General features: G+C 34.4%; 4 protein-coding genes and 1 pseudogene across 4 annotated transcripts; all 5 read right to left on the reverse strand.

Annotated features, from left to right (window-relative positions):
• Positions 1-2,535: 2,535 nt before the first annotated feature.
• Positions 2,536-2,635, reverse strand: LOC127133752 (uncharacterized; annotated as a pseudogene).
• Positions 2,636-14,633: 11,998 nt separating this feature from the next.
• LOC127129750 (RING-H2 finger protein ATL64-like) lies at positions 14,634-15,200 on the reverse strand. Its single transcript, XM_051058875.1, has one exon. The coding sequence runs from the start codon at positions 15,198-15,200 to the stop codon at positions 14,643-14,645; it is 558 nt and encodes a 185-aa protein (XP_050914832.1). The 3' UTR covers positions 14,634-14,642.
• A 16,551-nt stretch (positions 15,201-31,751) lies between these two features.
• Positions 31,752-32,309, reverse strand: LOC127129751 (RING-H2 finger protein ATL64-like). The gene has a single exon (XM_051058876.1). The coding sequence runs from the start codon at positions 32,307-32,309 to the stop codon at positions 31,752-31,754; it is 558 nt and encodes a 185-aa protein (XP_050914833.1).
• A 15,246-nt stretch (positions 32,310-47,555) lies between these two features.
• LOC127129752 (RING-H2 finger protein ATL64-like) lies at positions 47,556-48,113 on the reverse strand. Its single transcript, XM_051058877.1, has one exon. It carries the CDS (start codon positions 48,111-48,113, stop codon positions 47,556-47,558), a length of 558 nt encoding a protein of 185 aa, XP_050914834.1.
• Positions 48,114-63,221: 15,108 nt separating this feature from the next.
• LOC127129753 (RING-H2 finger protein ATL64-like) lies at positions 63,222-63,779 on the reverse strand. The gene has a single exon (XM_051058878.1). It carries the CDS (start codon positions 63,777-63,779, stop codon positions 63,222-63,224), a length of 558 nt encoding a protein of 185 aa, XP_050914835.1.
• Between the last annotated feature and the right edge of the window lie 8,310 nt (positions 63,780-72,089).

Below are 72,089 nucleotides of genomic sequence, written 5' to 3' on the forward strand. Positions count from 1 at the left end.
TTTTAAAGCGAGAGAAAATTAAATATAAGATATGTTATTTGAACACATATTAATAAGCATTTTAGTCTAGATGCAAGAGAAGGCGGTAGATATACCAAAGTGTGGGCAAGTGTCTGATAACATGAAATTATATCACATTTTAAGACTTAATTTAATTAGATTATATTATCATTTACTTTAATTTATCCCATTTTATCAGATATTATGCAGTATTTCTTTTCTATTTACATCAGGTACCCATTTTGAAGCAAAAGTGAAAAAAGGAAGAAAAGGAGGTGTAAAAAGCAATAAAAAGGAAACAAATAACCAAGACCAAGCCCAGCCCAAAAGAAAGCGCACGTTGCCCCTGTGACGGGCGTCACAAGGGTTGTGACGAGCGTCACGCGAAGTAGCCTTGTGACGGACGTCACACATGGTGTGACGAGCGTCACACCAGTCCACTAGCTTTTTGGCGCAAGTTACGCTCTCAGAAGAATGGAAGTAACGTTGAGGACTTCGTGTCCTATTCCCAAGCCGTGTATTTAGCCATGCTGAAGACTCGTAGGAAACGCAAGGCAGTTACCAAGGCTATTATAAATAGCCATCTCCTCTCTTTGCCGAACGGGGGAGTTTTTGCACGCTCAGTTTTGCGAAAGCTCTGCCAAATTTTCCTTTCACGCCTTTGCTTATTTTTCTTCCTTTCCAGCATTGTTCATTTTATTTATTTCTTTTGCAAGCTTTACTTTCTCTTTTCCCTTGCAATTTATCTTTCCCGTTTTTAGCTTTTAGATATTTTTCGCATAATAGTTTCTACACCGGAAACTACTGTGCAACTTTATACCGGATTTAACCTTACGTTATATTCGAGTTTTATTTCCTTGATTTATTTTACTGCTTAATTGAAGAATCGAAGAACAAATCCTACCGGCTTGTGGTGGAGTGTTCAAGACCATTGTATTACGCATTCAGGTTCTTTAATTGTTATTTAATTTTTTATGTTTTATTCTATTGTTTATTCATATTGCCTGCCTGGAATGAGTCTGTTTATGCATGATATAAATTCTTGTTTATTTAGCATGTCTGGCTAATTTGCCTAGGTATCGGTATGTAAAGTAAGCAGAATAAGGGATCGAGACTGAGTCGGTCTATCTAAACTTAAAATCAAAATCAATCTTTTTATGGTCTCAACTTACAGGTTTAATAACAAGATTTTTTACAAAAGTAAAAGACATAAAGAAGTTAAAATCAATAGAGCGAGAGTTTGAGATTTTAACTGGACAGTGTAAGTTAGGCATTAATTCTAGATCAGGGCGAGAGCAAGTTTTAGAGTTAATTAAATTCTGACCTTTTCCAAAAAGTATTTTTAAAGATTGAATGTGAGGACGAGAGTTAAGCATTTGGATTTAATTATATAACCTAAGTCAACAGAGCGAGAGTTTGAGATAAGGGTGTTTAAAACGGTCAGTATTTTCTTAAAAAGAGTTTCTGCAACTTTATTGTTTTCAAAATATGGTTTTTGACTTAATTATAAGTGACAGCAACATTAATATAAAATCATGGTTTATTCAACAGAGCGAGAGTTTGAGATAGAACCTTTAACCAATAAAGTTAACCGAAACGATTCATTTTAAAACCAAGAAACCGACAAAGACTTGATTCCCTAGTTTTGACGAATTACATACCGATATCCGTTTTATTAATATTTAATCTAGACATTAGTTTAGCTCTTAGTTTTTCCCCAAACAATCAAACATCTTCACCTTAGATTTACGTAGTAACTTTAGATAACGGTATATCGATTCATAAGTCCCTGTGGGATCGATATCTTTTAAAACTACGCGATAGAACTGTGCACTTGCAGTTTGTATCCCATTCTCGACTCACCCAGTCGAGCGATCAAGTTTTTGGCGCCGTTGCCGGGGACTTTTATTCAATCGATATCGTAACTCTTCCGTTACGCTGTAGAGACTAAGGTTTCTTTTTCTTCTATTTTCTTTCTTTCGTTGATTTGTATGCCACGCACTCGCTCTCAAGGCGAACCGCTCTATTTACGAATCAACGATATAGAACTATATCTCCGAGTCTTACGACGAATTCGGGAATATCGTGCTGAAAACAATCTCCCTCCTATAGACCTTCCTGATCTCAAAGATTTTCTTTCTTTAACCGAGATGGCAGAACCAGCTCGTGCTCTTAGAGATTACGCCGCTCCATCGCAAGATGAACCGCATTCAAGTATTGCTCCGCCCGCAATCGAAGCAAACAACTTTGAACTTAAACCTTCGTTGTTGCAGGCTGTGCAACAGAACCAATTCTCTGGAAATCTTACCGAAGATCCAAACCTTCATTTATCCGTATTTGTCCAATACGCTGATACTGTTAAAGCTAATGGTGTCACTTCAGAGGCAATTCGACTTCGTCTTTTTCCTTTCTCATTAAGAGATAGCGCTAGAAGATGGCTTCAATCTCTTCCTTCCAACTCAGTCACCACATGGAACGAGTTGAAGAAAGTTTTTCTTGCCCGATATTTTCCACCAAGCAAAACAGCTATGTTAAGAGCCCAGATAAACGGATTTAAACAGAAAGACAACGAGTCTCTTTTCGAAGCATGGGAAAGATACAAAGACATGATGAGACTTTGCCCACACCATGGTTTGGAAGACTGGTTAGTAATTCACACATTTTATAATGGTCTCTTATACAATACAAGGTTAACAATAGACGCCGCTGCAGGTGGTGCACTAATGAACAAACCTTATGCTGATGCTTACCAGCTTATCGAGAGCATGGCCCAAAACCACTATCAGTGGGGAACCGAACGAACAACAGTGGAAAAACCTCAACCGAAAACTGGCATGTACGAGATAAGTAACCTTGATCACGTCAATGCAAAAGTGGATGCTTTGGTCCAGAAGATTGAAAGTTTAAACGTATCGCCTCCAGCAGTCGTGGTTGCCATAACTCAGAATTGCGAGGTCTGTGGAATCCAAGGCCACACTCCTGCGGAATGTCAACTCTTGACTGAAATCCAAACAGAGCAAGTAAACTATGCTCAAGGAAGCCCCTATTCGAATACCTATAATCCAAATTGGAAGAACCATCCAAACTTCTCATATAAGAGTAATAATGCTTTATACGCGCCTGGACAGTCTCCAAATCAAGCCCCATCTATACCTCCAGGATATCAGAAACCGAATCCTAACAATAATACCCCTAGAAAATCCAACTTGGAAATCATGATGGAAAACTTTATAGCTTCCCAACAACAAACCAATAAAGATTTCTTAAACCAGAACATACACACTGGCGAACAACTTAAACAACTCGCAAGCAAAGTAGATGCCTTGGCTACCCATAACAAAATGCTGGAAACGCAAATATCTCAAGTAGCTCAACAACAAGCACCTACCGCTGCACCAACTGGTACATTCCCTGGACAGCCCCAACCCAATCCGAGAAGCCAAGCTCATGCAATTATATTGAGAAGTGGAACGGAAGTGGAAGGACCGTCTGACCCAAGGATAGAAAACCAAAACCCTAAGAAATCAACTGAGGAAAGTGAACCTAAGGAAAAGGAAGAGAGTAATAAGGAAACCCTAGAAAAGAAGGAACCTTATGTACCTCCACCACCTTACAAACCACCTATACCTTACCCTCAAAGGCTTGTTAAAACCAAAGATGTAGGCCAATTTAGAAAATTTGTTGATCTCCTTAAACAATTAAACGTTACAATTCCGTTTACCGAAGCTATTACGCAGATGCCCTCATATGCTAAATTCTTAAAAGAAATTCTTTCTAATAAGAGGAAACTTGAGGATAGCGAAACCGTTACACTCCCTGCCGAATGTAGCGCTATAATCCAAAACATGCCCCCTAAACTCAAGGATCCGGGTAGCTTCTCTATACCCTGTCACATAGGAAAATTTGTCATCGACAAAGCCTTATGCGATTTAGGAGCCGGAATTAGCGTTATGCCCTTATCCATATGTAAGAAACTGGAGATGGGAGAATTAAGACCGACCAAAATGTCTGTGCAATTAGCAGATCGTTCCATCAAATATCCTGTAGGAATCCTTGAAAACGTTCCCGTACGCATAGGTCAGTTTTACATTCCCACTGACTTCACAATTATGGACATTAGAGAAGATGATACGACACCTATTATACTAGGAAGACCATTCTTAGCAACTGCCGGTGCAATCATAGACGTAAAACGAGGACGACTCACCTTCGAAGTAGGTGAAGAAAAAATTGAATTCATTCTTTCCCAATTCTTGAAAGCACCTGCAATAGAAGATACATGTTACTTCATGGATATCATCGATGAATGCATAAAAGAAGCAGAGTCAGGAGAAGACAAACCATCAGACTATCTTTTAGAGGACAAATCTAAACAATGCCTAGCAATAACACCAGATCCTACGCAGTGTCTTAACAAACCAACCCCTGATTTGAAAACACTTCCCAAAAATCTGAGATATGAATTCCTAGACTTAGAACTTGAACGACCTGTGATAGTTAATGCAGATCTAGGAAGACTCGAAACAGAAAAACTCCTACATATCTTAAGAAAATATCCAACTGCACTAGGATACCACATCACCGATCTTAAAGGAATAAGCCCTTCTATTTGTATGCACCGCATCATGTTAGAAGAAGACTGTAAAACCTCTAGGGAACACCAGAGAAGACTAAATCCGATCCTAAGTGAGGTAGTAAAGAAAGAAATAACCAAGTTATTAGAAGCAGGTATTATATATCCTATATCTGACAGCAAATGGGTTAGTCCTGTACACGTTGTACCCAAGAAAGGAGGCATAACCGTTATTGAAAACGAAAAAGGAGAAACTATAACTAAACGAATCGAATCGGGATGGAGAATGTGCATTGACTATAGGAAACTAAACAAAGCAACCCGAAAAGATCATTTCCCTTTACCATTCATTGACCAAATGTTAGAACGATTAGCTAAACATTCACATTTCTGTTATTTAGACGGTTATTCAGGCTTCTTTCAAATACCAATTCACCCTGATGACCAAGAAAAGACAACATTCACATGCCCTTTTGGTACCTTCGCGTATAGACGAATGCCGTTTGGTCTGTGTAATGCCCCTGCAACTTTTCAAAGATGCATGATGGCAATATTCGCCGACTTTCTCGAAAACATCATGGAAGTATTCATGGATGACTTTTCTGTATACGGACAAAGTTTCGAAGAATGCCTTGAAAACCTGGAAAGAGTTCTTGAACGATGTGTAAAAGTAAACTTAGTACTTAATTGGGAAAAGTGCCACTTTATGGTACAAGAAGGAATTGTTTTAGGACACATCATCTCGAACAGAGGAATTGAAGTAGACAAAGCCAAAATAGAGGTAATCGAAAATCTTCAACCCCCAAGAACCGTGAGAGAAGTACGAAGCTTTCTAGGACACGCCGGTTTTTACCGACGATTCATCAAAGACTTCTCTAAGATAACTAAACCCTTAACCGGACTGTTGATGAAAGATGTTGAATTCATATTCGACGATAACTGTTTAAAAGCATTTCAAACTCTTAAACAAGCATTGATCTCCGCACCCATTATGCAGACACCAGACTGGAATGAACCATTCGAAATAATGTGCGATGCCAGTGATTATGCTGTAGGTGCTGTTTTAGGACAAAGAAAGGATAAAAAGCTTCACGTTATATATTACGCTAGCAGAACCCTGGATGAAGCGCAGATGAATTATGCCACAACCGAGAAAGAACTCCTAGCAGTGGTATTTGCGCTAGATAAATTTCGTTCTTACCTGGTAGGAGCCAAAATAATAGTTTACACTGATCACGCTGCTATCAGGTACCTTTTAACAAAAAAGGATGCTAAACCTAGACTCCTAAGATGGATCTTGTTACTACAAGAATTCGACTTAGAAATCAAGGACAAGAAAGGAACTGAAAACGTAGTAGCAGACCACCTCTCTAGACTTGAGAACCTTGAACCAGAAAGAACATCCATTAATGATGATTTCTCGTATGATAAACTCATAGCTACTTTGGAAGAGAACAACTCCGACATGCAAGTAGAAACCACCTTAGCTATATCTGTCATACCATGGTACGCTGATCTAGTCAATTATTTAGCTGCCGGAATAGTTCCACCTACTTTATCTTACCAGCAGAAGAAACGATTCTTCCACGACATAAAACACTATTACTGGGATGATCCCTTACTTTTCAAAAGAGGCCCCGATGGTATTTTCCGTCGATGTATACCCGAAGAAGAGGTAGAAAATATAATCCAACACTGTCACTCTGCGCCTTATGGTGGTCACACAAGTACATCCAAGACCTGCTCTAAAATCCTACAAGTTGGCTTTTATTGGCCAACTATATGGAAGGACGTACATGCGGCTATTAAGGAGTGTGACAGATGTCAACGCACGGGAAACATATCTAGACGTGACGAGATGCCACAAAAAGGTATTTTGGAAGTAGAGATTTTTGACGTGTGGGGGATAGACTTCATGGGACCCTTTCCATCCTCTTTCGGTAACAAATACATACTCGTGGCAGTTGACTACGTATCAAAATGGATCGAAGCTATAGCTTCTCCAACAAATGACACCCGAGTAGTAACTAGACTCTTTAAAAATATAATATTTCCGAGATTTGGCATCCCAAGAATAGTAGTCAGTGATGGTGGATCACACTTTATATCCAAGGTACTCGAAAAACTACTACTTAAATATGGAGTGAGACATAGGATAGCAACACCTTACCACCCTCAAACCAGTGGACAAGTGGAAGTATCTAACAGAGAAATCAAGCAAATACTAGAAAAAACGGTCGCCACTTCAAGGAAAGATTGGTCATTGAAATTACCAGAAGCTTTATGGGCATACCGAACTGCTTATAAAACTCCCATAGGGACGACCCCATTTAAGCTCATTTATGGAAAATCCTGTCACCTCCCGGTAGAATTAGAACATAAAGCCTATTGGGCTATTAGAAATTTAAATTTGAATTATAAAGCCGCCGGTGAAAAGAGAATCCTTGACATAAACGAATTAGAGGAACTCAGAAGAGACGCCTATGAAAATGCCAAAATCTATAAAGAAAGAACAAAACAATGGCATGACAAGCGTATATCAAGGAAAGTCTTCAAGCAAGGCGACGCAGTACTTTTATTTAACTCTAGACTAAAGTTATTCCCGGGAAAACTACGATCCAGATGGTCAGGACCTTTTCATATCACTAAAATCTTTCCCAGTGGAGCGGTAGAAATAAAAGGACAATCTACAGAACCGTTCACCGTAAACGGGCAACGTCTGAAACATTATCACTATGCGGAAACCAACGAGGATTCGCAAATTCTACACTTAGACGAAACGCCCCCAGGACTCATAGACTATATTTAACAGTTTCTTTGTCGAGCTTGCGACATTTAAACAAAGCGCTTAGTGGGAGACAACCCACAAATTAATCTGTTATTTTATTATTCTATTATTATTATCATTTCTCTATTTTTCTCTTAATTATTCTTTTAATTTCTATTTAGTATTCATTATTGATTTATTCAAAAAGAAAAAAAATATATCTATATATAATAATAATAATTCTTTTCTTCTTTCGGCATTTGGCCAAATCCTGACTTAAACTCATGTTTCTTTTCTCTAGTTAACACTAACCAGATGGGACATTTTGATCGTATGGGTATCAAGTTCAGAGGAATGGCTCAGAAACGAAAGTTTGAAGAACTAGCCGCTAGAGAGATGCTACCTAGTTTATATGCTGATGATTGGGCTATGACTGCCCTTGGACTGAGACAGAGTGTCCTGTTTTTGCTGAATCAGATAGGATGGGAGACCTCCCCTATCCTGAGACATTTCACCACCTACCGGAGACTCACACTAGAATTCCTTAGTTCATTAATCTATCTACCTAGCCATGGAAAAGGAATTAGCAGAGGTTTTATCCAGTTCAGAATGTTCAATATGGAGTACCAATTTAATATTAGAGACTTCACCAACCTTTTGGGTTTTCCTACCTCCTTTGATACATTCACTGTAAGCCAGGAAGAACTTTTTGAATATAGAGAGCTTGAACACTTTTGGGGTAAGCTGACTGGAAATGATGAGCCCGAAGAACATGAGTTTCTCTCTGGAAACATACATAACCCGGCTTTTCGCTATTTCCATAAGATCCTGACCCACACTTTATTTGGGAAGAAGCCAAATAGTACTTCAGTTTCACGTGATGAACTCTTCATCATATTTTGTGCTTCCCAGAACCGTCCAGTAAACGGTGCTACTTTTATGTTAGCTAATTTGGACCACCTTATCCAGGATGAGCGAGCACCCATTAGAATAGGCGGTTTGATCACTATGATAGGTAATGCTATTGGACTACGTCAGCCTATGCTTGACCTTAACCCTTTTTGTGGCATTACTACTATGAGTATACCCTTCCTCTTCAACACTATGTTTATAGCAAACATAGGGTCTGATGAGTTCGAGCTTATTATTGATAACCAGGTTCTCTGCCTATTCACCATGCCCGATCCTAGAACTAGTGTTCATAATCAAAGGAACTGGCTCTATAACCTGAATGAAACCCCAACTCCGGCTGGATCCACTGAATCCATCCAGGATTATGAGATTTGTGACGACTATGAGCACTATGTTGACCATATCTCTCTTGCTGAATCTGACCCTCAGACACCTTCCGGCTACTATGATATTGATCCTCCCCCTCAGCCTGTCCTGACCGAAGAATCAGTCATGCCTGATCTCCGACATCATATGCCAGGAACAGATATTAAAACAGTCATTGAAGCCTTGATGTCAGAGCAAGACGCCCTCAGGGAAGATTTCCATAACTTGAGACTTGAAATCCTAGAATGCATGAGCAGAACGGCAAGTCAGTTACGTATGTTACGGCATCATGTTAACTCTTTTGCTCCTCCGGCCAGAGATCCGAAGATAGATGGAATTTAGTTATATTTCTTTCTAAGTTATTTAGTTTTAGGCTAGATTTTTTTCATTAATGTTGTTTGAATTCATGTTTATTTCTATTTCATTTCATTATTTTCCTTCCCTGTAATACATTATGATCATTTTTATTGAAGCTGTTTAATTAATTTTATTATGCAATGGCTATTATGTTCTACTGTTGTTACCTACTATTATTATTATACAAAGCAAGTAAGCGTGCACAATGCATTAAAATTGCATACTAAAAATGATCATAAGCAACATGAAACATTAAAATACGCTACCAAAGTAATTCTGTGAAGCGCCACTGAAGCCTTGCCAAAAAGGAGGTGTGACGAGCGTCACACACTCCATGACGAACGGCACGCAAAACGCCTGTTACGAACGTCACACCCCTGTGACGAGCGTAACACCCTTCAGACAAGTGAACGTTAAGGAGCCGTTGGAGACGAACGTTACACTTTAATTTTTTTACATTCCCCATTCATTTTTCATTTACCACACTTAATTACTTTTCAACCACTTTTTCTTTCTACCTTCCAATCCTTCTCCTATAAATACCTACCAAAACTTCCTTCATTCACCACAAAACAATTCTCTCATATCAAACACACTTCTTTTCCTTTCCAAATCATCCCTTCAAAAATTCATCACAATGGCGGGAAATCAAAATTTCGGAAATATCATCTTCCGATCCGGAGATGACAACTATCAGCAAGAGCAATTCGAGCGCTTCCAACAGCGAGGCGTCGCCCCCACCAGGTACCCCGATTTAACTTGTTTACAACAATTGGGCTTACTCCAAGGTATCGAGTGGATGCTCCGTAAAGCCGATTTAACCTTCCTTTGCACCCATAACCAACCCACCTACCCTTCCCTAACCTTAGAATTCCTAAGTTCTTACGACTACACCACTCCCGCCGGTGAAGGTGAATTTCTAACCGGTACGGCAACCTTCCGTATGTTTAACACCGAGTACTCTCTAACCCAACGCCAATTGAGTGCCATGCTACAATTTCCCACAGAAGGTCTGCTGCATGCCAGAATCCCTCCAACCTCAAACTGGAACACAGTTCTAGTTTTCGATCTTTTTAAGAAAATTTCCGGTATAAATACCTACAACTGGGAAGAACTCCTTCTCTCCCACATCCATAACCCCACCATCCGTTATTTTCTCCGTATCCTGCAAAACACACTTTTTGGAAGACCAAACAACAGTAAGGTTAACTCGAAGGAGTTATTTTTCCTCCAGTGCGTTTTCGAACCGGATACTAAGGTAAACGCCGCCTCTTTTCTCTTTCATCATATCCGCACCTTATGTGCTAGAGGCCGGCAACCCTTTATAATTGGTGGATTAATAACCTCCATAGCACTTGGCCTGAACCTAGGGGATAAACTCCAAACTTTAGAATCCCTACCTCCCCTGTCTATGGATATCAGCTATTGCCGCTCCAGCCGCCTGATTAAAAACAGAGTAGGCGGAGGCTATTATCTTATGGTGAACAATCAAGCAGTCCCGAGTGTTGTGCTACCCAATACCACCCTAACTGATGTCACAAACCCCGACCGCCACCTCTACGATCTTAGCGCTCCTGAAACCACCGAGCCTTCACAAACAAACCAGCAAACAGATGAGTTTGAAGAAATGGAACAAGGTGATCATCCGCCAACACAACAATCAGTCCCGCTAAACCCTTCCAGTAATGCAGCCGGCCCATCCTCCCAACGTCGTCGACGACGAAGGCCTGCGACCAACGATGACATTATGGATGCTATCGATGGTATGCAGGCACAGAATACAGAGATGATGCAGATGATGCGTCAAATGCAACAGCAACAGGACGCTCGGAATGCCATAACCGACCAGCGGTTTACTGAATTGTTCAACAGGTTCGACAACTTAGACATACGTCAAAGATCACCAGGTCCAAGAACCAGAGGCGGAAGGCAGCCTTAGTTGTTATTTTCTTTTTCCTTTCCATCTTGTATTTCATTTCCTTAAAACATTGAGGACAATGTTTAGTTTAAGTATGGGGGGGGAAACAATATTCTTTCCATTCTCATTTTTTTTTCAAGTATGTTATTTTCCCTTTCATTGTTATTTCCCTTTCTTATTATGAAAAAAAAAAAAAAAAAAAATTATTATAATATATATTTATTTTAAGTTAAGTTCCTAAGTGTGAAAATTTTCTATTATCTATTCCCCTCAATTTCCTGAGCCATAACAAAAATTTTAACACACCCAATAAGTATAAAGGTTGCTTACTTTATAAAACTTGAGTGAGATCAAAACAAAACCATTACCGTAACAACGCTCTGAGAACCTCAATATGTTAGATCAGGATAAGTACCTATTATACCAATTCCTTGAACTTTTAGTTCTATGGCAACCCCAAGTAGTTTATACAGAAGTCAGCACCATCTTAATAGCAAACTACGTGGAGAGCCGATGAATATAAGTGAATGATCCCCAAAGTAACCTAAAATATATAAATATATCAAGAAATGCACTAATTAAATTAGGTGATCCTTACCAGATCATTTAATCTAAAGGTTGCAGATCATGCAAAAGCACAATACGAAAGATCCATTATGAGTTGGTTCAGTAGGAATCTGGTACTGAACTTGGTAGGGCGGACTACGGTCCGATCCCCCGCAATTTGCAATGGACTGAATAATGAAGTTATCCGACTTATGTACCAGAACTTCTAGCTAAAAGCGGATCATAATCACTAACCGGTTACTCCACTATGTGCGCGAAAAGATAAAGGGCTTAATGTGATTTCGCTAGAATGAAAACGGGTAAAATAAGACTAAAGGAACCAGGATAGCTATCATAGGGTACTTGAAACTGATTGGCATAAAAATAGGGTTATCTAAGTTGTAACGGTAGTTGTTGATGTCAAGATTAAACTCAAATCCTCTTAAACAAAAATCCATTCGCAACCTAGTACGAATTGAGGTGTGCTTTGAAATTTCACCTAGCTAAAACTTTTAACAAGTTCTATACTAAATTTTGCTTGAGGACAAGCAAAGATTTAAGTATGGGGGAGTTTGATAACATGAAATTATATCACATTTTAAGACTTAATTTAATTAGATTATATTATCATTTACTTTAATTTATCCCATTTTATCAGATATTATGCAGTATTTCTTTTCTATTTACATCAGGTACCCATTTTGAAGCAAAAGTGAAAAAAGGAAGAAAAGGAGGTGTAAAAAGCAATAAAAAGGAAACAAATAACCAAGACCAAGCCCAGCCCAAAAGAAAGCGCACGTTGCCCCTGTGACGGGCGTCACAAGGGTTGTGACGAGCGTCACGCGAAGTAGCCTTGTGACGGACGTCACACATGGTGTGACGAGCGTCACACCAGTCCACTAGCTTTTTGGCGCAAGTTACGCTCTCAGAAGAATGGAAGTAACGTTGAGGACTTCGTGTCCTATTCCCAAGCCGTGTATTTAGCCATGCTGAAGACTCGTAGGAAACGCAAGGCAGTTACCAAGGCTATTATAAATAGCCATCTCCTCTCTTTGCCGAACGGGGGAGTTTTTGCACGCTCAGTTTTGCGAAAGCTCTGCCAAATTTTCCTTTCACGCCTTTGCTTATTTTTCTTCCTTTCCAGCATTGTTCATTTTATTTATTTCTTTTGCAAGCTTTACTTTCTCTTTTCCCTTGCAATTTATCTTTCCCGTTTTTAGCTTTTAGATATTTTTCGCATAATAGTTTCTACACCGGAAACTACTGTGCAACTTTATACCGGATTTAACCTTACGTTATATTCGAGTTTTATTTCCTTGATTTATTTTACTGCTTAATTGAAGAATCGAAGAACAAATCCTACCGGCTTGTGGTGGAGTGTTCAAGACCATTGTATTACGCATTCAGGTTCTTTAATTGTTATTTAATTTTTTATGTTTTATTCTATTGTTTATTCATATTGCCTGCCTGGAATGAGTCTGTTTATGCATGATATAAATTCTTGTTTATTTAGCATGTCTGGCTAATTTGCCTAGGTATCGGTATGTAAAGTAAGCAGAATAAGGGATCGAGACTGAGTCGGTCTATCTAAACTTAAAATCAAAATCAATCTTTTTATGGTCTCAACTTACAGGTTTAATAACAAGATTTTTTACAAAAGTAAAAGACATAAAGAAGTTAAAATCAATAGAGCGAGAGTTTGAGATTTTAACTGGACAGTGTAAGTTAGGCATTAATTCTAGATCAGGGCGAGAGCAAGTTTTAGAGTTAATTAAATTCTGACCTTTTCCAAAAAGTATTTTTAAAGATTGAATGTGAGGACGAGAGTTAAGCATTTGGATTTAATTATATAACCTAAGTCAACAGAGCGAGAGTTTGAGATAAGGGTGTTTAAAACGGTCAGTATTTTCTTAAAAAGAGTTTCTGCAACTTTATTGTTTTCAAAATATGGTTTTTGACTTAATTATAAGTGACAGCAACATTAATATAAAATCATGGTTTATTCAACAGAGCGAGAGTTTGAGATAGAACCTTTAACCAATAAAGTTAACCGAAACGATTCATTTTAAAACCAAGAAACCGACAAAGACTTGATTCCCTAGTTTTGACGAATTACATACCGATATCCGTTTTATTAATATTTAATCTAGACATTAGTTTAGCTCTTAGTTTTTCCCCAAACAATCAAACATCTTCACCTTAGATTTACGTAGTAACTTTAGATAACGGTATATCGATTCATAAGTCCCTGTGGGATCGATATCTTTTAAAACTACACGATAGAACTGTGCACTTGCAGTTTGTATCCCATTCTCGACTCACCCAGTCGAGCGATCAGTGTCCCCACTAATAATTTAATTGTCCCCATATCTATAATATACTACTAAACATATTTTTTAAATAATATAGTATCTTTTCTTAAATTATATTAAGATATGTCGAATAATTTTCACTTCAACATAATATGGCAGTGTATAGATAGTATATTATTTTTAAATATAATGATTTATTAATGAATAATAATTTTATAAAACATTTTATAATTTCTTTTTTATATAATAATTATCATATTTTTAAATTATATAAATTTTTTTAAAACCTTATATTAAAAGCAAAGAAAATATAGTATATAATTAAAATATAATAGATTATTTATATCGTAAGAATATAATTGATTATATAGTGTAAATATATTATAAAAAATATATAAAATAGTATAATATTTAAACATAATTTTAATTATATATAAAATTATAAAATAACAATGTATATCAATTAAATTGTTTTTTAATATTATTTAAATTATCTCCACGGTAAAATAGTTATGCTTGATAGACACTGTATAAATAAAATAGTCTGTGTTGGTAAATTGAAAAACTAAAACTTGAAAAAATATCACAATCGCAGTGATATCTGTAATGGGTGTTCAATTTTGTGTTTATCGAACTTTACCGTAAATACATCCAATATAAATAGTGACTCTACCAAAAAAGTTAAACTAATAACTTATGGTGTTACTTGTTGAGATTTGAAATAAAATTCGATACACATCAAATAAACACTCAAATAAACACGTATATAATTCTCACAAGTGACGGATATTTTTGGGTCAATAACCATCTCATTATCTTATGAGATTACACAAAATCCAAAACTGAAACTCAAACAATAACCAAAGCCACTTCAACCAGCCTCTAAACACATTATCCTCGGGTATAAACCTCGGGTGACAACTCAACAATTACTCTAAACGGCCTTCTCGGACACCCAATCGGTTCAGGTAAATACGAACTACCCTCACCCGGTTCTTCTGAACCCGAAACAGAACCCAATTCAATTTTAGACTCAACCGTTACCGGTTGGACCAAACCTCGGCAGAGAGGGCAATTAGAGTGAGAAGCAAACCACGCGTCGATACAGTAGGAATGAAAAACATGGTTACAGTTTGGGAGCGTTCGACATTCATCGCCGTCGGTATACTCCGACAAACATATAGCACGGTCGTGAAGAGTAAAGCGGGTGGCAGAGGAAGAGTAAGTGAAGATGGGAAGGGATTTGAGAACGGAAGTGTCAAGACGTTGTTCTCTGAACGTGGGAGCCGTAAGAGAATTTGTAGAACGTAGACTGCGGTGACGAAAATGGCGGAGGTAGAAGCAAGTGTGAAGGAGGACAAGGAGGATTATAAACAAAAGGATGGAAGAACCTATCATATCATTGCGGATAAGGGCATAGTCTTCTTTAAAGGCGGGTTCCGAAACCATGACAGAAAATAAAGTGACTTTATAAAATAAATAATAGTAATAAGGTTTTCATGAAAATGCTTAAATCTAATGTTATATATATATATATATATATATATATATATATATATATATATATATATATATATATATATATATATATATATATATATATATATATATATATATATATATATATATATATAATATGGTTGACGTATGTGTGAAATCTATCACATCCATCTAGATAGATATAAAATAAGAATTAACTTTAAATTGAATTCATTTCTATTTTATAAAAAATGATTGAAGATGGAAGTTTATTATATATGTCACCGAATTTGACTCTATACTATATAAAGATTTTGGATAATTATTTATGATATTATAATTATTAATATAGTGGTTGTGATACACTAACAATTAAAAAAATTATATTAATAATGTATATTAGTATTATAATTTTTCTTGAAAAATAAAAGTTAAATTAAATATATTAATAAATGAATAATAATTTAATAATAAATAATCATAAAACATACGTACATAATAACATTTGTTAATTTTTCTAAAATGTGTCATAAAATCTTATAAATAGAAATGGAGTGAGTATTACATTTGTTTCTAAGTATAAGCTCATTTTATATATAATATACTTAAACTATAATTTGAATTTATATATAATTAATTATAGTTTTTTATATTCAATATGTTTATAGTTATTAATTAAAAATTATTTAAATAAAACAGGAAATATATTTAATGATTTAAAAATTGATTTATGATTAAGACAAAAAAAATTCAAATGAGTAATTATATTTGACGATTTTTGAATAATTATATTTGTAACAACTTTTTTGTTCTTTTGTAAGCTTTTGTGGATTCTTCACAATTTTTTTCACATTTTAATAAATCTGAAATTAATTCAATTATCATAATTAGCCATGTTTATCAGCCACATTTTCTTATGATTTTTATTAGTATTATTTTTCATTACTGATGTTGACTTATTGTCCATCTTTCATCCTTTTAAATTGGAGTAATTAGTCCATACATTATATTTATGACAAAAAGTTTATTATTTAGATTCATTCAATATAATCTATCTAAATTATATAACGTCTAAACATATTAATTATTCAATGCATATTAAAGTAAATTTGTTTCTTATCAATACAAATGGTTATTGGTTGGTTATTCGTTAATGGTTAGAGATTATGAAGAGCCACCAGTTATTTCCTATTTTTGAAAACCCATTTAGATACATGTATTTATTGATTTTTGGATGTGTATCAATATTATTTTCTTACTATTTTTATTATTTTTCACTTTTAATAAATATTTGGTACTAAGTTATTCATTCTATCATATTAATAGATCGTTAATTTTATTTTTATTATATATTTAAATATTTATTATTCACTTTAAATATAAAAAAATTCATGCAATAACAAAATAACGAATAAAAAATAGAGGAAATATTTTTCTTCTTCGTTTTTTATATATACAAAAACAATTAGTAGAGTTTTTATTTTAAGTATAATTAATTATTTTTTCTCTAGATAAATATCAGAATATTATTGATAAATTAATAATTAATATTGTATTGAGTTTTAAAAATAACAACAAAATAAAATATTTTTTATAAATACAACTACTAAAAACGAATGGAAATTATTTTGATCAGGATTTTGAATTTCATGTAGTTGATGAGTCGAATATCTTTAATTGATGGTGTTGATCTTCGAAACGCGGGTGCAGGGTAGAGCTGCAAGATTAATACTCCCACATCCAAGTCAATTTAAGATTCAAGATGAGTATAGTGAAGATTGGAGATCAGAGAATGTACCATATTTTTCGTGTGACTTTTATATCTTTGGGCAAATGGAGTGGATTTGAGATGAATTTGATCTTAGCTATTTGGGTCTTTGGCACACCCAGAACAGTTGCCCCGTAAGGCTTTGTCGGACACTAAGAGAGTCGGTGAAGTCTTAAGTGATTTTGGTTGGACTCCAAGGATGTGGTCTGATGCGACTTAGAACTGAAATGCTTGGAGTCAAATGAAAAAGTAGTGGGGGACAAAGTATTAAATGTTTTCTTATCACTAAAGTGTTTCATTATCTGCATTCAATGAGTTAAGAACTTTGAGAAATAAAGTGTGGGGAAGTCCCACATTGATTAGAAAAGTGAAGACTTGAACATTTATAAGTGAGAGAACTCACACACCTATCACCTTAAGGTTTTTGGTGAATATGTGATGTGTTATTACAGGGTGTGTTTCCCATTAAGAGAAAATTCCTAAATAAATAAAAATGTTCCCTCGTGTTGACCCCCGAATTGATGACCCTAACAGTGGTATCAGAAGCCTTTGGTTCGAGTGAATGACTGAATTCCTTGTATCTAAAGTACTCCTCACAAGTGGTGAATAGGAGGTGTCTCGTTGAAGAGTGTCAATGATGGTACAAGTGTATGTGGATACGAGAGTTTTTGCTTAAGGGGGAGCATTGTGGATAAAATCACACTTGAGGGAGAATGTTGATAAAAAGAAAGTGTGAATTAAGAACTTTGAGAATCAAAGTGCGGGAAAGTCTCACATTGATTAGAAAAGTGGAGAGTTGAGCATTTATAAGTGAGAGAATCCAGACACCTATCACCTTCAGGTTTTTGGTGAATATGTGGCGTGTCTCCCACAATGTGTGTTGCTTATAAAGATTAAGAAAATCCAATGAATAAAAATGCTCCATTGTGTTGACCCCCGAATTGATGACCCTAACACATGTGACCATGAAATGATTCATATATTTAGGGTACTCGAGTATCTTTGGTTCATCATTTTGCTTAATGGGATGATGTATTCACAGTCTTTGGATATGTGACTCGCCTTTGATCTGATATGTTGATTTCTAGCTCACTTCTTTATAAAAGGAAAGTTTTTCCCTCCCCCAAGTTTCTTTTCGTCCTCTTGCTACTCTTTGTTTAGCCCCTCTTTCTAGTTTTGATCATCGTCTCCCTTACTCCAACCTCAGAACCTTCACTTTACAGGTACTGAGGGATTCCCTAGCGTTGGTCGTTGAAATTATGAGTGCAAACTCTCCTAAAACGTAAGATAAGAATTTCTCAAGGCTCCTCAAAAATTAAACAAATAGATCTTCTGCCTAAGTAAATATTGTACATATAAATAATATTATAACCCTCTGTAATGTGACGTAGATTGTCTTTTTGAAACAGGGCCATACTAGGTGGAACCCGCTTAAATGTTGTTGGTGCACCCCCTCTTGGAAACTAGTCACTTCAAGAGAATATATGGTGGAGCCTAAAAACCCGAGGACATGGACGGGAACCCCACCCTTGGACGGGAACGGTTCCTAGTGATGTTGAAGACTTAGGTCAGCTCCTTTCAACTGGGACGGGTAACAATAAGCTTGGAAGTTACACTGACTCCCTTCGATTGGGATTGGTAACGACAAAGTTGATTAGTTACATAAACTTCCCACAATTAGGACGAGTAATAGAAAAGCTTGATGGTTATGCCAATTCCCACCAAAGAGGTCACGCAAGGTCCATCCTGGGAAGACCCACACAAAGGGAAAGTTCCCATTCTAGGAACAACTAAACTAAACCCAATCATAATAAGGAAAGAAGTCATAAGCTTGCCCGAAGCTGAGAAACAAATCCTAGAATGACCCAAATAGTATAACAGAGAGACCACAAAGAATAAATAGACTACAATAATCACAAAGAAAGTATTAGAGTGGGCACAAAGAAAGAATCAAATGAAGAAAAGGTAGATATATAAATATTTTTGTTCATACAGGTTATACATAAACATGGGGGCATAGAGCCCAAAACAAACGATAAAGAGAAAATCATGCATCGTCACTTTGCGGTTGGGCACCGTCGTCATCCGCCAAGGCTCCATCTCAGACAACCTTATGCAGGTCAAGTTAAGAGCGAAGAATCTGAACACCCTAACACAACTTCTCTAGTTAGTTTCCTACCTGACCGAAGGCACCTTACTCCCTTTTAGGGCTTGATCAAGTGTTTTATTAACCTCCTTCCTTAAGTCAACCAACATCCACTCGTAAATATATTATTCATTCTCTAAAGATTCCTTCTCTTGTTGAATAACTTTCACAACCTTATCCACGCGAGAGTTCATCACCACAGTAGTCGTGGTAGCCACCTCGTAAATATTCCTCTCGGCCTCCAAATAATGTTGAAGTTCCACAACCTTGGCAGCAACAAAAGTAGGGGACTTATGCACCTTTGGTTCCTCCTAAAGAGAATTCAGCTCATCTATCTCTTCCTAAATAGCCAAAAATTTCTTATGAAGTTGAGATCTCTTGGACTCGGTCGCCTTGCACTTGCCTTCCCAGGTAGCCCTTTCCTAGAGGGGTTGCCCATCACTTGAACATCATTCCCGTCAAAAGCATCCAGGGAAATAGATAAGTTAACTGATAGGTTTAGAAGGTTGTCTCAGATATGAGCCTCGTCTTTTCCTCCTTAGGAAGATTCTAGAGATATACGGGGTCTTCCTTAGAGATTAAGGCGAGAACGTCTTGAGAAGTGAGGGGAATCTGGGAAGGAAGAGTGGATGATAATTTAAGTAAGGGAGTAAATGGTCTGGTAGAAGTACCCTTGAATAATTAAGCTCATTTGACCAAACCCCCTTCTTAAGGATTTTGATCTTGATCTCGACCCCTCTTGTTATGGGAAAAAGGAGAAAAATCATGTTCTTTCACAACTACATAGAAACACTAGCATAAGGTTGATCTCGACCATAGGGTACCAGAAGGATTTTATTAATAGTAGAGATGCTAGAATCAACTGGAGGAAGAGTATAGGCCCGAGCCTAAGACATGGTGATGACAGCCTTTGCCTTCAACTCTTTAGTAATGTCAAAAACCTTCTTCAAGAAGTTCATTTTTTGGTAAATATAAAACATATCACATTAAAAAAGGCCTACAAGGGTATGATTCTATCCTCACCAAAAATCTCTTTCCTTTCTAGACTACTGGTCGTGCCCATAATAGCACAGGTGTCAAATGAACACTTCCTCTCAATAGAAGGCTTACCTTGGAAGCACTAAACCCTTCTCATACCCAAGACCCTCATAAAAACTCTCAAGGTCTTTCTTAATCTTAATCTCATTAGGAGTAAGATAATTTAGACGGACAACATACTCATGAGCGTCATGTTTGAAATGGACCCAAGCCCAATACTTTTGAAACATATATATGCATAGACTAGGGGAAAAGCCTTGAAAGTCGGTGGGGAGATGAAGCTTGGTAGGAATATCATAGAACATGGAGTGATCCCCCATAGTATAAGGCTTTACCAATAATAAGAAGCTCCTGAAATCATCCCAACTATCAACATAAGGGCTAAACTAGAGAACTTTCGGGTGCATTGAGATGAGCCCTTGATCTTATATATTATTCTGAGAAGTATGTACCACAACAAAAATATGGATGAATAGCTAGAAGTAGGACTTCGAAGATCAATAGTTGGCCTAGAGTTGGAACACCCTTATAAAATCCTAGGTGTTGAGATGATGTTATGAGGGGGAAACCTTTAAAAACCTCAACACTTCCACTTCAAAATCGGAAAAAGGAAGCCTTAAATTTATTCGTGGGAACAAAAATTCATATAGATGAATAGAACAGTCCCTGAAGCTATTACATATGTTTTTTCTTGATCCCAAGGGGAGAACCAACCAATCAGAGGCAGGACATATTTCTATATTAGCCTCCCTCATGGATGTAATATTATATTAAGTAGAGGGGTTCCCAGTATTTCAGAGTCCACCCAACTATACTTTCTCGCGTCAACCGGATCCACAAGCTTAATACTTCTTTGAGGTACCTCGTCAGTCTGAAAGATGTTTAATGGCCTGAGACAATTGACACCATCAGGTTGGGTCCCACGCGCAAGATGATCCTTAATGTAAAAATCACTTGGATCCCAACCATAAATGGTATGGTAAGTCCCAACGAAAGTTCTAGCATCTTCCTTATTCAAGGAAACAACTTACATATCCAGGGGAGTCAAAGCATGGAAAACTAAATCCCCTATAGCTATGGAGAGAGCACGCACAAAATTAATTGTGCGACCACCTCCACTATTGTCATAAAAAAGGAGAGCGTCATAGGCAGTCTCATAAAGGAAAACTTATTTACCAAGAGAACTATTACTAGATAAATTTAAAGGGTGGTCATTTATGTGAGCCATGGAAAAAATAAAGACTAAGTACGAGGAAATAAACTTAGGGTAAGAATGACACCTAGAGAAATGGAATCTGGTGAATAGGCTAGAAATTAAAAGCAGAAGGGGAACTCGATTCCAAAGAAGATGAACGCTTAAGAAAAGGCTCTTGGAAGGAATAAAATCACTCAGAAAGGAGAAGTTGACTCTCAGGAGTGGTGAAAACATTCTCCCTAAAAGTTAAGAAACCCTTATATAGAGGAGAGCGAGCAGCGAGTCAGATCAAAATGAAAACAGACAGTTAAAAATCATCGGTCAGATTTCACCATGGGAATACAAGCGAACACAATTGTACTCGAATTCCCTAGAGAAAAGTTCCACACCATAACCTACTATCCTAAATCCACATGCTTGAAAAATCAGTGAAACATCTCAATGATTAGAAAGGTCATTTATTGTGCTTATTCCCATTATTTATGTAATTGCTCCATGACCTTCCCACTTCTCCTTATGGTCAGATTTGGTAACAAGATGTCGGCCGTAACTTTGAAAGACTTCTTGGCTAATAAAACATTAGGCAAGACTTATGTACAAATTTTTGGGCCGACCAAATACCAAATGAAATCCAACCTTACCAGGCGAAGCCCAATCAAAATTATCCAATGTATATAATCAACGCATACGAGACTTAAGATACAAACATCTTATCACATAATTTCATTTCACCCATCTTAAAATTTATAACTTACTTGGACGTTAGAGTATTAATCTTACAGGTTGAACGTGTGTGAACCGCAAGTACGTGGTTATTTAAGTAGTAAAAAGATTGATCTCAGAGAGAGATGTTTTATTACTAAATTTTATCCTAACTTTGTTTATCTAAAGCGGTTGCAAAAGAGTTTTGTTTGATGAAAAGTGAAATATAAAATTAACAAATAATTAAAAGCAAGACTAAGGGTTATGATCATCCAGCTAGACTCACCAGTATGATCATCTATTTTTGAATTATGATAATCTCTGAGTTATTTATTATATAAATTTAAATATATTTTTCGAGACACCTACTTTCATGGAGTGCAAAATCTAAATGTGTTTCGAGCGTGACTAAGTGTTCAATCAAGAGCATTAAGCCTTGTCACGCAACGACGCATCTTGATTATTTCTGAATTAAGATCGATTCGCCTTATTGGTAGCCCATATAACTCAACCTTTTAGCAATATGCTTTCAGAAGTCGAATCATTATCTTTCAATACATAATCGACTTCTATATTGTCTTTGTTTTCGCAACTGACATAAACCTGGTCAAGAGTTTGAATTCTAAAATAAATCAAACTTTTAATTCTCGTAATTTCAAATGGATGATTCAATGGGGTTTTTCATGAGATGGACTCTCATGACCCCAATTCCCTAAAGATCTTCTCACTCATGGTGAGATGAACAACAATCAAATAATAACAATACATTACAAGCAATTAAAATAAAATAAGTAATGCAACAAAACAAAATGAAAATCAATTTAAAATAAAGAAAAGCAAGAATTACAATACCAAAGTGTTGAATGACTATAAGATTAAACAAGAATAAAAGCTCAAATTCAAGCTAACATAAAGAGAAAAGTAGCCAATGATGGATCCCCTAATTGTCACCATTAGGTCTCCCTTTTTTGCTTAATGCCTAAGCCTCTATTTATACTAATTCCAATTCATAAGTCACTCATAATTAGAACTAATTTCGAGCTTAACTACCACTAACCACTAATCATCAATGCTTGGGGGGTTATGGATGCCAAAAGGTCACAAAAACTCTCTAAAAAAACAAGAATTAGTAACTTTATGCCATGCTGACACGGGTCGTGTCAGGGAACACAGACTAGTCATATCAGCCTTTGGTTGCTTTTATGGAGGTGGATCAAAGGGGCTAACATGGCGCATGTCATGGGACATAACCTGACAGTGTTGGTCTTAGGAAATTTGTATGGGAAATGCTCCTTTTTGTGCGATCTTTGGCCTTTTTCGTTCTGATTCGTTCCATTGACCTCTTATTACATGAAAACAAACAAAGGAGACCAAACCGTGTAAAAATGAAATATGATGGTGAAAACACACATTAAATTGAAGAAAAAACAAAGAAGAAACATAATGCATTTACCGTTTATCAAATACCCCTAAACTTGAAGTGTTTCATAGAAAAAAATTAGGATCACACAATTTTCACTCTTCAAAAGCTCACAAGATGAAATCATTGATAATCATACTTGGTTTATCATTCTGACCAACTAAAACCTAAGTACCCATATACTTACCAATACAAAAAGTATTGCAAGAACATAAAAATGTAAATATTGTCAAAATTTTCAATTTTCCCTTCTTTTTCAGTAGACAATTAAATTGAGGCAATTGGAATAATAAAAATAATCACATGTATGAGATCGATCAAGAGGAGGTTTTTGTTTTTGTAGATGAAGATTTTTTTTTGCACACTTTTGTGTGTTTATTATTGATCATTATGGTTCAACTTAGAGGGTGCAGTTGCCTTTTACCGCCATTTTTCATCTTTTTTTATATTTTTTTCTTTCTCAGTCGATCATCAATAACAAGTGAGTCAAATGTATGACAGACTGTCTATCAACATATTATATGGTTTCTTCTCAGAATCTAAGCACTATGATACAAAACATGTGCTAAAGTCGTGACCTACTCAGGAAACTAATGGTGTTCAGGTAGTACCAATTTTATCGACTTTCCATGGGCCCTTAAACTTAGCAATCCTCACTTTAATCATATATACTTTCTCAAATATTTTTCAAAATCACAAGCTTTTTCATAATAAAAAAGTTCAACGGTTCAATTTTTGGGAAATTCAACAATGGTACATGCAATTTATTCAATTAAAACTATCCTAACAACACAAAACATACAACAAACAAATGAAATTAAAAAAAATCTGAAAATAAAACTTAAAAGAAGGGAAATACCCCCAAACATAAACCGAACATTAGCCTCAATTTTCCAATTTAAGTAGGGAGAGGTAGAGAGAAACTCACAAACACCTCACTAAGAAGGTGGGAAGCGCAAGATAAGAGAATTGTAGAAATTCTGCTCTTTTTGCCTAGTTCTCTTGAGTTTTCCTTTCTTTATTAGAACTAGTCATACCTGCAAAGTGAAACAATATAAAAGGCATAAGCAGTTAAAAACACGGATTTCCTCCCATGAAGCGTTGGGTAACACTGTTTTAGCTTGGTTGTCTATGAGTGCAAACACTCATGGTGGTTCCTTAAAAAATGACCACCTATCTAGCCATCTCTCATAACCACTAACCTTATTTTTATTCTTCCTATGGGGTGGTTCATACTTCTGAGCTTGTGGGGGTGGTTATGGTTCTATCCTAAGTACCATCTTTTTAGGTTTGGCTTTAATCATTTCATTCCCCTCTTAACATTTATAACTTCCCTAGTTTCATTGTCCTTTAAGTTTCTCTTTTTAAACAAGACCTCAGTCTTTTCCGATATTTCCAGAAACCTTTTGGATTGGGCACCTACCTTAGCCTCCACAAATATTTGCAGGAAATGAATCGTGACTTGTAGGGAGGAGGAGTAACATAAGGTGGTTCCTTTTCTACCTCTTCGACAACCTCCTTTTGGGGCGATATCGGTGGATTTTCCTCAATCTCTACCTTTTTCTCACCAGAATTCTCCTCAACCTCTTAATCATTCTCCCTAGAAATTTCAACTTGTTTTTCACTTTTGGTTGTTACAACAGTCACATGTCCCTCAGGGAAGGGTCCTAGAGGGACGAGTGCAAGCTGGGATATTTGGGTCTCTAATGCCTTACTATGAGTCGCGAGGGACTCGACCATAGCGTTTAGTTACCTAAGGGATTCACCAGTATGGATATTTTGTTTCTAAATTTTTCATTGTGGAAAGTTTGTACCGCCACCAAACTCTCTATCATAGATTCCAGGTTAGAGAGAGCTTATGTTACAGTAAAATGCTTGATTAATATTTCAAGGTTGGATTGTTAGAAATTTTGTGATTCCTCGGTATACTATGTTAGATAATAGGCCTAGATCTAGAGGGGGATGAATACATCCCGAGTTAAAAACTTGAAGAAAAAATTGTTTTAAAAACATTATAACACATAAGCAACTTACAAATATCCTGGATCAAAAAATCGTCTAACCGAACCCGCTATCAAAAAGTTCGGGTATGTGCATTAAAGGAAACGATATGATAATGATTCACAAATCGATCAACAATAACAAATCATAACTAGTTGAATATAAAGTAATACAAATAAGTCTATCTCCAATGATAATTCACAAAAAAATACAAGTGAGACAATTTGTCAAACACTTAGTGTGTCATCAATAATGTTTGGAATTCTATATGGTATTGTTGCTCTAGAAATCCAATCACAACCAAATGGTTTGTGATCTACACAACAACATGAATTTCAAAATGTATTCAAAATTATGATCCAAACAAAATTGATCAAACAATCAATGCAAAATCGACAATTTACAAATTGAAAATAAAAGAGAGAGAGAGAGAGAGAGAGAGAGAGAGAGAGAGAGAGGGTTTCAGCCCTGTGATAGCAGCCATATCAAAGAGAGTGGGTGTGATCATTCCGCAAGGAAGATGGAAGGTATAATGTGTGTTATCCCAGAAGTACAGCGAAGAAATTAACATAGGGTTACTGTAATCTAAATCCAATTTCGACAACATAATGAGGTCATATATCCCTATATCTTTCCAAGCCTGAGCTTTTTGTTTCTCTATCTTGTTTAACCAATTGGAGTAATCAGTGGGATCTTTAAAAGTTGGGGTGGCACAGAAGGCTCTAAAACCATTGTTCATAAACCTTAAATTTATAGTGTCCTCAGCCTGAGTGTTTTCGGTAGAGTAAGTCCTAGGGTTTCTAGATTGCCCTATGGGTTTGCATTTATGGTAAGACGGAAAAAACTCTCTAAGTTTGTGGGTATCAGCGTCTAACTCCGCTTAAGGTCCAGATAAGGCATGAGTTTTATCAGAGACAGAAACAGGAATGAGTACCTGAGAAGCATAAATTCTGCGTTGCTCCTCTGTCTGAGGTTCTGGTAGGTACTGACGATTGCCAACTGCAAATGGAGCGGATAGCGTAGCAAATCAAGGACGGAGGGGCATTCAGTAAAATGGGGGTTGTTGCCCCACTTGATTTTAAATATCTTCTATTACATTTGTTTTACTATTTATTTAATAATATTGAATAAGGTAATATTTGTTTTAACTTTTAAGTATCATTTAAAATATTCTTCCTCATAATTTAATCATTTAAAAAACAATTAGTAAAAATATTTTATATTAAATGATTTATTTATTTTTTAAAATTAATTTTTATTTTGTTTAAAAAATTATGATAAATAAAATATGTTTTTAATAATAATTTTGTGAAGAATCAAATATCTAACAATATAATATATAAAACATTAAATAAATATTTGACCACATACATAAAAATGAATATTTTTAATAATATCTGAAATAAATTTTATCATACAAAAATGTTATTAAAATGTATATGCCCCCACATATTAATATTCCTGGATCCGTCCTTGTAGCAAATGGCGGAAGTTCAGAGATCTTCTTCGAAGCTTTAGACCTGTTGGCGGTGGTTTTGAAAGAGACTCCTGTTGCCTTGAGAGCTTTGTTTGAAGCGTCCATTGTTAAGGTTTGGAGACAAAATTTGGGTTTCAGTTAGAAGATATTGGGAGAAATGAGGGTTTGAATGCTTGAAGATTCAGAGAATGTGAGAATGTTTTGAAATGGATAAGTAATTGGGTTTTATAGGCATGCAGGGAGATGTTTCAAATCAACATTAATGGTGGACAAGTTAATGGGACACATGTATCCCTTGGGCAGTGTAGCGAAAATGACAATTAATGCTATAGCCCATGATTTCCTAGAAGCTAGGAAACGTGATAAGCAAAAAAGATTTTGTTATGGGTTGAAAAGACGAAGGTAGGAAAAGCAATGATGACGCTGACGTCACCAGACAAGTGGAGGAAATAAAAAGTTTTTGCCAACATTGAGACACCTGGCACAATATCAGTCATTGAGGCGTCAAAGTAAGGTCTCAAAAAATGTCTTTCTCTCTCGTGTGTCGAAAATGACATTTTTGGAGGGCAATCTGTTAGCTCAAATTTTCGACGCCCACCCCAAATTACTAATTGAAAAATATGCATAGCTGGTTTCGACCAGCTGGAGGTAGACCGACTTAGCTGATTGGATAAAGATCAAGCTCATAGCTGAAATTTCGGAGCAGTTCCTTGAGAAGTGGTTATAAAACGGTTTTCGATCAGAAATTTGAAATTTAAATAAAGGAGGGAAGTTCACCTTCGTCAAAAACCGCAAGAACACACGTGGAGCGGGGTGAAAGAATGCACGCTATGGCGGTAAATTCATGATCATCAAGCTATGAATAATCTAGACATCAATTAAACGAGAGTCGGTAGCGCGCTTTTATTATTTCCAAGGGAAAAGGGAAAAGAATGAACAAAACCCAAGAATAAGAAGTTTTCAAATCAAAATTAATAAAATGCTAGAGATTACATGTAAAGGGATTGGTTACACAGAGGGAAGGTGTTAGCACCCAAAGTGTCCTAGGTACTCCTAGGGAACCCTTTCTTGTGTGTATATGTGTTTTTGTACAAATGATGTTTGCAAATAAAAAGAGTGTGGGGATGAGAAAAGAATTCATTAATTATATTTTTGTGTTTGACAAGACCTTCGGACTTGTGCCTACGTACCAACATAAAAATAAGGGATCAAAACCTCGTAGTTCGTGATATCAATTTCAAAGTGAGTGCATTGCTTTTAACAAAAATTTAAGTTTGAAAGGCACAAAGGCCTAAAAATGGTTTGAATGAGTGTTAGTTCTTTTTGCCTTTTGAAATTTTAAGTCAAACATAGTTAAGTTCATTTACAACTTTGATTAAGAAAATGAGTTTGAAAATTCAATGGCATAAGGCCAAAGTTTCTAGTTTGCAAAAATGGTCAAAGTTTAGAAATCAACAAGCACAAGCAAACAAGACTTTTAAAAGGAGGGAGAGATTTTGAAATTAAATAAGTGGGGAGGAGATGAAGAGACTAATCCAACAGGTTGCAATCCAATAGACAAGAATGTCATATAGAAAGTTGAGAGTTGAAAAGTTGAGAGACAAAAATAGACAAGAATGTCATAAAATTTAAAAGTTGAGAGACAAAAATAGACAAGAATGTCATAAAATTTAAAAGTTGAGAGACAAAAATAGACAAGAATGTCATAAAATTTAAAAGTTGAGAGTTGAAAAGATCTAACCAATGTGCTGCAATCCAATAGATAAGAATGTCATATAGAAACCCAAATTTTCCTTGGACTTTTGAATCAAGCAACAAATAATATACAAATAGCAAGTTGAAGAGCAAGGCATCAAATAAAGATAGCCACATACAAGCTTAGCAACTCCATGATCTTCTTCAAGTTTGCCCATGTAGCAGATGAATTTCAAGATGTCACAAATCACAGGTTCAATATAAAAGCTTCTCCATGATCATGTTGCAGATGAACTCAGATGGATCTTCAATGATGTATCAGATGGAGTTTCAAATTTCAAGCACTTGGTTACATGAAAATTGGCATTGGTCAAGTCCTTTGCATAGGGAGTGTTGCCTAAATTCTAAGTCCAATTGTCTCAGATCAAACCAACAATCCACACAAGATATTTTTTTGGGTTTTTATTCTTATTATGTACATTAATGGTCAAGGACCACACAAACAAACACAATATACACAAACAAAATATATCACCAAATATGGTCCAAGTGGACAAAGTGAAAATAACATTAACATAAACAATTTGAATGGTATGAATAATAACAAATGAATAAAGCTCAAAAATTAAATTGCATTAAAAATAAATGACTTGAAATTAAATGTTAGTTGTTAATGAGTTAGAAGTTAGTATTGCTTTTGCTTTGCTTTTGTTTTAAGTCATTCTTTGGAGAACACTCAACCCACTTATCACAAGCGTGGATCCTTAAACCAAGACATCTTTCAAAGGAAGGAAAAAAGGCCAAGTTTCCACATAATACCATGAAAGAGGGGAGACTTACAATCTCACTAACTAGAATGATATGCCTTTTGTGTCAAAATTTAGCGTTGTGTTAAGCAATCGTAATTGGACTTATATAGAAGTCACAACTATTTGAGGTCGGGCAATAGAATTTTGGTGTTAATGCATGTTAGAGATATAGTATGATGAACTATGCTCATGAAACATACCACACACAAAAAGAATATGCAAAGTGGGGGACCTAATCTCATCCATACTTATGTTGATTTTGTAATCAACTAGCCTTAGGATATTAAGATATCATAGGTCCAAGACATGAATGCATAGAGAAGGGGAATGAGATGAAGAGGGAAAGGGAATGAATCAAACACAAATTGGACAAAGGAGGACTTTTACCAAGTTAAGATCATTCATTCATTTTGGGAGATGGAATGTACATTCCATTAATCCCCTACAATTCAGTTACCTTCTCTCCACAAGATTTCATTTGATCGGTCAACAACACCCATCTTAAAAATAATTATGCAATTTCTTCATCATCATTCATCTATGTATTCTCATATTGTTTCTTCAAAGATTACAACCTCACTTTCTTCAATTTCTCATCACCTTCATACATCTTCTTGATTCGTAGGTGTATCCCATGCACCCTTAGTTGTTTCTTAATCTATGATCTTCTTAAAGATGCTTGGATCCACATATTGATGGATCAATAACATGCATTTTCCATATTTTTTGCTCAATTTGCAATGACCAGTCTTTTACGCTTCTGTTACATTGGCTTCCCACATTGAGAACCCACCATTCACGATTTCAAGCATCTTAAAATCTAAATATGACATTCATTTGTGTGCACCATCTATCATAATGTCCCCTTTTAAACACAGGTAAATTTGCAGGAAATTGATTATTACTTGTGCTTTCATTTTCTATTGATGGAAGTTTGGATTGAACCGGTGCTCTAGTACCAACTTCTATTGATGGAAGTTTGGATTGAACTTGTGCTTCCATTTTCTATTGAAGGTAATTGACATAAAGATGATATATGAAATACACAAGTAATTGACATAAAGATGATATATGAAATTAGAGTGAAGAGAGAGAGTTTCTTTTCAATTGATCTATATGAGCTGTGATTACAAACATGTATTATATACTACTTTTTAATAACCTCAAATAAAACTAGTAATAACCACATATAAAATTAGTTATAATTATTTAATCATCTTATAACTAACTTCTAATTTTTAAGTGAATTACACATCTAATAAAGAGCTCATTTTACAATTTCACCAATCATTTCGGACTTTTTTAAATTTTAAAGCGAGAGAAAATTAAATATAAGATATGTTATTTGAACACATATTAATAGGCATTTTAGTGTAGATGCAAGAGAAGGAGGTAGATATACCAAAGTGTGGGCAAGTGTCCCCAGTAACAATTTAATTGTCCCCATATCTATAATATACTACTAAACATATTTTTTAAATAATATAGTATCTTTTCTTAATTTATATTAAGATATGTTGAATAATTTTCACTTGAACATAATATGGCAGTGTATAGATAGTATATTATTTTATAATATAATAATTTATTAATGAATAATAATTTTATAAAACATTTTCTAATTTCTTTTTTATATAATAATTATCATATTTTTAAAATATATAATTTTTTAAAAAAACTTATATTAAAAGCAAAGAAAATATAGTATATAATTAAAATATAATAGATTATTTATATCATAAGAACATAATTGATTATATAGTGAAAATATATTATAAAATATATATAAAATAGTATAATATTTAAATATAATTTTAATTATATATAAAATTATAAAATAACAATGTATATCAATTAAATTGTTTTTTAATATTATTTAAATTATCTCCACGGTAAAATAGTTCTGCTTGATAGACACTGTATAAATAAAATAGTTTGGGTTGGTAAATTGAAAAACTAAAACTTGAAAAAATATCACAATCGCAGAGATATATGTAATGGGTGTTCAATTTTGTGTTTATTAAACTTTACCGTAAATACATCCAAAATAAATAATGACTCTACCAGAAAAGTTAAAATAATAACTTGTGGTTTTACTTCTTGAGATTTGACATAAAATTCGATACACATCAAATAAACACGTATATAATTCTCCAAAGTGACGAATATTTTTGCGTCAATAACCATCTCATTATCTTATGAGATTACACAAAATCCAAAACTGAAACTCAAACAATAACCAAAGCCACTTCAACCAGCCTCTAAACACATTATCCTCGGGTATAAACCTCGGGTGACAACTCAACAATTACTCTAAACGGCCTTCTCGGACACCCAATCGATTCAGATAAATACGAACTACCCTCACCCGATTCTTCTGAACCCGAAACAGAACCCAGTTCAATTTTAGACTCAACCGTTACCGGTTGGACCAAACCTCGGCAGAGAGGGCAATTAGAGTGAGAAGCAAACCACGCGTCGATACAGTAGGAATGAAAAACATGGTTACAGTTTGGGAGCGTTCGACATTCATCGCCGTCGGTATACTCCGACAAACAGATAGCACAGTCGTGGAGAGTACAGCGGGTGGCGGAGGAAGAGTAAGTGAAGATGGGAAGGGATTTGAGAACGGAAGTGTCAAGACGTTGTTTTCTGAACGTGGGAGCCGTAAGAGAATTTGTAGAACGTAGACTGCGGTGACGAAAATGGCGGAGGTAGAAGCAAGTGTGAAGGAGGACGAGGAGGATTATAAACAAAAGGATGGAAGAACCTATCATATCATTGCGGATAAGGGCATAGTTTTCTTTAAAGGCGGGTTCCGAAACCATGACAGAAAATAAAGTGACTTTATAAAATAAATAATAGTAATAAGGTTTTCATGAAAATGCTTAAATCTAATGTTATATATATATATATATATATATATATATATATATATATATATATATATATATATAATGGTTGACGTATGTGTGAAATCTATCCCATATATATATATATATATATATATATATATATATATATATATATATATATATATATATATATATATATATATATATATATATATGGTTGACGTATGTGTGAAATCTATCCCATCCATCTAGATAGATATAAAATAAGAATTAAATTTAATTGAATTCATTTCTATTTTATAAAAATGATTGAAGATGGAAGTTTATTATATGTGTCACCGAATTTGACTCTATACTATATAAAGGTTTTGGATAATTATTTATGATATTATAATTATTAATATAGTGGTTGTGATACACTAACAATTAAAAAAATTATATTAATAATGTATATTAGTATTATAATTTTTTCTTGAAAAATAAAAGTTAAATTAAATATATTAATAAATGAATAATAATTTAATAATAAATAATCATAAAACATACGTACATAATAACATTTGTTAATTTTTCTAAAATGTGTCATAAAATCTTATAAATAGAAATGGAGTGAGTATTACATTTGTTTCTAAGTATAAGCTGATTTTATATATAATATACTTAAACTATAATTTGAATTTATATATAAATAATTATAGTTTTTTATATTCAATATGTTTATAGTTATTAATTAAAAATTATTTAAATAAAACAGGAAATATATTTAATGATTTAAAAATTGATTTATGATTAAGACAAAAAAAATTCAAATGAGTAATTATATTTGACGATTTTTGAATAATTATATTTGTAACAACTTTTTTGTTCTTTATTAAGCTTTTGTGGATTCTTCACATTTTAATAAATCTGAAATTAATTCAATTATCATAATTAGCCATGTTTATCAGCCACATTTTCTTATGATTTTTATTAGTATTATTTTTCATTACTGATGTTGACTTATTGTCCATCTTTCATCCTTTTAAATTGGAGTAATTAGTCCATACATTATATTTATGACAAAAAGTTTATTATTTAGATTCATTCAATATAATCTATGTAAATTATATAACGTCTAAATATATTAATTATTCAATGCATATTAAAGTAAATTTGTTTCTTATCAATACATATGGTTATTGGTTGGTTATTCGTTATTGGTTAGAGATTATGAAGAGCCACCAGTTATTTCCTATTTTTGAAAACCCATTTAGATACATGTAGTTATTGATTTTTGGATGAGTATCAATATTATTTTCTTACTATTTTTATTATTTTTCACTTTTAATAAATATTTGGTACTAAATTATTCATTTTATCATATTAATAGATCGTTAATTTTATTTGTATTATATATTTAAATATTTATTATTCACTTTAAATAAAAAAGATCTTCATGCAATAACAAAATAACGAATAAAAAATAGAGGAAATATTTTTCTTCTTGGTTTTTTATATATACAAAAACAATTAGTAGAGTTCTTATTTTAAGTATAATTAATTATTTTTTCTCTAGAATAAATATCAGAATATTATTGATAAATTAATAATTAATATTGTATTAAATTTTAAAAATAACAACAAAATAAAATATTTTTTATAAATACAACTACTAAAAACGAATGGAAATTATTTTGATCAGGAACTTGAATTTGATGCAGTTGATAAGTCGAATATCTTTAATTGATGGTGTTGATCTTCGAAACGCTGGTGCAGGGTGGAGCTGCAAGATTAATACTCCCACATCCAAGTCAATTTAAGATTCAAGATGAGTATAGTGAAGATTGGAGATTAGAGAATGTACCATATTTTTCGTGTGACTTTTATATCTTTGGGCAAATGGAGTGATTTGAGATGAATTTGGTGGAGCCTAAAAACCCGGGGACATGGACGGGAACCCCACCCTTGGACGGGAACGGTTCCTAGTGATGTTGAAGACTTAGGGAAGCTCCTTTCAACTGGGACGGGTAACAATAAGCTTGGAAGTTACACTGACTCCCTTCGATTGGGATTGGTAACGACAAAGTTGATTAGTTACATAAACTTCCCACAATTAGGACGAGTAATAGAAAAGCTTGATGGTTATGCCAATTCCCACCAAAGAGGTCACGCAAGGTCCATCCTGGGAAGACCCACACAAAGGGAAAGTTCCCATTCTAGGAACAACTAAACTAAACCCAATCATAATAAGGAAAGAAGTCATAAGCTTGCCCGAAGCTGAGAAACAAATCCTAGAATGACCCAAATAGTATAACAGAGAGACCACAAAGAATAAATAGACTACAATAATCACAAAGAAAGTATTAGAGTGGGCACAAAGAAAGAATCAGATGAAGAAAAGGTAGATATATAAATATTTTTGTTCATACATGTTATACATAAACATGGGGGCATAGAGCCCAAAACAAACGATAAAGAGAAAATCATGCATCGTCACTTTGCGGTTGGGCACTGTCGTCATCCGCCAAGGCTCCATCTCAGACAACCTTATGCAGGTCAAGTTAAGAGCGAAGAATCTGAACACCCTAACACAACTTCTCTAGTTAGTTTCCTACCTGACCGAAGGCACCTTATTCCCTTTTAGGGCTTGATCAAGTGTTTTATTAACCTCCTTCCTTAAGTCAACCAACATCCACTCGTAAATATATTATTCATTCTCTAAAGATTCCTTCTCTTGTTGAATAACTTTCACAATCTTATCCACGCGAGAGTTCATCACCACAGTAGTCGTGGTAGCCACCTCGTAAATATTCCTCTCGGCCTCCAAATAATGTTGAAGTTCCACAACCTTGGCAGCAACAAAAGTAGGGGACTTATGCACCTTTGGTTCCTCCTAAAGAGACTTTAGCTCATCTATCTCTTCCTAAATAGCCAAAAATTTCTTATGAAGTTGAGATCTCTTAAACTCGGTCGCCTTGCACTTGCCTTCCCAGGTAGCCCTTTCCTAGAGGGGTTGCCCATCACTTGAACATCATTCCCGTCAAAAGCATCCAGGGAAATAGATAAGTCAACTGATAGGTTTAGAAGGTTGTCTCAGATATGAGCCTCGTCTTTTCCTCCTTAGGAAGATTCTAGAGATATACGGGGTCTTCCTTAGAGATTAAGGCGAGAACGTCTTGAGAAGTGAGGGGAATCTGGGAAGGAAGAGTGGATGATAATTTAAGTAAGGGAGTAAATGGTCTGGTAGAAGTACCCTTGAATAATTAAGCTCATTTGACCAAACCCCCTTCTTAAGGATTTTGATCTTGATCCCGACCCCTCTTGTTATGGGAAAAAGGAGAAAAATCATGTTCTTTCACAACTACATAGAAACCCTAGCATAAGGTTGATCTCGACCATAGGGTACCAGAAGGATTTTATTAATAGTAGAGATGCTAGAATCAACTGGAGGAAGAGTATAGGCCCGAGCCTAAGACATGGTGATGGCAGCCTTTGCCTTCAACTCTTTAGTAATGTTAAAAACCTTCTTCAAGAAGTTCATTTTATGGTAAATATAAAACATATCACATTAAAAAAGGCCTACAAGGGTATGATTCTATCCTCACCAAAAATCTCCTTCCTTTCTAGACTACTGGTCGTGCCCATAATAGCACAGGTGTCAAATGAACACTTCCTCTCAATAGAAGGCTTACCTTGGAAGCACTAAACCCTTCTCATACCCAAGACCCTCATAAAAACTCTCAAGGTCTTTCTTAATCTTAATCTCATTAGGAGTAAGATAATTTAGACGGACAACATACTCATGAGGGTCATGTTTGAAATGGACCCAAGCCCAATACTTTTGAAACATATATATGCATAGACTAGGGGAAAAGCCTTGAAAGTCGGTGGGGAGATGAAGCTTGGTAGGAATATCATAGAACATGGAGTGATCCCCCATAGTATAAGGCTTTACCAATAATAAGAAGCTCCTGAAATCATCCCAACTATCAACATAAGGGCTAAACTAGAGAACTTTAGGGTGCATTGAGATGAGCCCTTGATCTTATATATTATTCTGAGAAGTATGTACCACAACAAAAATATGGATGAATAGCTAGAAGTAGGGCTTCGAAGATCAATAGTTGGCCTAGAGTTGGAACACCCTTATAAAATCCTAGGTGTTGAGATGATGTTATGAGGGGGAAACCTTTAAAAACCTCAACACTTCCACTTCAAAATCGGACAAAGGAAGCCTTAAATTTATTCGAGGGAACAAAAATTCATATAGATGAATAGAACAGTCCCTGAAGCTATTACATATGTTTTTTCTTGATCCCAAGGGGAGAACCAACCAATCAGAGGCAGGACATATTTCTATATTAGCCTCCCTCATGGATGTAATATTATATTAAGTAGAGGGGTTCCCAATATTTCAGAGTCCACCCAACTATACTTTCTCGCGTCAACCGGATCCACAAGCTTAATACTTCTTTGAGGTATCTCGTCAGTCTGAAAGATGTTTAATGGCCTGAGACAATTGACACCATCAGGTTGGGTCCCACGCGCAAGATGATCCTTAATGTAAAAATCACTTGGATCCCAACCATAAATGGTATGGTAAGTCCCAACGAAAGTTCTAGCATCTTCCTTATTCAAGGAAACAACTTACATATCCAGGGGAGTCAAAGCATGGAAAACTAAATCCCCTATAGCTATGGAGAGAGCACGCACAAATTAATTGTGCGACCACCTCCACTATTGTCATAAAAAAGGAGAGCGTCATAGGAAGTCTCATAAAGGAAAGCTTATTTACCAAGAGAACTATTATAGAACTTCTCCAACTCAGAACTATATGACACATTTATAATAATATGTATGGAGTGACTTTTAACTGAGTGGTGGGAATTTGAGCTAACAGATGTTTATGTTATAACTAAAGGGAAATAAATACTATTTGTAGAATTACTAGATAAATTTAAAGGGTGGTCATTTATGTGAGCCATGGAAAAAATAAAGACTAAGTACGAGGAAATAAACTTAGGGTAAGAATGACACCTAGAGAAATGGAATCTGGTGAATAGGCTAGAAATTAAAAGAAGAAGGGGAACTCGATTCCAAAGAAGATGAACGCTCAAGAAAAGGCTCTTGGAAGGAATAAAATCACTCAGAAAGGAGAAGTTGACTCTCAGGAGTGGTGAAAACATTCTCCCTAAAAGTTAAAAAACCCTTATATAGAGGAGAGCGAGCAGCGAGTCAGATCAAAATGAAAACAGATAGTTAAAAATCAACGGTCAGATTTCACCATGGGAATACAAGCGAACACAATTGTACTCGAATTCCCTAGAGAAAAGTTCCACACCATAACCTACTATCCTAAATCCACATGCTTGAAAAATCAGCGAAACATCTCAATGATTAGAAAGGTCATTTATTGTGCTTATTCCCATTACTTATGTAATTGCTCCATGACCTTCCCACTTCTCCTTATGGTCAGATTTGGTAACAAGATGTCGGCCGCAACTTTGAAAGACTTCTTGGCTAATAAAACATCAGGCAAGACATATGTACACATTTTTGGGCCGACCAAAGACCAAATGAAATCCAACCTTACCAAGCGAGGCCCAATCAAAATTATCCAATGTATATAATCAACGCATACGAGACTTAAGATACAAACTTCTAATCACATATTTTCATTTCAGCCATCTTAAAATTTATAACTTACTTGGACGTTAGAGTATTAATCTTACAAGTTGAACGTGTGTGAACCGCAAGTGCGTGGTTGTTTAAGTAGTAAAAAGATTGATCCCAGAGAGAGATGTTTTATTACTAAATTTTATCCTAACTTTGTTTATCTAAAGCGGTTGCAAAAGAGTTTTGTTTGGTGAAAAGTGAAATATAAAATTAACAAATAATTAAAAGCAAGACTAAGGGTTATGATCATCCAGCTAGGCTCACCAGTATGATCATCTATTTTTGAATTATGATAATCTCTGAGTTAATTATAATACAAATTTAAATATATTTTTTTGAGACACCCACTTTCATGGTGTGCAAAATCTAAATGTGTTTCGAGCGTGACTAAGTGGTTCAATCAAGAGCATTAAGCCTTGTCACGCAACGACGTATCTTGATTGTTTCTGAATTAAGATCGATTCGCCTTATTAGTAGCCCATATAACTCAACCTTTTAGCAATATGCTTTCTGAAGTCGAATCATTATCTTTCAATACATAATCGACTTCTATATTGTCTTTGTTTTCGCAACTGACATAAACCTGGTCAAGAGTTTGAATTCTAAAATAAATCAAACTTTTAATTCTCGTAATTTCAAATGGATGATTCAATGGGGTTTTTCATGATATGGACTCTCATGACCCCAATTCCCTAAAGATCTTCTCACTCATGGTGAGATGAACAACAATCAAATAATAACAATACATTACAAGCAATTAAAATAAAATAAGTAATGCAACAAAACAAAATGAAAATCAATTTAAAATAAAGAAAAGCAAGAATTACAATACCAAAGTGTTGAATGACTATAAGATTAAACAAGAATAAAAGCTCAAATTCAAGCTAACATAAAGAGAAAAGTAGCCAATGATGGATCCCCTAATTGTCACCATTAGGTCTCCCTTTTTTGCTTAATGCCTAAGCCTCTATTTATACTAATTCTAATTCATAAGTCACTCATAATTAGAACTAATTTCGAGCTTAACTACCACTAACCACTAATCATCAATGCTTGGGGGTTGTGGATGCCAAAAGGTCACAAAAACTCTCTAAAAAACAAGAATTAGTAACTTTATGCCATGCTGACACGGGTCGTGTCAGGGAACACAGACTAGTCATATCAGCCTTTGGTTGCTTTTATGAAGGTGGATCAAAGGGGCTAACATGGCGCATGTCATGGGACATAACCTGACAGTGTTGGTCTTAGCAAATTTGTATGGGAAATGCTCCTTTTTGTGCGATCTTTGGCCTTTTTCGTTCTGATTCGTTCCATTGACCTCTTATTACATGAAAACAAACAAAGGAGACCAAACCGTGTAAAAATGAAATATGATGGTGAAAACACACATTAAATTGAAGAAAAAACAAAGAAGAAACATAATGCATTTACCGTTTATCAAATACCCCTAAACTTGAAGTGTTTCATAGAAAAAAATTAGGATCACACAATTTTCACTCTTCAAAAGCTCACAAGATGAAATCATTGATAATCATACTTGGTTTATCATTCTGACCAACTAAAACCTAAGTACCCATATACTTACCAATACAAAAAGTATTGCAAGAACACAAAAATGTAAATATTGTCAAAATTTTCAATTTTCCCTTCTTTTTCAGTAGACAATTAAATTGAGGCAATTGGAATAATAAAAATAATCACATGTATGAGATCGATCAAGAGGAGGTTTTTGTTTTTGTAGATGAAGATTTTTTTTTGCACACTTTTGTGTGTTTATTATTGACCATTATGGTTCAACTTAGAGGGTGCAGTTGCCTTTTACCGCCATTTTTCATCTTTTTTATATTTTTTTCTTTCTCAGTCGATCATCAATAACAAGTGAGTCAAATGTATGACAGACTGTCTATCAACATATTATATGGTTTCTTCTCAGAATCTAAGCACTATGATACAAAACATGTGCTAAAGTCGTGACCTACTCAGGAAACTAATGGTGTTCAGGTAGTACCAATTTTATCGACTTTCCATGGGCCCTTAAACTTAGCAATCCTCACTTTAATCATATATACTTTCTCAAATATTTTTCAAAATCACAAGGTTTTTCATAATAAAAAAGTTCAACGGTTCAATTTTTGGGAAATTCAACAATGGTACATGCAATTTATTCAATTAAAACTATCCTAACAACACAAAACATACAACAAACAAATGAAATTAAAAAAAATCTGAAAATAAAACTTAAAAGAAGGGAAATACCCCCAAACATAAACCAAACATTAGCCTCAATTTTCCAATTTAAGTAGGGAGAGGTAGAGAGAAACTCACAAACACCTCACTAAGAAGGTGGGAAGCGCAAGATAAGAGAATTGTAGAAATTCTGCTCTTTTTGCCTAGTTCTCTTGAGTTTTCCTTTCTTTATTAGAACTAGTCATACCTGCAAAGTGAAACAATATAAAAGGCATAAGCAGTTAAAAACACGGATTTCCTCCCATGAAGCGTTGGGTAACACTGTTTTAGCTTGGTTGTCTATGAGTGCAAACACTCATGGTGGTTCCTTAAAAAATGACCACCTATCTAGCCATCTCTCATAACCACTAACCTTATTTTTATTCTTCCTATGGGGTGGTTCATACTTCTGAGCTTGTGGGGGTGGTTATGGTTCTATCCTAAGTACCATATTTTTAGGTTTGGCTTTAATCATTTCATTCCCCTCTTAACATTTATAACTTCCCTAGTTTCATTGTCCTTTAAGTTTCTCTTTTTAAACAAGACCTCAGTCTTTTCCGATATTTCCAGAAACCTTTTGGATTGGGAACCTACCTTAGCCTCCACAAATATTTGTAGGAAATGAATCGTGACTCATAGGGAGGAGGAGTAACATAAGGTGGTTCCTTTTCTACCTCTTCGACAACCTCCTTTTGGGGCGATATCGGTGGATTTTCCTCAATCTCTACCTTTTTCTCACCAGAATTCTCCTCAACCTCTTAATCATTCTCCCTAGAATTTTCAACTTGTTTTTCACTTTTGGTTATTACAACAGTCACATGTCCCTCAGGGAAGGGTCCTAGAGGGACGAGTGCAAGCTGGGATATTTGGGTCTCTAATGCCTTACTATGAGTCGCGAGGGACTCGACCATAGCGTTTAGTTACCTAAGGGATTCACCAGTATGGATATTTTGTTTCTAAATTTTTCATTGTGGAAAGTTTGTACCGCCACCAAACTCTCTATCATAGATTCCAGGTTAGAGAGAGCTTATGTTACAGTAAAATGCTTGATTAATATTTCAAGGTTGGATTGTTGGAAGTTTTGTGATTCCTCGGTATACTATGTTAGATAATAGGCCTAGATCTAGAGGGGGATGAATAGATCCCGAGTTAAAAACTTGAAGAAAAAATTGTTTTAAAAACATTATAACACATAAGCAACTTACAAATATCCTGGATCAAAAAATCGTCTAACCGAACCCGCTATCAAAAAGTTCGGGTATGTGCATTAAAGGAAACGGTATGATAATGATTCATAAATCGATCAACAATAACAAATCATAACTAGTTGAATATAAAGTAATACAAATAAGTCTATCTCCAATGATAATTCACAAAAAAATACAAGTGAGACAATTTGTCAAACACTTAGTGTGTCATCAATAATGTTTGGAATTCTATATGGTATTGTTGCTCTAGAAATCCAATCACAACCAAATGGTTTGTGATCTACACAACAACATGAATTTCAAAATGTATTCAAAATTATGATCCAAACAAAATTGATCAAACAATCAATGCAAAATCGACAATTTACAAATTGAAAATAAAAGAGAGAGAGAGAGAGTGAGGGGGGGGGGGGGGGTTCAGCCCTGAGATAGCAGCCATATCAAAGAGAGTGGATGTGATCATTCCGCAAGGAAGATGGAAGGTATAATGTGTGTTATCCCAGAAGTACAGCGAAGAAATTAACATAGGGTTACTGTAATCTAAATCCAATTTCGACAACATAATGAGGTCATATATCCCTATATCTTTCCAAGCCTGAGCTTTTTGTTTCTCTATCTTGTTTAACCAATTGGAGTAATCAGTGGGATCTTTAAAAGTTAGGGTGGCATAGAAGGCTCTAAAACCATTGTTCATAAACCTTAAATTTAGTGTCCTCAGCCTGAGTGTTTTCGGTAGAGTAAGTCCTAGGGTTTCTAGATTGCCCTATGGGTTTGCATTTATGGTAAGACGGAAAAAACTCTCTAAGTTTGTGGGTATCAGCGTCTAACTCCGCTTAAGGTCCAGATAAGGCATGAGTTTTATCAGAGACAGAAACATGAATGAGTACCTGAGAAGCATAAATTCTGCGTTGCTCCTCTGTCTGAGGTTCTGGTAGGTACTGACGATTGCCAACTGCAAATGGAGCGGATAGCGTAGAAAATCAAGGACGGAGGGACATTCAGTAAAATGGGGGTTGTTGCCCCCACTTGATTTTAAATATCTTCTATTACATTTGTTTTACTATTTATTTAATAATATTGAATAAGTTAATATTTGTTTTAACTTTTAAGTATCATTTAAAATATTCTTCCTCATAATTTAATCATTTAAAAAACAATTAGTAAAAATATTTTATATTAAATGATTTATTTATTTTTTTAAAATTAATTTTTATTTTGTTTAAAAAATTATGATAAATAAAATATGTTTTTAATAATAATTTTGTGAAGAATCAAATATCTAACAATATAATATATAAAACATTAAATAAATATTTGACCACATACATAAAAATGAATATTTTTAATAATATCTGAAATAAATTTTATCATACAAAAATGTTATTAAAATGTATATGCCCCCACATATTAATATTCCTGGATCCGTCCTTGTAGCAAATGGAGGAAGTTCAGAGATCTTCTTCGAAACTTTAGACCTGTTGGCGGTGGTTTTGAAAGAGACTCCTGTTGCCTTGAGAGCTTTGTTTGAAGCGTCCATTGTTAAGGTTTGGAGACAAAATTTAGGTTTCAGTTAGAAGATATTGGGAGAAATGAGGGTTTGAATGCTTGAAGATTCAGAGAATGTGAGAATGTTTTGAAATGGATAAGTAATTGGGTTTTATAGGCATGCAGGGAGACGTTTCAAATCAACATTAATGGTGGACAAGTTAATGGGACACATGTATCCCTTGGGCAGTGTAGCGATAATGGCAATTAATGCTATAGCCCATGATTTCCTAGAAGCTAGGAAACGTGATAAGCAAAAAAGATTTTGTTATGGGTTGAAAAGACGAAGGTAGGAAAAGCAATGATGACGCTGACGTCACCAGACAAGTGGAGGAAATAAAAAGTTTTTGCCAACATTGAGACACCTGGCACAATATCAGTCATTGAGGCGTCGAAGTAAGGTCTCAAAAAATGTCTTTCTCTCTCGTGTGTCGAAAATGACATTTTTGGAGGGCAATCTGTTAGCTCAAATTTTCGATGCCCACCCCAAATTACTAATTGAAAAATATGCATAGCTGGTTTCGACCAGCTGGAGGTAGACCGACTTAGTTGATTGGATAAAGATCAAGCTCATAGCTGAAATTTCGGAGCAGTTCCTTGAGAAGTGGTTATAAAACGGTTTTCGATCAGAAATTTGAAATTTAAATAAAGGAGGGAAGTTCACCTTCGTCAAAAACCGCAAGAACACACGTGGAGCGGGGTGAGAGAATGCACGCTATGGCGGTAAATTCATGATCATCAAGCTATGAATAATCTATACATCAATTAAACGAGAGTCGGTAGCGCGCTTTTATTATTTCCAAGGGAAAAGGGAAAAGTATGAACAAAACCCAAGAATAAGAAGTTTTCAAATCAAAATTAATAAAACGCCAGAGATTACAGGTAAAGGGATTGGTTACACAGAAGGAAGGTGTTAGCACCCAAAGTGTCCTAGGTACTCCTAGGGAGCCCTTTCTTGTGTGTATATGTGTTTTTGTACAAATGATGTTTGCAAATAAAAAGAGTGTGGGGATGAGAAAATAATTCATTAATTATATTTTTGTGTTTGACAAGACCTTCGGACTTGTGCCTACGTACCAACATAAAAATAAGGGATCAAAACCTCGTAGTTCGTGATATCAATTTCAAAGTGAGTGCATTGCTTTTAACAACAATTTAAGTTTGAAAGGCACAAAGGCCTAAAAATGGTTTGAATGAGTGTTAGTTCTTTTTTCCTTTTGAAATTTTAAGTCAAGTATAGTTAAGTTCATTTACAACTTTGATTAAGAAAATGAGTTTGAAAATTCAATGGCATAAGGCCAAAGTTTCTAGTTTGCAAAAATGGTCAAAGTTTAGAAATCAACAAACACAAGCAAACAAGACTTTTAAAAGGAGGGAGAGATTTTGAAATTAAATAAGTGGGGAGGAGATGAAGAGACTAATCCAACAGGCTGCAATCCAATAGACAAGAATGTCATATAGAAAGTTGAGAGTTGAGAGTTGAAAAGTTGAGAGACAAAAACAGACAAGAATGTCATAAAATTTAAAAGTTGAGAGTTGAAAAGATCTAACCAATGGGCTGCAATCCAATAGATAAGAATGTCATATAGAAACCCAAATTTTCCTTGGACTTTTGAATCAAGCAACAAATAATATACAAATAGCAAGTTGAAGAGCAAGGCATCAAAAAAAGATAGCCACATACAAGCTTAGCAACTCCATGATCTTCTTCAAGTTTGCCCATGTAGCAGATGAATTTCAAGATGTCACAAATCACAGGTTCAATATAAAAGCTTCACCATGATCATGTTGCAGATGAACTCAGATGGATCTTCAATGATGTATCAGATGGAGTTTCAAATTTCAAGCACTTGGTTACATGAAAATTGGCATTGGTCAAGTCCTTTGCATAGGGAGTGTTGCCTAAATTCTAAGTCCAATTGTCTCAGATCAAACCAACGGTCCACACAAGATATTTTTTTTGGGTTTTTATTCTTATTATGTACATTAATGGTCAAGGACCACACAAACAAACACAATATACACAAACAAAATATATCATCAAATATGGTCCAAGTGGACAAAGTGAAAATAACATTAACATAAACAATTTGAATGGTATGAATAATGACAAATGAATAAAGCTCAAAAATTAAATTGCATTAAAAATAAATGACTTGAAATTAAATGTTAGTTGTTAATGAGTTAGAAGTTAGTATTGCTTTTGCTTTGCTTTTGTTTTAAGTCATTCTTTGGAGAACACTCAACCCACTTATCACAAGCGTGGATCCTTAAACCAAGACATCTTTCAAAGGAAGGAAAAAAGGCCAAGTTTCCACATAATACCATGAAAGAGGGGAGACTTACAATCTCACTAACTAGAATGATATGCCTTTTGTGTCAAAATTTAGCGTTGTGTTAAGCAATCGTAATTGGACTTATATAGAAGTCACAACTATTTGAGGTCGGGCAATAGAATTTTGGTGTTAATGCATGTTAGAGATATAGTATGATGAACTATGCTCATGAAACATACCACACACAAAAAGAATATGCAAAGTGGGGGACCTAATCTCATCCATACTTATGTTGATTTTGTAATCAACTAGCCTTAGGATATTAAGATATCATAGGTCCAAGACATGAATGCATAGAGAAGGGGAATGAGATGAAGAGGGAAAGGGAATGAATCAAACACAAATTGGACAAAGGAGGACTTTTACCAAGTTAAGATCATTCATTCATTTTGGGAGATGGAATGTACATTCCATTAATCCCCTACAATTCAGTTACCTTCTCTCCACAAGATTTCATTTGATCGGTCAACAACACCCATCTTAAAAATAATTATGCAATTTCTTCATCATCATTCATCTATGTATTCTCATATTGTTTCTTCAAAGATTACAACCTCACTTTCTTCAATTTCTCATCACCTTCATACATCTTCTTGATTCGTAGGTGTATCCCATGCACCCTTAGTTGTTTCTTAATCTATGATCTTCTTAAAGATGCTTGGATCCACATATTGATGGATCAATAACATGCATTTTCCATATTTTTTGCTCAATTTGCAATGACCAGTCTTTTACGCTTCTGTTACATTGGCTTCCCACATTGAGAACCCACCATTCACGATTTCAAGCATCTTAAAATCTAAATATGACATTCATTTGTGTGCACCATCTATCATAATGTCCCCTTTTAAACACAGGTAAATTTGCAGGAAATTGATTATTACTTGTGCTTTCATTTTCTATTGATGGAAGTTTGGATTGAACCGGTGCTCTAGTACCAACTTCTATTGATGGAAGTTTGGATTGAACTTGTGCTTCCATTTTCTATTGAAGGTAATTGACATAAAGATGATATATGAAATACACAAGTAATTGACATAAAGATGATATATGAAATTAGAGTGAAGAGAGAGAGTTTCTTTTCAATTGATCTATATGAGCTGTGATTACAAACATGTATTATATACTACTAATTAATAACCTCAAATAAAGCTAGTAATAACCACATATAAAATTAGTTATAATTATTTAATCATCTTATAACTAACTTCTAATTTTTAAGTGAATTACACATCTAATAAAGAGCTCATTTTACAATTTCACCAATCATTTCGGACTTTTTTAAATTTTAAAGCGAGAGAAAATTAAATATAAGATATGTTATTTGAACACATATTAATAGGCATTTTAGTGTAGATGCAAGAGAAGGAGGTAGATATACCAAAGTGTGGGCAAGTGTCCCCAGTAACAATTTAATTGTCCCCATATCTATAATATACTACTAAACATATTTTTTAAATAATATAGTATCTTTTCTTAATTTATATTAAGATATGTTGAATAATTTTCACTTGAACATAATATGGCAGTGTATAGATAGTATATTATTTTATAATATAATAATTTATTAATGAATAATAATTTTATAAAACATTTTCTAATTTCTTTTTTATATAATAATTATCATATTTTTAAAATATATAATTTTTTTTAAAAACTTATATTAAAAGCAAAGAAAATATAGTATATAATTAAAATATAATAGATTATTTATATCATAAGAACATAATTGATTATATAGTGAAAATATATTATAAAATATATATAAAATAGTATAATATTTAAATATAATTTTAGTTATATATAAAATTATAAAATAACAATGTATATCAATTAAATTGTTTTTTAATATTATTTAAATTATCTCCACGGTAAAATAGTTCTGCTTGATAGACACCGTATAAATAAAATAGTTTGTGTTGGTAAATTAAAAAACTAAAACTTGAAAAAATATCACAATCGCAGAGATATATGTAATGGGTGTTCAATTTTGTGTTTATCAAACTTTACCGTAAATACATCCAAAATAAATAATGACTCTACCAGAAAAGTTAAAATAATAACTTGTGGTTTTACTTGTTGAGATTTGACATAAAATTCAATACACATCAAATAAACACGTATATAATTCTTCAAAGTGACGAATATTTTTGCGTCAATAACCATCTCATTATCTTATGAGATTACACAAAATCCAAAACTGAAACTCAAACAATAACCAAAGCCACTTCAACCATCCTCTAAACACATTATCCTCGGGTATAAACCTCGGGTGACAACTCAACAATTACTCTAAACGGCCTTCTCGGACACCCAATCGGTTCAGGTAAATACAAACTACCCTCACCCGGTTCTTCTGAACCCGAAACAGAACCCAGTTCAATTTTAGACTCAACCGTTACCGGTTGGACCAAACCTCGGCAGAGAGGGCAATTAGAGTGAGAAGCAAACCACGCGTCGATACAGTAGGAATGAAAAACATGGTTACAGTTTGGGAGCGTTCGACATTCATCGCCGTCGGTATACTCCGACAAACAGATAGCACAGTCGTGGAGAGTACAGCGGGTGGCGGAGGAAGAGTAAGTGAAGATGGGAAGGGATTTGAGAACGGAAGTGTCAAGACGTTGTTCTCTAAACGTGGGAGCCGTAAGAGAATTTGTAGAACGTAGACTGCGGTGACGAAAATGGCGGAGGTAGAAGCAAGTGTGAAGGAGGACGAGGAGGATTATAAACAAAAGGATGGAAGAACCTATCATATCATTGCGGATAAGGGCATAGTCTTCTTTAAAGGCGGGTTCCGAAACCATGACAGAAAATAAAGTGACTTTATAAAATAAATAATAGTAATAAGGTTTTCATGAAAATGCTTAAATCTAATGTTATATATATATATATATATTATGGTTGACGTATGTGTGAAATCTATCCCATCCATCTAGATAGATATAAAATAAGAATTAAATTTAAATTGAATTCATTTCTATTTTAAAAATGATTGAAGATGGAAGTTTATTATATGTGTCACCGAATTTGACTCTATACTATATAAAGGTTTTGGATAATTATTTATGATATTATAATTATTAATATAGTGGTTGTGATACACTAACAATTAAAAAAATTATATTAATAATGTATATTAGTATTATAATTTTTTCTTGAAAAATAAAAGTTAAATTAAATATATTAATAAATGAATAATAATTTAATAATAAATAATCATAAAACATACGTACATAATAACATTTGTTAATTTTTCTAAAATGTGTCATAAAATCTTATAAATAGAAATGGAGTGAGTATTACATTTGTTTCTAAGTATAAGCTCATTTTATATATAATATACTTAAACTATAATTTGAATTTATATATAATTAATTATAGTTTTTTATATTCAATATGTTTATAGTTATTAATTAAAAATTATTTAAATAAAACAGGAAATATATTTAATGATTTAAAAATTGATTTATGATTAAGACAAAAAAAATTCAAATGAGTAATTATATTTGACGATTTTTGAATAATTATATTTGTAACAACTTTTTTGTTCTTTTTAAGCTTTTGTGGATTCTTCACAATTTTTTTCACATTTTAATAAATCTGAAATTAATTCAATTATCATAATTAGCCATGTTTATCAGCCACATTTTCTTATGATTTTTATTAGTATTATTTTTCATTACTGATGTTGACTTATTGTCCATCTTTCATCCTTTTAAATTGGAGTAATTAGTCCATACATTATATTTATGACAAAAAGTTTATTATTTAGATTCATTCAATATAATCTATCTAAATTATATAACGTCTAAATATATTAATTATTCAATGCATATTAAAGTAAATTTGTTTCTTATCAATACAAATGGTTATTGGTTGGTTATTCGTTAATGGTTAGAGATTATGAAGAGCCACCAGTTATTTCCTATTTTTGAAAACCCATTTAGATACATGTATTTATTGATTTTTGGATGTGTATCAATATTATTTTCTTACTATTTTTATTATTTTTTTCACTTTTAATAAATATTTGGTACTAAGTTATTCATTTTATCATATTAATAGATCGTTAATTTTATTTTTATTATATATTTAAATATTTATTATTCACTTTAAATAAAAATGATCTTCATGCAATAACAAAATAACGAATAAAAAATAGAGGAAATATTTTTCTTCTTCGTTTTTTATATATACAAAAACAATTAGTAGAGTTCTTATTTTAAGTATAATTAATTATTTTTTCTCTAGAATAAATATCAGAATATTATTGATAAATTAATAATTAATATTGTATTGAATTTTAAAAATAACAACAAAATAAAATATTTTTTATAAATACAACTACTAAAAACGAATGGAAATTATTTTGATCAGGAACTTGAATTTGATGTAGTTGATAAGTCGAATATCTTTAATTGATGGTGTTGATCTTCGAAACGCTGGTGCAGGGTGGAGCTGCAAGATTAATATTCCCACATCCAAGTCAATTTAAGATTCAAGATGAGTATAGTGAAGATTGGAGATTAGAGAATGTACCATATTTTTCGTGTGACTTTTATATCTTTGGGCAAATGGAGTGATTTGAGATGAATTTGGTGGAGCCTAAAAACCCGGGGACATGGACGGGAACCCCACCCTTGGACGGGAACGGTTCCTAGTGATGTTGAAGACTTAGGGAAGCTCCTTTCAACTGGGACGGGTAACAATAAGCTTGGAAGTTACACTGACTCCCTTCGATTGGGATTGGTAACGACAAAGTTGATTAGTTACATAAACTTCCCACAATTAGGACGAGTAATAGAAAAGCTTGATGGTTATGCCAATTCCCACCAAAGAGGTCACGCAAGGTCCATCCTGGGAAGACCCACACAAAGGGAAAGTTCCCATTCTAGGAACAACTAAACTAAACCCAATCATAATAAGGAAAGAAGTCATAAGCTTGCCCGAAGCTGAGAAACAAATCCTAGAATGACCCAAATAGTATAACAGAGAGACCACAAAGAATAAATAGACTACAATAATCACAAAGAAAGTATTAGAGTGGGCACAAAGAAAGAATCAGATGAAGAAAAGGTAGATATATAAATATTTTTGTTCATACATGTTATACATAAACATGGGGGCATAGAGCCCAAAACAAACGATAAAGAGAAAATCATGCATCGTCACTTTGCGGTTGGGCACCGTCGTCATCCGCCAAGGCTCCATCTCAGACAACCTTATGCGGGTCAAGTTAAGAGCGAAGAATCTGAACACCCTAACACAACTTCTCTAGTTAGTTTCCTACCTGACCGAAGGCACCTTACTCCCTTTTAGGGCTTGATCAAGTGTTTTATTAACCTCCTTCCTTAAGTCAACCAACATCCACTCGTAAATATATTGTTCATTCTCTAAAGATTCCTTCTCTTGTTGAATAACTTTCACAACCTTATCCACGCGAGAGTTCATCACCACAGTAGTCGTGGTAGCCACCTCGTAAATATTCCTCTCGGCCTCCAAATAATGTTGAAGTTCCACAACCTTGGCAGCAACAAAAGTAGGGGACTTATGCACCTTTGGTTCCTCCTAAAGAGACTTCAGCTCATCTATCTCTTCCTAAATAGCCAAAAATTTCTTATGAAGTTGAGATCTCTTGGACTCGGTCGCCTTGCACTTGCCTTCCCAGGTAGCCCTTTCCTAGAGGGGTTGCCCATCACTTGAACATCATTCCCGTCAAAAGCATCCAGGGAAATAGATAAGTCAACTGATAGGTTTAGAAGGTTATCTCAGATATGAGCCTCGTCTTTTCCTCCTTAGGAAGATTCTTGAGATATACGGGGTCTTCCTTAGAGATTAAGGCGAGAACGTCTTGAGAAGTGAGGGGAATCTGGGAAGGAAGAGTGGATGATAATTTAAGTAAGGGAGTAAATGGTCTGGTAGAAGTACCCTTGAATAATTAAGCTCATTTGACCAAACCCCCTTCTTAAGGATTTTGATCTTGATCCCGACCCCTCTTGTTATGGGAAAAAGGAGAAAAATCATGTTCTTTCACAACTACATAGAAACCCTAGCATAAGGTTGATCTCGACGATAGGGTACCAGAAGGATTTTATTAATAGTAGAGATGCTAGAATCAACTGGAGGAAGAGTATAGGCCCGAGCCTAAGACATGGTGATGGAAGCCTTTGCCTTCAACTCTTTAGTAATGTTAAAAACCTTCTTCAAGAAGTTCATTTTTTGGTAAATATAAAACATATCACATTAAAAAAGGCCTACAAGGGTATGATTCTATCCTCACCAAAAATCTCCTTCCTTTCTAGACTACTGGTCGTGCCCATAATAGCACAGGTGCCAAATGAACACTTCCTCTCAATAGAAGGCTTACCTTGGAAGCACTAAACCCTTCTCATACCCAAGACCCTCATAAAAACTCTCAAGGTCTTTCTTAATCTTAATCTCATTAGGAGTAAGATAATTTAGACGGACAACATACTCATGAGGGTCATGTTTGAAATGGACCCAAGCCCAATACTTTTGAAACATATATATGCATAGACTAGGGGAAAAGCCTTGAAAGTCGGTGGGGAGATGAAGCTTGGTAGGAATATCATAGAACATGGAGTGATCCCCCATAGTATAAGGCTTTACCAATAATAAGAAGCTCCTGAAATCATCCCAACTATCAACATAAGGGCTAAACTAGAGAACTTTAGGGTGCATTGAGATGAGCCCTTGATCTTATATATTATTCTGAGAAGTATGTACCACAACAAAAATATGGATGAATAGCTAGAAGTAGGGCTTCGAAGATCAATAGTTGGCCTAGAGTTGGAACACCCTTATAAAATCCTAGGTGTTGAGATGATGTTATGAGGGGGAAACCTTTAAAAACCTCAACACTTCCACTTCAAAATCGGACAAAGGAAGCCTTAAATTTATTCGAGGGAACAAAAATTCATATAGATGAATAGAACAGTCCCTGAAGCTATTACATATGTTTTTTCTTGATCCCAAGGGGAGAACCAACCAATCAGAGGCAGGACATATTTCTATATTAGCCTCCCTCATGGATGTAATATTATATTAAGTAGAGGGGTTCCCAATATTTCAGAGTCCACCCAACTATACTTTCTCGCGTCAACCGGATCCACAAGCTTAATACTTCTTTGAGGTATCTCGTCAGTCTGAAAGATGTTTAATGGCCTGAGACAATTGACACCATCAGGTTGGGTCCCACGCGCAAGATGATCCTTAATGTAAAAATCACTTGGATCCCAACCATAAATGGTATGGTAAGTCCCAACGAAAGTTCTAGCATCTTCCTTATTCAAGGAAACAACTTACATATCCAGGGGAGTCAAAGCATGGAAAACTAAATCCCCTATAGCTATGGAGAGAGCACGCACAAATTAATTGTGCGACCACCTCCACTATTGTCATAAAAAAGGAGAGCGTCATAGGAAGTCTCATAAAGGAAAGCTTATTTACCAAGAGAACTATTATAGAACTTCTCCAACTCAGAACTATATGACACATTTATAATAATATGTATGGAGTGACTTTTAACTGAGTGGTGGGAATTTGAGCTAACAGATGTTTATGTTATAACTAAAGGGAAATAAATACTATTTGTAGAATTACTAGATAAATTTAAAGGGTGGTCATTTATGTGAGCCATGGAAAAAATAAAGACTAAGTACGAGGAAATAAACTTAGGGTAAGAATGACACCTAGAGAAATGGAATCTGGTGAATAGGCTAGAAATTAAAAGAAGAAGGGGAACTCGATTCCAAAGAAGATGAACGCTCAAGAAAAGGCTCTTGGAAGGAATAAAATCACTCAGAAAGGAGAAGTTGACTCTCAGGAGTGGTGAAAACATTCTCCCTAAAAGTTAAGAAACCCTTATATAGAGGAGAGCGAGCAGCGAGTCAGATCAAAATGAAAACAGATAGTTAAAAATCAACGGTCAGATTTCACCATGGGAATACAAGCGAACACAATTGTACTCGAATTCCCTAGAGAAAAGTTCCACACCATAACCTACTATCCTAAATCCACATGCTTGAAAAATCAGCGAAACATCTCAATGATTAGAAAGGTCATTTATTGTGCTTATTCCCATTACTTATGTAATTGCTCCATGACCTTCCCACTTCTCCTTATGGTCAGATTTGGTAACAAGATGTCGGCCGCAACTTTGAAAGACTTCTTGGCTAATAAAACATCAGGCAAGACATATGTACACATTTTTGGGCCGACCAAAGACCAAATGAAATCCAACCTTACCAAGCGAGGCCCAATCAAAATTATCCAATGTATATAATCAACGCATACGAGACTTAAGATACAAACTTCTAATCACATATTTTCATTTCAGCCATCTTAAAATTTATAACTTACTTGGACGTTAGAGTATTAATCTTACAAGTTGAACGTGTGTGAACCGCAAGTGCGTGGTTGTTTAAGTAGTAAAAAGATTGATCCCAGAGAGAGATGTTTTATTACTAAATTTTATCCTAACTTTGTTTATCTAAAGCGGTTGCAAAAGAGTTTTGTTTGGTGAAAAGTGAAATATAAAATTAACAAATAATTAAAAGCAAGACTAAGGGTTATGATCATCCAGCTAGGCTCACCAGTATGATCATCTATTTTTGAATTATGATAATCTCTGAGTTAATTATAATACAAATTTAAATATATTTTTTTGAGACACCCACTTTCATGGTGTGCAAAATCTAAATGTGTTTCGAGCGTGACTAAGTGGTTCAATCAAGAGCATTAAGCCTTGTCACGCAACGACGTATCTTGATTGTTTCTGAATTAAGATCGATTCGCCTTATTAGTAGCCCATATAACTCAACCTTTTAGCAATATGCTTTCTGAAGTCGAATCATTATCTTTCAATACATAATCGACTTCTATATTGTCTTTGTTTTCGCAACTGACATAAACCTGGTCAAGAGTTTGAATTCTAAAATAAATCAAACTTTTAATTCTCGTAATTTCAAATGGATGATTCAATGGGGTTTTTCATGATATGGACTCTCATGACCCCAATTCCCTAAAGATCTTCTCACTCATGGTGAGATGAACAACAATCAAATAATAACAATACATTACAAGCAATTAAAATAAAATAAGTAATGCAACAAAACAAAATGAAAATCAATTTAAAATAAAGAAAAGCAAGAATTACAATACCAAAGTGTTGAATGACTATAAGATTAAACAAGAATAAAAGCTCAAATTCAAGCTAACATAAAGAGAAAAGTAGCCAATGATGGATCCCCTAATTGTCACCATTAGGTCTCCCTTTTTTGCTTAATGCCTAAGCCTCTATTTATACTAATTCTAATTCATAAGTCACTCATAATTAGAACTAATTTCGAGCTTAACTACCACTAACCACTAATCATCAATGCTTGGGGGTTGTGGATGCCAAAAGGTCACAAAAACTCTCTAAAAAACAAGAATTAGTAACTTTATGCCATGCTGACACGGGTCGTGTCAGGGAACACAGACTAGTCATATCAGCCTTTGGTTGCTTTTATGAAGGTGGATCAAAGGGGCTAACATGGCGCATGTCATGGGACATAACCTGACAGTGTTGGTCTTAGCAAATTTGTATGGGAAATGCTCCTTTTTGTGCGATCTTTGGCCTTTTTCGTTCTGATTCGTTCCATTGACCTCTTATTACATGAAAACAAACAAAGGAGACCAAACCGTGTAAAAATGAAATATGATGGTGAAAACACACATTAAATTGAAGAAAAAACAAAGAAGAAACATAATGCATTTACCGTTTATCAAATACCCCTAAACTTGAAGTGTTTCATAGAAAAAAATTAGGATCACACAATTTTCACTCTTCAAAAGCTCACAAGATGAAATCATTGATAATCATACTTGGTTTATCATTCTGACCAACTAAAACCTAAGTACCCATATACTTACCAATACAAAAAGTATTGCAAGAACACAAAAATGTAAATATTGTCAAAATTTTCAATTTTCCCTTCTTTTTCAGTAGACAATTAAATTGAGGCAATTGGAATAATAAAAATAATCACATGTATGAGATCGATCAAGAGGAGGTTTTTGTTTTTGTAGATGAAGATTTTTTTTGCACACTTTTGTGTGTTTATTATTGACCATTATGGTTCAACTTAGAGGGTGTAGTTGCCTTTTACCACCATTTTTCATCTTTTTTTATATTTTTTTCTTTCGCAGTCGATCATCAATAACAAGTGAGTCAAATGTATGACAGACTGTCTATATCAACATATTATATGGTTTCTTCTCAGAATCTAAGCACTATGATACAAAACATGTGCTAAAGTCGTGACCTACTCAGGAAACTAATGGTGTTCAGGTAGTACCAATTTTATCGACTTTCCATGGGCCCTTAAACTTAGCAATCCTCACTTTAATCATATATACTTTCTCAAATATTTTTCAAAATCACAAGGTTTTTCATAATAAAAAAGTTCAACGGTTCAATTTTTGGGAAATTCAACAATGGTACATGCAATTTATTCAATTAAAACTATCCTAACAACACAAAACATACAACAAACAAATGAAATTAAAAAAAATCTGAAAATAAAACTTAAAAGAAGGGAAATACCCCCAAACATAAACCAAACATTAGCCTCAATTTTCCAATTTAAGTAGGGAGAGGTAGAGAGAAACTCACAAACACCTCACTAAGAAGGTGGGAAGCGCAAGATAAGAGAATTGTAGAAATTCTGCTCTTTTTGCCTAGTTCTCTTGAGTTTTCCTTTCTTTATTAGAACTAGTCATACCTGCAAAGTGAAACAATATAAAAGGCATAAGCAGTTAAAAACACGGATTTCCTCCCATGAAGCGTTGGGTAACACTGTTTTAGCTTGGTTGTCTATGAGTGCAAACACTCATGGTGGTTCCTTAAAAAATGACCACCTATCTAGCCATCTCTCATAACCACTAACCTTATTTTTATTCTTCCTATGGGGTGGTTCATACTTCTGAGCTTGTGGGGGTGGTTATGGTTCTATCCTAAGTACCATATTTTTAGGTTTGGCTTTAATCATTTCATTCCCCTCTTAACATTTATAACTTCCCTAGTTTCATTGTCCTTTAAGTTTCTCTTTTTAAACAAGACCTCAGTCTTTTCCGATATTTCCAGAAACCTTTTGGATTGGAACCTACCTTAGCCTCCACAAATATTTGTAGGAAATGAATCGTGACTCATAGGGAGGAGGAGTAACATAAGGTGGTTCCTTTTCTACCTCTTCGACAACCTCCTTTTGGGGCGATATCGGTGGATTTTCCTCAATCTCTACCTTTTTCTCACCAGAATTCTCCTCAACCTCTTAATCATTCTCCCTAGAATTTTCAACTTGTTTTTCACTTTTGGTTATTACAACAGTCACATGTCCCTCAGGGAAGGGTCCTAGAGGGACGAGTGCAAGCTGGGATATTTGGGTCTCTAATGCCTTACTATGAGTCGCGAGGGACTCGACCATAGCGTTTAGTTACCTAAGGGATTCACCAGTATGGATATTTTGTTTCTAAATTTTTCATTGTGGAAAGTTTGTACCGCCACCAAACTCTCTATCATAGATTCCAGGTTAGAGAGAGCTTATGTTACAGTAAAATGCTTGATTAATATTTCAAGGTTGGATTGTTGGAAGTTTTGTGATTCCTCGGTATACTATGTTAGATAATAGGCCTAGATCTAGAGGGGGATGAATAGATCCCGAGTTAAAAACTTGAAGAAAAAATTGTTTTAAAAACATTATAACACATAAGCAACTTACAAATATCCTGGATCAAAAAATCGTCTAACCGAACCCGCTATCAAAAAGTTCGGGTATGTGCATTAAAGGAAACGGTATGATAATGATTCATAAATCGATCAACAATAACAAATCATAACTAGTTGAATATAAAGTAATACAAATAAGTCTATCTCCAATGATAATTCACAAAAAAATACAAGTGAGACAATTTGTCAAACACTTAGTGTGTCATCAATAATGTTTGGAATTCTATATGGTATTGTTGTTCTAGAAATCCAATCACAACCAAATGGTTTGTGATCTACACAACAACATGAATTTCAAAATGTATTCAAAATTATGATCCAAACAAAATTGATCAAACAATCAATGCAATCGACAATTTACAAATTGAAAATAAAAGAGAGAGAGAGAGAGAGAGAGAGAGAGAGAGAGAGAGGGGGGGGGGGTTCAGCCCTGAGATAGCAGCCATATCAAAGAGAGTGGATGTGATCATTCCGCAAGGAAGATGGAAGGTATAGTGTGTGTTATCCCAGAAGTACAGCAAAGAAATTAACGTAGGGTTACTGTAATCTAAATCAAATTTCGACAACATAATGAGGTCATATATCCCTATATCTTTCCAAGCTTGAGCTTTTTGTTTCTCTATTTTGTTTAACCAATTGGAGTAATCAGTGGGATCTTTAAAAGTTAGGGTGGCATAGAAGGCTCTAAAACCATTGTTCATAAACCTTAAATCTATAGTGTCCTCAGCCTGAGTGTTTTCGGTAGAGTAAGTCCTAGGGTTTCTAGATTGCCCTATGGGTTTTCATTTATGGTAAGACGAAAGTTTGTTGGTATCAGCGTCTAACTCTGCTTAAGCTCCAGATAAGGCATGAGTTTTATCAGAGACAGAAACAGGAATGAGTACCTGACAAGCATAAATTCTGCGCTGCTCCTCTGTCTGAGGTTCTGTTAGGTACTGGCGATTGCCAACTGCAAGTGGAGCGGATAGCATAGCAAATCAGGGACGGAGGGACATTCAGTGAAATAGGGGTTGTTGTCCCCACTTGATTTTAAATATCTTCTATATCATTTGTTTTACTATTTATTTAATAATATTGAATAAGTTAATATTTGTTTTAACTTTTAAGTATCATTTAAAATATTCTTCCTCATAATTTAATCATTTAAAAAACAATTAGTAAAAATATTTTATATTAAATGATTTATTTATTTTTTTAAATTAATTTTTATTTTGTTTAAAAAATTATGATAAAATATGTTTTTAATAATAATTTTATGAAGAATCAAATATCTAACAATATAATATATAAAACATTAAATAAATATTTGACCACATACATAAAAATGAATATTTTTAATAATATCTGAAATAAATTTTATCATACAAAAATGTTATTAAAATGTATATGCCCCCACATATTAATATTCCTGGCTCCGTCCCTGTAGCAAATGGCGGAAGTTCAGAGATCTTCTTCGGAGCTTTAGACCTGTTGGCGATGGTTTTGAAAGAGACTTTTGTTCCCTTGAGAGCTTTGTTTGAAGCGTCCATTGTTAAGGTTTGGAGACAAAAGTTGGGTTTCAGTTAGAAGATATTGGGAGAAATGAGGGTTTGAATGCTTGAAGATTCAGATCATGTGAAAATGTTTTGAAATGGGTAAGTAATTGGGTTTTATAGGCATGCAGGGAGACATTTCAAATCAACATTAATGGTGGACAAGTTAATGGGACACATGTATCCCTTGGGCAGTGTAGCGAAATCGGCAATTAATGTTATAGCCCATGATTTCCTAGAAGCTAGGAAACGTGATAAGCAAAAAAGATTTTGTTATAGGCTGAAAGACGAAGATAGGAAAAGCAATGATGACGCTGACGTCACCAGACAAGAGGAGGAACTAAATTTTTTTTGCCAACATTGAGACACCTGGCACAATATCAGGCATTGAGGCGTCGAAGTAAGGTCTCAAAAAATGTCTTTCTCTCTCGTGTGTCGAAAATGACATTTTTGGAGGGCAATCTCTTAGCTCAAATTTTCGACGCCCACCCCAAATTACAAATTGAAAAATATGCATAGCTGGTTTCGACCAGCTGGAGGTAGACCGACTTAGCTGATTGGATAAAGATCAAGCTCATAGCTGAAATTTTGGAGCAGTTCCTTGAGAAGTGGTTATAAAACGGTTTTCGATCAGAGATTTGAAATTTAAATAAAGGAGGGAAGTTCACCTTCGTCAAAAACCGCAAGAACACACGTGGAGCAGGGTGAGAGAATGCACGTTGTAGCGGTAAATTCATGATCATCAAGCTATGAATAATCTAGACATCAATTAAACGAGAGTCGGCACCGCGCTTTTATTATTTCCAAGGCAAAAGGGGGAAGTACGAACAAAACCCAAGAATAAGAAGTTTTCAAATCAAAACTAATAAAATGCCAGAGATTACAGGTAAAGGGGTTGGTTACACAGAGGGAAGATGTTAGCACCCAAAGTGTCCTAGGTACTCCTAGAGAGCCCTTTCTTGTGTGCATATGTGTTTTTGTACAAATGATGTTTGCAAATAAAAAGAGTGTGGGGATGAGAAAAGAATTCATTAATTATATTTTTTTGTTTGACAAGAACTTCGGACTTGTGCCTACGTACCAACATAAAAATAAGGGATCAAAACCTCGTAGTTCGTGATATCAATTTTAAAGTGAGTGCATTGCTTTTAACAATAATTTAAGTTTGAAAGGCACAAAGGCCTAAAAATGGTTTGAATGAGTGTTAGTTCTTTTTGCCTTTTGAAATTTTAAGTCAAGTATAGTTAAGTTCATTTACAACTTTGATTAAGAAAATGAGTTTGAAAATTCAATGGCATAAGGCCAAAGTTTCTAGTTTGCAAAAATGGTCAAAGTTTAGAAATCAACAAACACAAGCAAAGAAGACTTTTAAAAGGAAGGAGAGATTTTGAAATTAAAGAAGTGGGGAGGAGATGAAGAGACTAATCCAACAGGCTGCAATCCAATAGACAAGAATGTCATATAGAAAGTTGAGAGTTGAGAGTTGAAAAGTTGAGAGACAAAAATAGACAAGAATGTCATAAAATTTAAAAGCTGAGAGTTGAAAAGATCTGACCAATGGGCTGCAATCCAATAGATAAGAATGTCATATAGAAACCCAAATTTTCCTTGGACTTTTGAATCAAGCAACAAATAATATACAAATAGCAAATTGAAGAGCAAGTCATCAAATAAAGAAAGCCACATCCAAGCTTAGCAACTCCATGATCTTCTTCAAGTTTGCCCATGTAGCAGATGAATTTCAAGATGTCACAAATCACAGGTTCAATATAACAGCTTCACCATGATCATGTTGCAGATGAACTCAGATGAATCTTCAATGATGTATCAGATAGAGTTTCAAATTTCAAGCACTTGGTTACATGAAAATTGGCATTGACCAAGTCCTTTGCATAGGGAGTGTTGCCTAAATTCTAAGTCCAATTGTCTCAGATCAAACCAACAATCCGCACAAGATACTTTTTTAGGGTTTTTGTTCTTATTATGTACATTAATGGTCAAGGACCACACAAACAAACACAATATACACAAACAAAATATATCACCAAATATGGTCCAAGTCGACAAAATGAAAATGACATTAACATAAACAATTTGAATGGTATGAATAATGGCAAATGAATAAAGCTCAAAAATTAAATTGAATTAAAAATAAATGACTTGAAATTAAATGTTAGTTGTTAATGAGTTAGAAGTTAGTATTGCTTTTGCTTTGCTTTTGTTTTAAGTCATTCTTTGGAGAACACTCAACCCACTTATCACAAGCATGGATCCTTAAACCAAGACATCTTTCAAAGGAAGGAAAAAAGGTCAAGTTTCCACATAATACCATGAAAGAGGGGAGACTTACAATCTCACTAACAAGAATGCTATGCCTTTTGTGTCAAAATTTAGCGCTGTGTTAAGCAATCGTAATTGGACTTATATAGAAGTCATAACTATTTGAGGTCGGGCAATAGAATTTTGGTGTTAATGCATGTTAGAGATATAGTATGATGAACTATGCTCATGAAACATACCACACACAAAAAGAATATGCAAAGTGGGGGACCTAATCTCATCCATACTTATGTTGATTTTGCAATCAACTAGCCTTAGGATATTAAGATATCATAGGTCCAAGACATGAATGCATAGAGAAGGGGAATGAGATGAAGAGGGAAAGGGAATGAATCAAACACAAATTGGACAAAGAAGGACTTTTACCAAGTTAAGATCATTCATTCATTTTGGGAGATGGAATGTACATTCCATTAATCCCCTATAATTCAGTTACCTTCTCTCCACAAGATTTCATTTGATCGGTCAACAACACCCATCTTAAAAATAATTATGCAATTTCTTCATCATCATTCATCTATGTATTCTCATATTGTTTCTTCAAAGATTACAACCTCACTTTCTTCAATTTCTCATCACCTTCATACATCTTCTTGATTCGTAGGTGTATCCCTTGCACCCTTAGTTGTTTCTTAATCTATGATCTTCTTAAAGATGCTTGGATCCACATATTGATGGATCAATAACATGCCTTTTCCATATTTTTTTGCTCAATTTGCAATGACCAGTCTTTTACGCTTCTGTTACATTGGCTTCCCACATTGAGAACCCACCATTCACGATTTCAAGCATCTTAAAATCTAAATATGACATTCATTTGTGTGCACCATCTATCATAATGTCCCCTTTTAAACACAGGTAAATTTGCAGGAAATTGATTATTGCTTGTGCTTTCATTTTCTATTGATGGAAGTTTAGATTGAACCGGTGCTCTAGTACCAACTTCTATTGATGGAAGTTTGGATTGAACTTGTGCTTCCATTTTCTATTGAAGGTAATTGACATAAAGACGATATATGAAATACACAAGTAATTGACATAAAGATGATATATGAAATTAGAGTGAAGAGAGAGAGTTTCTTTTCAATTGATCTATATGAGTTGTGATTACAAACATGTATTATATACTACTAATTAATAACCTCAAATAAAGCTAGTAATAACCACATATAAAATTAGTTATAATTATTTAATCATCTTATACTTAACTTCTAACTTTTAAGTGAATTACACATCTAATAAAGAGCTCATTTTACAATTTCACCAATCATTTCGGACTTTTTTTAATTTTAAAGCGAGAGAAAATTAAATATAAGATATGTTATTTGAACACATATTAATAGACATTTTAGTGTAGATGCAAGAGAAGGAGGTAGATATACCAAAGTGTGGGCAAGTGTCCCAGTAATAATTTAATTGTGCCCATATCTATAATATACTACTAAACATATTTTTTAAATAATATAGTATCTTTTCTTAAATTATATTAAGATATGTTGAATAATTTTCACTTCAACATAATATGGCAGTGTATAGATAGTACATTATTTTATAATATAATGATTTATTAATGAATAATAATTTTATAAAACATTTTCTAATTTCTTTTTTATATAATAATTATCATATTTTTAAAATATATAAATTTTTTAAAAAACTTATATTAAAAGTAAAGAAAATATAGTATATAATTAAAATATAATAGATTATTTATATCATAAGAATATCATTGATTATATAGTGAAAATATATTATAAAATATATATAAAATAGTATAATATTTAAATATAATTTTAATTATATATAAAATTATAAAATAACAATGTATATCAATTAAATTTATTTTTAATATTATTTAAATTATCTCCACGGTAAAATAGTTCTGCTTGATAGATACTGTATAAATAAAATAGTCTGTGATGGTAAATTGAAAAACTAAAACTTGAAAAAATATCACAATCGCAGAGATATATGTAATGGGTGTTCAATTTTGTGTTAATCGAACTTTACTGTAAATACATCCAATATAAATAATGACTCTACCAGAAAAGTTAAAATAATAACTTGTGGTTTTACTTGTTGAGATTTGACATAAAATTCGATACACATCAAATAAACACGTATATAATTCTCCAAAGTGACAGATATTTTTGCGTCAATAACCATCTCATTATCTTATGAGATTACACAAAATCCAAAACTGAAACTCAAAAAATAACCAAAGCCACTTCAACCAGCCTCTAAACACATTATCCTCGGGTATAAACCTCGGGTGACAACTCAACAATTACTCTAAACGGCCTTCTCGGACACCCAATCGGTTCAGGTAAATACGAACTACCCTCACCCAGTTCTTCTGAACCCGAAACAGAACCCAGTTCAATTTTAGACTCAACCGTTACCGGTTGGACCAAACCTCGGCAGAGAGGGCAATTAGAGTGAGAAGCAAACCACGCGTCGATACAGTAGGAATGAAAAACATGGTTACAGTTTGGGAGCGTTCGACATTCATCGCCGTCGGTATACTCCGACAAACAGATAGCACAGTCGTGGAGAGTACAGCGGGTGGCGGAGGAAGAGTAAGTGAAGATGGGAAGGGATTTGAGAACGGAAGTGTCAAGACGTTGTTCTCTGAACGTGGGAGCCGTAAGAGAATTTGTAGAAAGTAGACTGCGGTGACGAAAGTGGCGGAGGTAGAAGCAAGTGTGAAGGAGGACGAGGAGGATTATAAACAAAAGGATGGAAGAACCTATCATATCATTGCGGATAAGGGCATAGTCTTCTTTAAGGGCGGGTTCCGAAACCATGACAGAAAATAAAGTGACTTTATAAAATAAATAATAGTAATAAGGTTTTCATGAAAATGCTTAAATCTAATGTTATATATATATATATATATATATATATATATATAGGTTGACGTATGTGTGAAATCTATCCCATCCTTCTAGATAGATATAAAATAAGAATTAAATTTAAATTGAATTCATTTCTATTTTAAAAATGATTGAAGATTGAAGTTTATTATATGTGTCACCGAATTTGACTCTATACTATATAAAGGTTTTGGATAATTATTTATGATATTATAATTATTAATATAGTGGTTGTGATACACTAACAATTAAAAAAATTATATTAATAATGTATATTAGTATTATAATTTTTTCTTGAAAAATAAAAGTTAAATTAAATATATTAATAAATGAATAATAATTTAATAATAAATAATCATAAAACATACGTACATAATAACATTTGTTAATTTTTCTAAAATGTGTCATAAAATCTTATAAATAGAAATGGAGTGAGTATTACATTTGTTTCTAAGTATAAGCTCATTTTATATATAATATACTTAAACTATAATTTGAATTTATATATAATTAATTATAGTTTTTTATATTCAATATGTTTATAGTTATTAATTAAAAATTATTTAAATAAAACAGGAAATATATTTAATGATTTAAAAATTGATTTATGATTAAGACAAAAAAAAATTCAAATGAGTAATTATATTTGACGATTTTTGAATAATTATATTTGTAACAACTTTTTTGATCTTTTGTAAGCTTTTGTGGATTCTTCACAATTTTTTTCACATTTTAATAAATCTGAAATTAATTCAATTATCATAATTAGCCATGTTTATCAGCCACATTTTCTTATGATTTTTATTAGTATTATTTTTCATTACTGATGTTGACTTATTGTCCATCTTTCATCCTTTTAAATTGGAGTAATTAGTCCATACATTATATTTATGACAAAAAGTTTATTATTTAGATTCATTCAATATAATCTATCTAAATTATATAACGTCTAAATATATTAATTATTCAATGCATATTAAAGTAAATTTGTTTCTTATCAATACAAATGGTTATTGGTGGGTTATTCGTTAATGGTTAGAGATTATGAAGAGCCACCAGTTATTTCCTATTTTTGAAAACCCATTTAGATACATGTATTTATTGATTTTTGGATGTGTATCAATATTATTTTCTTACTATTTTTATTATTTTTCACTTTTAATAAATATTTGGTACTAAATTATTCATTTTATCATATTAATAGATCGTTAATTTTATTTTTATTATATATTTAAATATTTATTATTCACTTTAAATATAAAAAAATTCATGCAATAACAAAATAACGAATAAAAAATAGAGGAAATATTTTTCTTCTTCGTTTTTTATATATACAAAAACGATTAGTAGAGTTTTTATTTTAAGTATAATTAATTATTTTTTCTCTAGATAAATATCAGAATATTATTGATAAATTAATAATTAATATTGTATTGAGTTTTAAAAATAACAACAAAATAAAATATTTTTTTATAAATACAACTAAAAACGAATGGAAATTATTTTGATCAGGATTTTGAATTTCATGTAGTTGATGAGTCAAATATCTTTAATTGATGGTGTTGATCTTCGAAACGCGGGTGCAAGGTAGAGCTGCAAGATTAATACTCCGACATCCAAGTCAATTTAAGATTCAAGATGAGTATAGTGAAGATTGGAGATCAGAGAATGTACCATATTTTTCGTGTGACTTTTATATCTTTGGGCAAATGGAGTGGATTTGAGATGAATTTGGTCTTAGCTATTTGGGTCTTTGGCACACCCAGAACTGTTGCCCCGTAAGGCTTTGTCGGACACTAAGAGAGTCGGAGAAGTCTTAAGTGATTTTGGTTGGACTCCAAGGATGTGGTCTGATGCGACTTAGAACTGAAATGCTTGGAGTCAAATGAAAAAGTAGTGGGGGACAAAGTATTAAATGTTTTCTTAATACTGAAGTGTTTCATTACCTGCATTCAATGAGTTAAGAACTTTGAGAAATAAAGTGTGGGGAAGTCCCACATTGATTAGAAAAGTGAAGACTTGAGCATTTATAAGTGAGAGAACTCACACACATATCACCTTAAGGTTTTTGGTGAATATGTGATGTGTTATTACAGGGTGTGTTTCCCATTAAGAGAAAATTCCTAAATAAATAAAAATGTTCCCTCGTGTTGACCCCCGAATTGATGACCCTAACAGTGGTATCAGAAGCCTTTGGTTCGAGTGAATGACCGAATTCCTTGTATCGAAAGTACTCCTCACAAGTTGTGAATAGGAGGTGTCTCGTTGAAGAGTGTCAATGATGGTACAAGTGTATGTGGATACGAGAGTTTTTGCTTAAGGGGGAGCATTGTGGATAAAATCACACTTGAGGGAGAATGTTGATAAAAAGAAAGTGTGAATTAAGAATTTTGAGAAACAAGGTGCGGGAAATTCTCACATTGATTAGAAAAGTGGAGAGTTGAGCATTTATAAGTGAGAGAATCCAGACACCTATCACCTTCGGGTTTTTGGTGAATATGTGACGTGTCTCCCACAATGTGTGTTGCTTATAAAGATTAAGAAAATCCAATGAATAAAAATGCTTCATTGTGTTGACCCCCGAATTGATGACCCTAACACATGTGACCATGAAATGATTCATATATTTAGGGTACTCGAGTATCTTTGGTTCATCATTTTGCTTAATGGGATGATGTATTCACAGTCTTTGGATATGTGACTCGCCTTTGATCTGATATGTTGATTTCTAGCTCACTTCTTTATAAAAGGAAAGTTTTTCCCTCCCCCAAGTTTCTTTTCGTCCTCTTGCTACTCTTTGTTTAGCCCCTCTTTCTAGTTTTGATCATCGTCTCCCTTACTCCAACCTCAGAACCTTCACTTTACATGTACTGAGGGATTCCCTAGCGTTGGTCGTGGAAATTATGAGTGCAAACTCTCCTAAAACATAAGATAAGTATTTCTCAAGGCTCCTCAAAAATTAAACAAATAGATCTTCTGCCTAAGTAAATATTGTACATATAAATAATATTATAACCCTATGCAATGTGACATAGATTGTCTTTTTGAAACAGGGCCATACTAGGTGGAACCCGCTTAAATGTTGTTGGCGCACCCCCTCTTGGAAACTAGTCACTTCAAGAGAATATATGATGGAGCCTAAAAACCTGGGGACATGGACGGGAACCCCACCCTTGGACGGGAACGGTTCCTAGTGATGCTGAAGACTTAGATCAGCTCCTTTCAACTGGGACGGGTAACAATAAGCTTGGAAGTTACACTGACTCCCTTCGATTGGGATTGGTAACGACAAAGTTGATTAGTTACATAAACTTCCCACAATTAGGACGAGTAATAGAAAAGCTTGATGGTTATGCCAATTCCCACCAAAGAGGTCACGCAAGGTCCATCCTGGGAAAACCCACACAAAGGGAAAGTTCCCATTCTAGGAACAACTAAACTAAACCCAATCATCATAAGGAAAGAAGTCATAAGCTTGCCCAAAGATGAGAAACAAATCCTAGAATGACCCAAATAGTATAACAGAGAGACCACAAAGAATAAATAGACTACAATAATCACAAAGAAAGTATTAGAGTGGGCATAAAGAAAGAATCAGATGAAGAAAAGGTAGATATATAAATATTTTTGTTCATATAGGTTATACATAAACATGGGGGCATAGAGCCCAAAACTAACGATAAAGAGAAAATCATGCATCGTCACTTTGCGGTTGGGCACCGTCGTCATCCGCCAAGGCTCCATCTCAGACAACCTTATGCAGGTCAAGTTAAGAGCGAAGAATCTGAACACCCTAACAGAACTCCTCTAGTTAGTTTACTACCTAACCGAAGGCACCTTACTCCCTTTTAGGGCTTGATCAAGTGTTTTATTAACCTCCTTCCTTAAGTCAACCAACATCCACTCGTAAATATATTGTTCATTCTCTAAAGATTCCTTCTCTTATTGAATAACTTTCACAACCTTATCCACGCGAGAGTTCATCACCACAGTAGTCGTGGTAGCCACCTCGTAAATATTCCTCTCGGCCTCCAAATAATGTTGAAGTTCCACAACCTTGGCAGCAACAAAAGTAGGGGACTTATGCACCTTTGGTTCCTCCTAAAGAGGCTTCATCTATCTCTTCCTAAATAGCCAAAATATTCTTATGAAGTTGAGATCTCTTGGACTCGTTCGCCTTGCACTTGCCTTCCCAGGTAGCCCTTTCCTAGAGGGGTTGCCCATCACTTGAACATCATTCCCATCAAAAGCATCCAGGGAAATAGATAAGTCAACTGATAGGTTTAGAAGGTTGTCTCAGATACGAGCCTCTTCTTCTCCTCCTTAGGAAGATTCTAGAGATATACGGGGCCTTCCTTAGAGATTAAGGCGAGAACGTCTTGAGAAGTGAGGGGAATCTGGGAAGGAAGGGTGGATGATAATTTAAGTAAGGGAGTAAATGGTCTGGTAGAAGTACCCTTGAATAATTAAGCTCATTTGACCAAATCCCCTTCTTAAGGATTTTGATCTTGATCCCGACCCCTCTTGTTATGGGAAAAAGGAGAAAAATCATGTTCTTTCACAACTATATAGAAACCCTAGCATAAGGTTAATCTCGGCCATAGGGTACCAGAAGGATTTTATTAATAGTAGAGATGCTAGAATCAACTGGAGGAAGAGTATAGGCCCGAGCCTAAGACATGGTGATGGCAGCCTTTGCCTTCAACTCTTTAGTAATGTCAAAACCTTCTTCAAGAAGTTCATTTTTTGGTAAATATAAAACATATCACATTAAAAAAGGTCTACAAGGGTATGATTCTATCCTCACTAAAAATCTCCTTCTTTTCTAGACTACTGATCGTGCCCATAATAGCACAGGTGTCAAATGAACACTTCCTCTCAATAGAAGGCTTACCTTGGAAGCACCAAACCCTTCTCATACCTAAGACCCTCATAAAAACTCTCAAGGTCTTTCTTAATCTTAATCTCATTAGGAGTAAGATAATTTAGACAGACAACATACTCATGAGGGTCATGTTTGAAATGGACCCAAGCCCAATACTTTTGAAACATATATATGCTTAGACTAGGGGAAAAGCCTTGAAAGTCGGTGGGGAGATGAAGCTTGGTAGGAATCTCATAGAACATGGAGTGATCCCCCATAGTATAAGGCTTTACCAATAATAAGAAGCTCCTGAAATCATCCCAACTATCAACATAAGGGATAAACTAGAGAACTTTCGGGGGAATAAAAATTCATATAGATGAATAGAACAGTCCCTGAAGCTTTTACATATGTTTTTTCTTGATCCCAAGGGGAGAACCAACCAATCAGAGGTAGGACATATTTCTATATTAGCCTCCCTCATGGATGTAATATTATATTAAGTAGAGGGGTTCCCAGTATTTCAGAGTCCACCCAACTATACTTTCTCGCGTCAACCGGATCCACAAGCTTAATACTTCTTTGAGGTATCTCGTCAGTCTGAAAGATGTTTAATGGCCTGAGACAATTGACACCATCAGGTTGGGTCCCACGCGCAAGATGATCCTTAATGTAAAAATCACTTGGATCCCAACCATAAATGGTATGGTAAGTCCCAACGAAAGTTCTAGCATCTTCCTTATTCAAGGAAACAACTTACATATCCAGGGGAGTCAAAGCATGGAAAACTAAATCCCCTATAGCTATGGAGAGAGCACGCACAAAATTAATTGTGCGACTACCTCCACTATTGTCATAAAAAAGGAGAGCGTCATAGGAAGTCTCATAAAGGAAAGCTTATTTACCAAGAGAACTATTATAAAACTTCTCCAACTCAGAACTATATGACACATTTATAATAATATGTATGGAGTGACTTTTAACTGAGTGGTGGGAATTTAAGCTAACAGATGTTTATGTTATAACTAAAGGGAAATAAATACTATTTATAGAATTACTAGATAAATTTAAAGGGTGGTCATTTATGTGAGCCATGGAAAAAATAAAGACTAAGTACGAGGAAATAAACTTAGGGTAAGAATGACACCTAGAGAAATGGAATCTGGTGAATAGACTAGAAATTAAAAGCAGAAGGGGAACTCGATTCCAAAGAAGATGAACGCTCAAGAAAAGGCTCTTGGAAGGAATAAAATCACTCAGAAAGGAGAAGTTGACTTCTCAGGAGTGGTGAAAACATTCTCCCTAAAAGTTAAGAAACCCTTATATAGAGGAGAGCGAGCAGCGATTCAGATCAAAATGAAAACAGCGAAACATCTCAATGATTAGAAAGGTCATTTATTGTTCTTATTCCCATTACTTATGTAATTGCTCCATGATCTTCCCACTTCTCCTTATGGCCAGATTTGGTAACAAGATGTCGGCCGTAACTTTGAAAGACTTCTTGGCTAATAAAACATCAGGCAAGACTTATGTACAAATTTTTGGGCCGACCAAAGACCAAATGAAATCACACCTTACCAGGCGAAGCCCAATCAAAATTATCCAATGTATATAATCAACGCATACGAGACTTAAGATACAAACTTCTGATCACATAATTTCATTTCACCCATCTTAAAATTTATAACTTACTTGGACGTTAAAGTATTAATCTTACAGGTTGAACGTGTGTGAACTGCAAGTGCGTGGTTGTTTAAGTAGTAAAAAGATTGATCCCAGAGAGAGATGTTTTATTACTAAATTTTATCCTAACTTTGTTTATCTAAAGCGGTTGCAAAAGAGTTTTGTTTGGTGAAAAGTGAAATATAAAATTAACAAATAATTAAAAGCAAGACTAAGGGTTATGATTATCCAGCTAGACTCACCAGTATGATCATCTATTTTTGAATTATGATAATCTCTGAGTTATTTATTATATAAATTTAAATATTTGTTTTTTAGACACCCACTTTCATGGTGTGCGAAATCTAAATGTGTTTCGAGCGTGACTAAGTGGTTCAATCAAGAGCATTAAGCCTTGTCACGCAACGACGCATCTTGATTATCTATGAATTAAGATCGATTTGCCATATTAGTAGCCCATATAACTCAACCTTTTAGCAATATGCTTTCTGAAGTCGTATCATTATCTTTCAATACATAATCGACTTCTATATTGTTTTTGTTTTTGCAACTGACATAAACATGGTCAAGAGTTTGAATTCTAAAATAAATCAAACTTTCAATTCTCGTAATTTCAAAGGGATGATTCAATGGGGTTTTTCATGAGATGGACTCTCATGACCCCAATTCCCTAAAGATCTTCTCACTCATGGTGAGATGAACAACAATCAAATAATAACAATACATTACAAGCAATTAAAATAAAATTAGTAATGCAACAAAACAAAATGAAAATCAATTTAAAATAAAGAAAAGCAAGAATTACAATACCAAAGTGTTGAATGACTATAAGATTAAACAAGAATAAAAGCTCAAATTCAAGCTAACATAAAGAGAAAAGTAGCCAATGATGGATCCCCTAATTGTCACCATTAGGTCTCCCTTTTTTGCTTAATGCCTAAGCCTCTATTTATACTAATTCCAATTCATAAGTCACTCATAATAAGAACTAATTTCGAGCTTAACTACCACTAACCACTAATCATCAATGCTTGGGGGGTTATGGATGCCAAAAGATCACAAAAGCTCTCTAAAAAACAAGAATTAGTAACTTTATGCCATGCTGACACGGGTCGTGTCAGGGAACACAGACTAATCATATTAGCCTTTGGTTGCTTTTATGGAGGTGGATCAAAGGGGATAACATGGCGCATGTCATGGGACATAACCTGACAGTGTTGGTCTTAGGAAATTTGTATGGGAAATGCTCATTTTTGTGCGATCTTTGGCCTTTTTCGTTCTGATTCGTTCCATTGACCTCTTATTACATGAAAACAAACAAAGGAGACCAAACCGTGTAAAAATGAAATATGATGGTGAAAACACACATTAAATTGAAGAAAAAACAAACAAGAAACATAATGCATTTATCGTTTATCAAATACCCCTAAACTTGAAGTGTTTCATAGAAAAAAATTAGGATCACAATGTTTTCACTCTTCAAAAGCTCACAAGATGAAATCATTGATAATCATACTTGGTTTATCGTTCTGACCAACTAAAACCTAAGTCCCATATACTTACCAATACAAAAAGTATTGCAAGAACACAAAAATGTAAATATTGTCAAAATTTTCAATTTTCCCTTCTTTTTCAGTAGACAATTAAATTGAGGCAATTGGAATAATAAAAATCATCACATGTATGAGATCGAT

The sequence above is a fragment of the Lathyrus oleraceus genome, chromosome 3, assembly GCF_024323335.1.
Source record: "Lathyrus oleraceus cultivar Zhongwan6 chromosome 3, CAAS_Psat_ZW6_1.0, whole genome shotgun sequence".
Taxonomy (NCBI): domain Eukaryota; kingdom Viridiplantae; phylum Streptophyta; class Magnoliopsida; order Fabales; family Fabaceae; genus Lathyrus; species Lathyrus oleraceus.

Excerpts from the sequence above, each read along its gene's own strand:
- LOC127129750 (XM_051058875.1), bottom strand. The coding sequence starts at position 15,200 with ATGGTTTCGGAACCCGCCTTTAAAGAAGACTATGCCCTTATCCGCAAT.
- LOC127129751 (XM_051058876.1), bottom strand. The coding sequence starts at position 32,309 with ATGGTTTCGGAACCCGCCTTTAAAGAAAACTATGCCCTTATCCGCAAT.
- LOC127129752 (XM_051058877.1), bottom strand. The coding sequence starts at position 48,113 with ATGGTTTCGGAACCCGCCTTTAAAGAAGACTATGCCCTTATCCGCAAT.
- LOC127129753 (XM_051058878.1), bottom strand. The coding sequence starts at position 63,779 with ATGGTTTCGGAACCCGCCCTTAAAGAAGACTATGCCCTTATCCGCAAT.